The 71,838-nt window shown below is 49.0% G+C and overlaps 3 protein-coding genes across 3 annotated transcripts; all 3 read right to left on the reverse strand.

Moving 5' to 3' along the window:
• Window positions 1–27,589: 27,589 nt before the first annotated feature.
• LOC139233537 (GATA zinc finger domain-containing protein 24-like) lies at window positions 27,590–27,994 on the reverse strand. The gene has a single exon (XM_070863938.1). The coding sequence runs from the start codon at window positions 27,992–27,994 to the stop codon at window positions 27,590–27,592; it is 405 nt and encodes a 134-aa protein (XP_070720039.1).
• Window positions 27,995–31,370: 3,376 nt separating this feature from the next.
• Window positions 31,371–31,868, reverse strand: LOC139233538 (DNA ligase 1-like). The gene has a single exon (XM_070863939.1). It carries the CDS (start codon window positions 31,866–31,868, stop codon window positions 31,371–31,373), a length of 498 nt encoding a protein of 165 aa, XP_070720040.1.
• Window positions 31,869–34,980: 3,112 nt separating this feature from the next.
• On the reverse strand, window positions 34,981–35,397 carry LOC139233539 (phospholipid scramblase-like). The gene has a single exon (XM_070863940.1). It carries the CDS (start codon window positions 35,395–35,397, stop codon window positions 34,981–34,983), a length of 417 nt encoding a protein of 138 aa, XP_070720041.1.
• Window positions 35,398–71,838: the final 36,441 nt, after the last annotated feature.

Raw genomic sequence — 71,838 nt, forward strand, 5'->3', positions numbered from 1 at the left:
TGATATATACCACAAAAAGCAAGGGACCCAGTACTGAGCCCTGCGGAACCCCACTGGAAACATCCTTCCAGTCACAAAAACATCCATCAATCATTACCCTTTGCTTCCTACCCAAGCCAATTTTGGATCCAACTTGCCACTTTGCCCTGTATCCCATGGGCTTTAACCTTCGTGACCAGTCTACCATGTGGGACCTTATCAAAAGCTTTGCTAAATTCCATATACACTACATCGTACACACTACCCTCATTGACCCTCTTGGTTACCTCCTCAAAAAATTCAATCAGGTTAGTCAAACATGATCCTTCCTTAACAAATCTGTGCTGACTGTCCCTAATTAATCCTTGCCTTTCCAAACATAGATTTATCCTGTCTTTCAGCATTTTACCAATAATTTTCCCACCACTGAGGTTAGTCTGACAGGCCTGTAATTACTCAGTCTATCCCTTTCTCCCTTCTTAAACAAGTGTACCACATTAATAGTCCTTCAGTCCTCTGGCACCATGCCCAAATCCAAAGAGGATTGGAAAATGATGGTCAAGGCCTCTGCTATTTCCTCTTTTACTTCGCTCAACAGTCTGGGATGCATTTCATCCAGGCCTGGGGATTTATCTACTTTCAAAGCTGCTAAACTCCTTAATACTTCCTCTCTCACTATATTTATTTCATCCAGAATACCACACTCCTCCTCTATAGCAGTATCTGCATTGCCCCTTTCCTTTGTAAAACAGATGCAAAGTATTCATTAAGAACCTTACCAACATCTTCCGCCTCCACACAGAGAATGCCCTCAAGGTCCCTAATAGGCCCTACTTTTTCTTTAGTTACCCTCTTACTCTTAATATATTTATAGAATATCTTAGGGTTATCTTAAATTTTATTAGCCAAGAATTTTACGTGCTCTCTCTTAGCATTCCTAATATCCTTTTTAATTTTGCCTCCTAACTTTCTACATTCCTCTAAAGATTCTATAGTATTTAGCCATTGGTATATGACATAAGCGTCCCTTTTTTTATTTATCTCCCCCGTAAGTCCCTAGACATCCAGGGGGCTCTAGAATTATTTTTCCCAGCCTTTTTCTGCAAGGGCACATGATTGGCCTGAGCCTTCCAGATCGCCTCCTTGAATGCCTTCCACTGTTCCGACACTGATTTACCCACAAGTAGCTGTTTCCAGTCCAATATGGCCAAATCACTTCTCAACTTAGCAAAATTAGCTTTTCCCCAATTCGGGACTTTTATTCCAGGCCTATCCTTGTCCTTATCCATAATCAACTTAAATCAGATTGAGTTATGGTCACTGGCACCCAAGTGCTCTACCACTAATACCCCTTCAACCTGCCCAGCTTCATTCCCCAAAACTAAATCCAATAACGGCCCTCTCTCATGTTGGGCTTGCTACATACTGACTAAAAAAGTTCTCTTGAATGCATTTTAAGAATTCCACATCCTCTACACCCTTCACACTAAATTTGTCCCAATCAATATTTGGATAGTTAAAACCCCCTACTATTACTACCCTATGGTTTTTAGACTTCACAGCAATTTGCCGACATATTTGCTCCTCTATCTCCCTCCCACTGTTTGGGGGTCTATAATACACGCCCAGCAGTGTGATCGCCCCTTTTTTATTTTTCAATTCGACCCATATGGCCTCATTTGATGATCCCTCTAACATATTTACTTTATCTGTGAGTTCAGTGTGGTGCATGAATAATCTCTGAATTCATTCAGCAGTAAGAGTTTTCTGAAACCTTCTGAGGCAGAGGGTGCTCACACCTAATATCGAAAATTGTTCCTAGGTTTATCAGTAACCGTCAGGGCTGCTGACCGAGGGCTGTGCGGCTCTTTGTTGGCCGGCGCGGACACGATGGGCCCAAATGGCCGCGTTCTGCGCTGTAAATTTCTAAATGAAATTTCTATTGTGAGAACACTTGCAGGATTTGAGGTTCAGTGTGTGTAAAGTGAAAATCGCAAATGTCAAAAAAGTGTAATTGCTGCTTTAATAACCGGCTTCAAAAGGATCTTCCAGATTTAGGACCAACCAGAAAAGAAAGATCTGTATTATCTTCGATATGCCCATCAGGATTTTCCATTTCAAGTGGAGGTAGGACTTTTATAAAAGAGCACGAAGGTACTGTTAAACAAAGAGCTGCTCACACAGCACGTGGAAGTTCAAGTTCCACAACTGATTCCTTTCGCAAAGTTGAGTCAATACAGAGTGAGCATGGCCTTCTGCATATCATACCATTGTACAGAATCACAGCTTCAGGTCAATTGACTGTACTTCCAACTTAAATAAAATATTCATCAACCCAAAAATACCCATGTACATGGGCAAACTGTGAAGCGATCGTTGAAAATGCTTTTGCTCCATGAGTAAATGATGAAGTAATTGAAGACCTGCAAAATGTTCAGTAGGTGTTCAGTCGGTCTGTTGGTGCATCAAATAACAGGCATGGAAAGTTGCTTCCTGCATTTGTTCTCGAGTTTAAGGCTTATGAAGGCAGTTCATTTGTGCACACTAAACTTGTGGGTTTTGTGCAACTTACAGGAGAGATGTCAGACCTTACTGCAGCTGAGATAATAAATGTTATGAATGAGGATGGAATGGGAAATAAGGTTGTGACCTTGAAGCAGCTAAGACAAACACAAACTTTGGCAGCCGACACAAACATGGAATGGAAAATGTGCAGAGCAAAGTAAAGGCCGGTGTAAAATGGGAAGCGAGAGGCCTTGGGAACTGCCCTGTTCACATCGCGCACAACTCTGTCCCAACTGCAAGGGATGCAACATTCAGCACTTTCTAATTAAGATATTCAGTGTTTGTGGGGAAAGACTGAAAGGTTTCTGTGAGTCTGTGGGGCACGAATGTCAGAATATACTGGGATACAGTAATGTCAGATGGCTGTCGATGTTACCTGCTTTACAGAGGATCCTTCAACTTTATGAGTCGTTGACATCATTTTTCTTGTCAGAGGAAAGTGCCCAGTCTACACACAATAGTTAAAGAACCATGTACTGAACTCCGCTTGCTTTGCAAACGTGGCACCTTTTCATGACACAATCAAATCGCTTGAGGGAGATGATGGTTATGTGGTGGAGTCAGCTGACATCTTAAACAATCTCGATATGAAGCTGGTTACAAGGTATGAAGACTCTGTGCCTGTTTTACTGAGAAGATGACTGAGAGACCTAGAAGGAGCGGGGGTCGTGACACGTTAGTGCTAACTTAATGTGTCAAGATCTTTCATTGATACAGCCATAAAATACATGTGTGTATGGGGAAAGCATTTCGATGGTTTGAGAGATTTGAAGTATCTCCCTTTAAAGAAAATTCCTTCAAGATCCGAGATTGAAACGGCAGTCGACTTACTGCAGAAGAAATATGACAATTAACGAGGAGGCTTTGGGGCCGAACCTCAGCCTCCCCAAGCGGCCCCTTCCTGTCGGATGCAGCGGCCGAGCGGGGAGTCGAGTGGCCGCCGACAGCGGAATTCACCTGAGGGTTTTCTGGCGGTCCTCACTTCCGCCCCGCTGCTGCCGACCCTCCTGAGTGCGCCATCAAAGCGCGCTCCACCGGTCTCCCGCACCGCCATCTAAATTCACCCGTAACAATCTTCGTCCCGCCCCACTCCCCTCATCACCCCCCCCGCTATCCCCTTACCCCCCCACTCCCACCTCATCCCCCGCTCCCCCTCAACTCCCTCACTTTGCCCTCAGCCCCCGCTCTCCCCTCACCCCCCTAGTCCCCCCCTCACCTCCCCTCCTCCCCTCACGTGTCACTGCCCCACTCCCCCCTCACTGCCTCCTCACCCCTTCACCCCCTCACTCCCCCCTCAACCCCCATTCCCCCCCTCACCCCCTCACTCCACCCCTCAACCCCCCTCTGCCCTCGCCCCACTCCCCCCTCACCCCACTACCCCTCCCCCATCACCCCACTCCCCCCTCACCCCCCGCACCCCCCCCACACCCCCGCTCCCCCCAACCCACCCCTCCCCCTCACCCCCTCATCCCACTACCCCTTCACTGTCCTCACTCCCCCTCCCCCCTCACCGTCCCACTACCCCCCTCACCCCACTCCCCCCTCACCCTGCCTCCCCTCACCCCCCCACTCCCCCCATTAAGAGCGACTGCTCCAAAAAAATTGCCAAAGAGCTGAATTTCACGCAGGAGACTACCTCACCCACAGTGGCGGAAAAAACATTTCAACAGCGGTAGATGTACCCGTTTCGGGCAGACCTGAATCCCTACCCCCTTGTTTGATGAAGTAACTGTGTGAAATGCGACAGGGAAACTGTGTAAAGGTAATGGCAACAACCACAGGGTGTGGTCCAGGAGATGAAGCCATCAAGCATTTCAGGGAATCCTCAGTATCACATGTAAATATTTAAAACATGGCAGAACCTGCCGTCTAACGATAATGCTTCAGTCGAGAGGATTTTTTGCCCTGGACATCGTGTGGACTGCAGAAAAATCCAGATGCAAGGTGGAAACTGTGAAACCTCTTCTCACTGTCAAAACCAACTTCTGGTGTTTGACAACAGACTGAACAAGAACATTAAAATTCAAAAACATCATCAAAGAAATACAGATCTGGACCCAACGAGCTTCTGTTGTGCTGCCAGCATCGGAAATAATGCCCGCACAATTCCTTGTATGTTTTAGGGGTGGGAGGTTTTTGTTTATAGACAATTTCCGCCTCCTCGATATTTTTGGGGATCTGTGAGAATTGAGGGTGACTATTTTTGTACCACTATACATACAAACTGTATCCAATCATTTGCTTGTAGTTTTACAATGCACCACCAGGTGGCGAACGTCATTTCTGTTGATTCTCATTAAAATTGTAATACTTGTTATATCCGCATTATCGGTGACTGTGTGATGGTTGATGGAGTATAATCTCTATGCGTATTCCATAACATCGGCATGCGTCCTGGCTACTTTGTTGTGTCCCTACCCTATGTGTCCCCAGATTCGGTTTAGAAAATATATTCACCCTACCTTAGACCCTCAAACAAGCCGTCACTCCCACACCTTGCCTTCTCACACCCCAGCTCACCTGCACCCTCCCTCCCCCGGCCCTGACCCATACTGTCTCCACACGAGCCACAGGGCGTGCTTTAGAGCCCTTTGACATCATCGGACGCTGTGTCTGCCCTTTTATCCTCTCCGACCATCGGGCACAAGGTCCAACACAAGAGATTGGTGTGCAGAATTAAACACATGGTATTGGGGGTAATGTATTGACGTGGATAGAGAACTGGTTGGCAGACAGGAAGCAAAGAGTAGAAATAAACGGGTCCTTTTCAGAATGGCAGGCAGTGACTAGTGGGGTACCGCAAAGTTCAGTGCTGGGACCCCAGCTCTTTACAATATAAATCAATGATTTAGATGAAGGAATTGAATGTAATATCTCCCAAGTTTGCAGATGACACTAAGCTGGGTGGCAGTGTGAGCTGTGAGGAGGATGCTAAGAGGCTGCAGGGTGACTTGGACAGGTTAGGTGAGTGGGTAAGTGCATGGCAGATGCAGTATAATGTAGATAAATGTGAGGTTATCCACTTTGGTGGCAAAAACAGGAAGTCAGACTATTATCTGAATGGTGACAGATTAGGAAAAGGGGAGGTGCAACGAGACCTGGGTGTCATGGTACATCAGTCATTGAAAGTTGGCTTGCAGGTACAGCAAGCGGTGAAGAAGGCAAATGGCATGTTGGCCTTCATAGCGAGAGGATTTGAGTATAGGAGCAGGGAGGTCTTACTGCAGTTGTACAGGGCCTTGGTGAGGCCACACCTTGAATACTGTGTACAGTTTTGGTCTCCTAATCTGAGGAAGGACATTCTTGCTATTGAGGGAGTGCAGCGAAGGTTCACCAGACTGATTCCCAGGATGGCAGGACTGACATATGAAGAAAAACTGGATCGACTAGGCTTTTATTCACTGGAATTTAGAAGAATGAGAGGGGATCTCATAGAAACATATAAAATTCTGACGGGACTGGACAGGTTAGATGCAGGAAGAATGTTCCCGATGTTGGGGAAGTCCAGAACCAGGGGTCACAGTTTAAATGTAAGGGGTAAGCCATTTAGGACCGAGATGAGGAGAAACTTCTTCACTCAGAGAATTGTGAACCTGTGGAATTCTCTACCACAGAAAGTTGTTGAGGCCAGTTCATTAGATATATTCAAAAGGGAGTCAGATATGGCCCTTATGGCTAAAGGGATCGCTGGGTATGGAGAGAAAGCAGGAAAGGGGTACTGAGGTAAATGATCAGCCATGATATTATTGAATGGTGGTGCAGGCTCGAAGGGCCGAATGGCCTACCCCTGCACCTATTTTCTATGTTTCTATGTTTCTATGCCCTTTTATCCTCTCCGACCATTGCATCCAGCACCTTTAACAGTGATCACTAATCATTATTCTGTTGCTGATCTGCATTTCCCGATTTATGTCCTCAATTTCTTTTCTATAACTTCTTTGTTCAATGACGTCTGACTGGGAATATACTACATCAGTGTCCGAGCATGCCACAATATTCCGCTCCCATTCATCTCACGCCGCTTTCGGGGTGATTTCCAAAACCGCTCTTTGTTTGTGCTTGTGACTTCTCTATTTCTAGTTTCTCATTCCTCTCCCTCAATAGACTCCAACTTACTGCAACAGGCAGCACCACACTACTTTACGCTGCTTATCTCTGTACCCTCTGCGACCTCTCTACTACACGTGAGCAATGGCAGCACACCGTACAGGCTTCTGCATATTTCTCCTGCCCCTTTGGCAACTTCTTATCGACAGATTTCTGGATTATCTCTTCTATCTTACTCCAACCATGCTGGACACAATGTCCTGACTGCTACATCCCTTTCTGTGTAAAGTTGTTCAGGTGTGTAATCCCTTTACTGTGTCAAGAACAGTGTAACTTTGCTCCTTGCTTCGTCAGCAATCGAATTGCAGGTTTGCGGCCACAGGTTGGAGCAGCAATTCAGTCGGATTATTATTAATTTGTCCCCATGTTTAGAGAAGTAACCCTATTACAAGGTCTAACCTTCAGCTCAGAAACTGTTATGAAGATTACTAAGCACTTTATTTGATTGCCAAACAGCTATGAGCAACACTCTGTTGTCGACGCCGGGTTCGGATGTGGATTGAGCAGATCCTTGTTCTGGGGAGGGACAGGATTGCCGACTGAAGCTCTTCTCCCGGACTCTCCCCCATCGAACAGTCATTCTCCTTTTATATAAGGGTTGGTCTTCAGGATTCCAACACCTGTCAAAGGCTCCTTTGTCATCATTACTCTTTGTTCCAATGTCCAAAGTCACATGCTGTTGGCTGCATGTTTTCTGTTTATTTTACTTGCAGTTGTCAAAATAATGCGGTTTGTGGTTAACTTAAAGACTTGCATTTCTGTAGCGCCTTTCATGAGCACCAGACGTCTCAAAGTGCTTTACAGCTGCGGGAAACTGACCGGGGCCAGAGTCCGGACACTGAGCTGACCGGGGCCAGACCCGGACACTGAGCTGACCAGGGCCAGACCCAGACACTGATCTGACCGGGGCCAGACCTGGACACTGAGCTGACCGGGGCCAGACCCGGACACTGAGCTGACTAGGGCCAGAGTCCGGACACTGAGCTGACCGGGGCCAGACCCGGACACTGAGCTGACCAGGGCCAGACCTGGACACTGAACTGACCAGGGCCAGACCCGAACACAGCTGACCGGGGCCAGACCCGGACACTGAGCTGACCGGGGCCAGAGTCCGGACACTGAGCTGACCGGGGCCAGAGTCCGGACACTGAGCTGACCAGGGACAGAGTCCGGACACTGAGCTGACCGGGGCCAGAGTCCGGACACTGAGCTGACCGGGGCCAGAGTCCAGACACTGAGCTGACCAGGGACAGACCTGGACACTGAGCTGACCGGGGCCAGAGTTCAGACACTGAGCTGACCGGGGCCAGACCCGGACACTGAGCTGACTGGGGACAGACCCGGACACAGCTGATCGGGGCCAGAGTCCGGACACTGAGCTGACCGGGGCCAGAATCTGGACACTGAGCTGACCGGGGCCAGACCCGGACACTGAGCTGACCAGGGCCAGAGTCCGGACACTGAGCTGACCGGGGCCAGACCCGAACACTGAGCTGACCGGGGCCAGACCCGGACACTGAGCTGACCAGGGCCAGAGTCCGGACACTGAGCTGACCGGGGCCAGACCCAAACACTGAGCTGACCGGGGCCAGACCCGAACACTGAGCTGACCGGGGCCAGACCCCGGACACTGAGCTGACCGGGGCCAGACCCGGACATTGAGCTGACCAGGGCCAGACCCGAACACAGATCTGACCGGGGCCAGACCCGGACACTGAGCTGACCGGGGCCAGACCCGGACACTGAGCTGACCGGGGCCAGACCCGGACACAGCTGATCGGGGCCAGAGTCCGGACACTGAGCTGACCAGGGCCAGACCCGAACACAGATCTGACCGGGGCCAGACCTGGACACAGCTGATCGGGGCCAGAGTCCGGACACTGAGCTGACCGGGGCCAGACCCAAACACTGAGCTGACTAGGGCCAGAGTCCGGACACTGAGCTGACCGGGGCCAGACCCAAACACTGAGCTGACCGGGGCCAGACCCGAACACTGAACTGACCGGGGCCAGACCCCGGACACTGAGCTGACCGGGGCCAGACCCGGACACTGAGCTGACCAGGGCCAGACCCGAACACAGATCTGACCGGGGACAGACCCGGACACTGAGCTGACCGGGGCCAGACACGGACACTGAGCTGACCAGGGCCAGACCCGGACACTGAGCTGACCGGGGCCAGACGCGGACACAGCTGATCGGGGCCAGAGTCCGGACACTGAGCTGACCGGGGCCAGACGCGGACACAGCTGATCGGGGCCAGAGTCCGGACACTGAGCTGACCGGGGCCAGACCCGAACACTGAACTGACCGGGGCCAGACCCCGGACACTGAGCTGACCGGGGCCAGACCCGGACACCGAGCTGACCAGGGCCAGACCCGAACACAGATCTGACCGGGGACAGACCCGGACACTCAGCTGACCGGGGCCAGACACGGACACTGAGCTGACCAGGGCCAGACCCGGACACTGAGCTGACCGGGGCCAGACGCGGACACAGCTGATCGGGGCCAGAGTCCGGACACTGAGCTGACCAGGGCCAGACCCGAACACAGATCTGACCGGGGCCAGACCTGGACACAGCTGATCGGGGCCAGAGTCCGGACACTGAGCTGACCGGGGCCAGACCCGGACACTGAGCTGACCAGGGCCAGAGTCCGGACACTGAGCTGACCGGGGCCAGACCCAAACACTGAGCTGACCGGGGCCAGACCCGAACACTGAGCTGACCGGGGCCAGACCCGAACACTGAGCTGACCGGGGCCAGACCCGGACACTGAGCTGACCGGGGCCAGACCCGAACACAGATCTGACTGGGGCCAGACCCGGACACTGAGCTGACTGGGGCCAGACCCGGACACTGAGCTGACCAGGGCCAGACCCGAACACAGATCTGACCAGGGCCAGACCCGGACACAGCTGATCGGGGCCAGAGTCCGGACACTGAGCTGACCAGGGCCAGACCCGAACACAGATCTGACCGGGGACAGACCTGGACACAGCTGATCGTGGCCAGAGTCCGGATGTGTTTGTTTACTCTGGGAAGAACACAAAAGCAGTTTAAAGTCATAAAGGCCTGTTGCCACGGTAACAGCTTTCTCAGAGTGTGCTGCTGATTACTGAGGCCACATCTCCACCGAAGGACATTGTAATGATGCAAAGGTCCCTTCCACCCTCAATGCAGTGTCAGCTGTGGCTCAGAGGGCAGCGCACTCACCTTCGAATCAGAAGGGCGTGGGTTCAAGTCCCACTCCAGGAATGCAGCATCAAATAATTTTGGTGACTCTCCTCTCCACTGCAGCACTGAGGGAGTGCTGCATTGTCTTTCAGATGACAAGTTAATCGAGGTCCTGTCTGCTCTCTTCGGTGGATGTAAAAGATCCCATGGCACTATTTCGAAGAAGAGCAGGGGAGTTATCCCCGGTGTCCTGGCCAAAATTTATCGCTCAATCAACATAACAAAATAAGATTATCTGGGTCATTATCACATTGTTGTGTGTGGGAGCTTGCTGTGCGCAAATGGCTGCCGCGTTTCCCACATTACAACAGTGGCTGCACTTCGAAAAGTACTTCATTGGCTGTAAAGTGCTTTGAGAAGTCCAGTGGTCATGAAAGGCGCTATATAAATGCAAGTCTTTCTTTTCTTTTAACAATCCTCACTCCCGCATCTGCACCTCTCGCCCCCCACCTCCCGACCCCCGACCCCTCCCCCTCAGTCCCACTCCTCCGCCCACTCTCCCTGACCCCGCTCGCCCCACTCCCCCGAACCCTCCCCACCACTCCCCTGACCCCTCCCCCTCACTCCACCGACCCCATGTCCCACCTCCCCGTTTCACCCCGACCCTGCCCCCCCGCTTCATCCCGATCCTGCCCCCTCACTCCCCAGACTCCCCATCCCCCCACTCCCCCCTGCCCCCTCACTCCCCCTGCCCCCCACTCCCCCCCGACCCCACCTTCATTCCCCCCGGCCCTGCCCCTCACTCCCCCCGACCCCCCGCCCCCACCCCCCAACCCTGCCCCCCCCATTTCTCCCCGATTCTGCCCCTCCCCACTCTCCCCCCTCCCCCTACTTCTTGCTTTAATTAAGGTTGGAATTATTGTGAACTGACAGTTTTCCACATTGACTAGTATTCATCCACCCGAACTCTAGCTAGTCCCGAGTTACCTCTGTGTAAGAAGTGGATACAGTCTTAAGAACATAAGAAATAAGAGCAGGAGTGCGCCATTCGGCCCCTCGAGCCTGCTCCACCATTTGATAAGATCATGGCTGATCATCGACCTTGATTCCATTTCCCTGCATTGTCCCCATATCCTTGATTCCCTTAATATCCAAAAATCTATCGATCTCTGTCTTAAATATACTCAACGACTGAGTCTCCACAGCCCTCTGGGGCAGAGAATTCCAAAGATTCCCCACCCTCTGAGTGAAGAAATTTCTCCTTATCCCTGTCCTAAATGGCCGACTCCTTAACCCTGAGACTATGACCCTTGGTTCTAGACTTTCCATCCAGGGGAAACATCCTCCCTGCATCTACCCAGTCAAGCGTTCTTAGAATTGTATACATTTTAATGAGATCACCTCTCATTCTTCTAAACTCCAGAGAGTATGGGTCCATTCTATTCAATCTCTCCTCATAGGACAGTCCTCTCATCCCAGAAATCAGTCTGCTGAACCTTTGTTGCACTCCCTCGAAGGCAAGTATATCCTTCCTTAGGTAAGGAGACCAAAACTGTTCACGGTACACCAGGTGTGGTCTCACGAAAGCCCTGTACAATTGTAGCAAGGCTCCCTTATACTTATACTCCAACCCCCTTGTAATAAAAGCTAACATACCATTTACTTTCCTAATTGCTTGCTGTACCTACATGTTAACTTTCTGTGATTCGTGTACAAGAACACCCAGGTCCCACTGAATACAAACATTATCTAGTCTCTCACCTTCTGAAAAATATTCTTCTTTTCCATTCTTTCTTCAAAAGTGGATAATTCCACATTTCCCTACATTATTACACTCAGTCCCCTCATCTAGTTCATGGATATAGATTGTGAATAACTGGGGCCCAAGCACTGCTCCCTGCAGCGCCCCACTTGTTACGCCCTGCCAACCCGATATTTTACCATTTATTCCTACTCTCTGTTTTCTGTCCATTAACCAATCCTCAATTCATGCTGATATATTACCCCAATCCGATGAGCCCTAATCTTATACATTCATTCATAGGCAGTCCCTCAAAATCGAGGAAGACTTGCTTCCACTCTAAAAGTGAGTTCTCAGGTGACTGAACAGTCCAATATGGGAATTACAGTCTCCGTCACAGGTGGGACAGACAGTTGTTGAGGGACGGGTGGGTGGGGAGTCTGGTTTGCCGCACGCTCCTTCCACTGCCTTTGCTGGTTTTCTGCACACTCTCGGCAACGAGACTTGAGGTGCTCTGCGCCCTCCCGGATGCACTTCCTCCACTTAGGGTGGTCTTTGGCCAGGGTCTCCCAGGTGTGGGTGGGGATTTTCCATTTTATAAAGGATGCTTTGAAGGTGTCCTTGAAACGTTTCCTGTTCCCATCTGGGGCTTGCTTGCCATTTAGGAATTCCGAGTCTGCTCCGCCATTCAATAAGATCATGGCTGATCTTTAACCTCAACTCCACTTTCGCGCCCGATCCTCATATCCCTTGATTCCTTAGAGTATCAATAACACTTTAATGAGGAAAGAATCTTTCATTTTTTTTATAGGATGTGGATGTCACTGGCAAGGCCGTCATTTATTGCCCATCCCTAATTACCGTTGAGAAGGTGGTGGTGAGCCGCCTCTTGAACCGCTGCAGTCCGTGTGGTGAAGGTGCTCCCACAATGCTGTTAGGGAGGGAGTTCCAGGATTGTGACCCAGCGACGATGAAAGGTGATATATTTCCAAGTCAGGATTCTTGTAAATGATTTATCAAGTTAATTCACATCTATGACAGGTAGTTTCATAGAGAGTTTAACAGGAGAGCAAACTTAAAGCTTTATAAACTGCAACCTTCCTGCACCATCCCAGTGGACGGCTTATCATTGTATTTACAGCAGTGTATCTGCACGTTTTTACACTGATATATAAACATTTTTTTTTAAGTCAGGCTAGATTTTATTACAAACTGTTAGTGAATGTTGGAGGGGGGGCGGAGGGGAAAGGATCACATTTAATACTAAAACTAAAATACAGCAGTTGCAGCACTGCCTCGGTACAGAGTGTCGAGGGGTCCAATAAAGCCTTGTGCTTGCGATTAGTTACATCCCAAATGAGCAAGCTTTTACATTTAATAAAATGTAAAGATGGATCTTTGTGTGTAGAAGCTGTGTAGCCTGGGAATATCAGCCCTGTGTATCCTGGGCCGAGCCTGGGAATATCAGTGCAGTGCATCCTGGGCCGAGCCTGGGAATATCAGCCATGTGTATCCTGGGCAGAGCCTGGGAATATCAGTGCAATGTATCCTGGGCCGAGCCTGGGAATATCAGCCCTGTGTATCCTGGGCCGAGCCTGGGAATATCAGCGCTGGGTATCCTGGGCCGAGCCTGGGAATATCAGTGCAATGTATCCTGGGCCGAGCCTGGGAATATCAGCCCTGTGTATCCTGGGCCGAGCCTGGGAATATCAGTGCAATGTATCCTGGGCCGAGCCAGGGAATATCAGTGCAATGTATCCTGGGCCGAGCCAGGGAATATCAGCCCTGTGTATCCTGGGCCGAGCCTGGGAATATCAGCGCTGGGTATCCTGGGCCGAGCCTGGGAATATCAGTGCAGTGTATCCTGGGCCGAGCCTGGGAATATCAGTGCAATGTATCCTGGGCCGAGCCTGGGAATATCTGTGCAATGTATCCTGGGCCGAGCCTGGGAATATCAGTGCAGTGTATCCTGGGCCAGCCTGGGAATATCAGTGCAGTGTATCCTGGGCCAGCCTGGGAATATCAGCCCTGTGTATCCTGGGACAAGCCTGGGAATATCAGCGCTGGATATCCTGGGCCGAGCCTGGTAATATCAGTGCTGGGTATCCTGGGCCGAGCCTGGGAATATCAGTGCAGTGTATCCTGGGCCGAGCCTGGGAATATCAGCCCTGTGTATCCTGGGCCAAGCCTGGGAATATCAGTGCAGTGTATCCTGGGCCGAGCCTGGGAATATCAGCCCTGTGTATCCTGGGCCGAGCCTGGGAATATCAGTGCAGTGTATCCTGGGCCGAGCCTGGGAATATCAGCCCTGTGTATCCTGGGCCAAGCCTGGGAATATCAGTGCAATGTATCCTGGGCCGAGCCTGGGAATATCAGCGTTGGGTATCCTGGGCAAAGCCTGGGAATATCAGTGCAGTGTATCCTGGGCCGAGCCTGGGAATATCAGCCCTGTGTATCCTGGGCCGAGCCTGGGAATATCAGTGCAATGTATCCTGGGCCGAGCCTGGGAATATCAGCGCTGGGTATCCTGGGCCAAGCCTGGGAATATCAGTGCAGTGTATCCTGGGCCAAGCCTGGGAATATCAGTGCAGTGTATCCTGGGCCGAGCCTGGGAATATCAGCCCTGTGTATACAAAGCTCCCAGAATTACTCCTTTCCAATTTTCTGCAACAGCAATTTTCCCACGAGCGCATCCAAGGTCGCCTTTTTGCAGGCTCATTATCACCAACAAGAATAGGTCGCCGCAGATGGGCGTCTCCCAGCCAGGGATGAACCCTGGGGCGGATGGGGCTGCAGCAAAGAACATAGGCTCCCAGTGGGAGGGTGTTCGGTTATTAGATAAGGCCAGCAGTTGCTGTTCAGCAGGCGAATGCTGGTTCAGCATCAAACTCAGGATCAGAGGCTTTGTGGGATGGATTTATTCATCCTGCAGTGCTGTTTATCAAACTTCTGGTGGTGAAATGTGTTGTATTTGTACAGTCCGGTTTATCCAATTGCTAAGTCACAGATGAAATAAAGCATGCATGGCCCATGGCTTGGCTCATGGTGTGCGTGAGGTGAACTGCTGCTCACATCGGCTTCATGTACCTGGTATCCTTCAAATGGCAGAAGGGATCATTGTTGTCTTAACTTAAAAAATATAGTAACAAATTCCCCCAAATTCTCATCCTGGTTTTCAAATATCAGTCACACACTGACCATCCACACTCACACATTGTGTTCCACACTCACAATACCCCACAGTTCGGCACAATCCTTTGTCAATTCCAGTACCCAACATTCTCTCACTATCCTTTCACACTCCTGGATCCCCACAAGAGCCGTTGATGATCACACTGCATACTACTGCATCAGAATACTACAGCTGTCGAACAACGGTGTCTGAAAAACTGCTCACTATTTTAGGATCATCCTGGAATGCAAAGATAATACGCCCAGCTTCTTTTCTCCACTGCAAACCGTCATCTTAAAGCCCTCTCCCCTGTCTCCTCCATCCTCACCCCAACAAGTGCGAGGAGAACGTGGACTTCTTTGTCTCTAAGATTGAGAGCATCCGATCAGCACACCGGGCCAAACTTCCTCGAACTGCACCACCCTGAACTCGCATCTTTCTTCAATTTCTCTCCTATCTCTCCTCATGCCCTCTCTGAACTCATCTTGTCCATGAGAACCACTTCCTGCTCCCTCAACCCTATTCCCACTAAACTGCTGACCATCCAACTTCCATTCATTCCTGGCTCCCAGGTTAACTGATACTGTTAACGCTTCTCTCTCCTCCTTTGACACGGTTGACCACTCTATCCTCCTCCAACGCCTCTCCACTGTCATCCAGCTGGGTGGGACTGCACTCGCCTGGTTCCATTCTTACCTATCTAACCATAGCCAGAGAATCATCTGCAACGGCTTCTCTTCCCGCTCCACATCATTACCTGTGGTGTCCCCCAAGGATCTATCCTTGACCCCCTCCTATTCCTCATCTACATGTTGCCCCTTGGAGACATCATCAAAAAACACAGCATCAGTTTCCACATGTACGCTGATACCCAGCTCTACCTCACCACCCCTCCGCGGTCCCTAAATTGTCAGACTGCTTGTCCGACATCCAATGCTGGATGAGTAGAAATTTCCTCAAACTATATATTGGGAAGACCGAAGCCATTGTCTTCGGTCGCCACCACAAACTCCATTCCCTAGCCACCGATTCCATCCCTCTCCCTAGCAACCAGACCATTCATAATCTTGGTGTTATATTTAACCCAGAGATGAGCTTCCAGCCACATATCCACGGCATAACTAAAACCGCCTATTTCCACCTCCGGAACATTGTCCGACTCCGCTCTTGCATCAGCTCATCCGCTGCTGAAACCCTCATCCATGCCTTTGTTACCCCTAGACGTGACTATTCCAACGCACTCCTGACCGACCTCCCACATTCTACCCTCCGTAAACTTGAGGTCATCCAAAACTTTGTTGCCCGTATACTAATACACAACAAATCCCACTCAGCCGTCACGCCCTGTGCTCGCTGACCTACATTGGCTTCCGGTTAAGCAATGCTGCGATTTTAAAATTCTCATTTTAATGCGGACTCCATCCACTACGGGGCACAACGGACTGTGGGCTAGATTTTCCATTTTTTTTGCATGCTTAACGCCCACTTAACTCCAGTTTACCACTAAAATGAGGTATACCGCCCATATATCGCCCATTTAACCACAAAATGGAAACTGACGGGCATTTTTCGGAAACTTATCGCTGAGTGTTATTAATGGCCGAAATCAACGTCCATAATATCGCCCAGCGTTAGTTTCTGCACTGATTTAACGCCGAGATTCAATAATACCGCCCGCCCACTTTTATTTGTCGTAAAGATCACAATTGCTAAAACTAGCGGCCATGAGATCGTCCAGCGTCACTTTCACCACCTCACACACATATTGCCCACAATATCGCTCGCCCAAAAAACCGCCCAGAGATAGTGGATCGAACCGGAACTAATCACAGCGTTATGGATGCCATGTTCTACATCACATGTCGCATCCTTTAAAAGGCTGCTGTGCTTCAACCTCGGCGGAGTTCGGATGTATTCTGGAGGTCTTTGGAGATGATGTGAACATCTCTACAAACATCTTAACCATACAGTGACCGATTGGAATTTAATGGATGTCTTCATCGGGACATTCCTTGTTTGTGACCAATCAGTTAAAAACAGAGAGCTACTGCAATGGGGCCTGTCCTTTCTCACCCTCTCTTGATGACCAATTACATGCAGCACACTCGAGATCGCCGAAGGTATGCTCGACAGCATTATGTGCCCAATGTAAGATGTGCCAGACTGATGAGGAGGACCAGACCAGGAGGCCCCTGCAACTACAGGGAGAAGCATTCTTACCTCGACTTGCCCGACACCACCTGTCTTCAGAGACTGTGCTTCCACAAAGAGGTTATCACTGAGGTATGCCAGCTCATAAGGGGAGATCTGCAGCCTGCCAGCACCATCAGAACTTCATTGTCCATCGAGGTCAAAGTCACCACGGCACTGTCGTTCTATGCCTCGGGTTCTTTTCAGGCCTCAGCTGGCGACATTTGTGGACTTTCTCAGCATGCCGCATATCGCTGCATTAGACAGGTCACTGAAGCCATGTACGCACGCAGGAGGGACTTGATCAGCTTCCCTATGACCAGGGAGGCACAGACTGAGAGGGCTCTAGGATTCTCCAGAATTGCAAACTTCCGCAAGGAGCAGGGAGCAATAGACTGTACGCACATCGCAATGTGGACACCTTTTCAGGATACAGAGGTTTTCAGGAACCGCAAGGGATTCCACTCCCTGAATGTCCAACTCGTTGTCGACCGCGAGCAAATTATACTGGCAGTGAATGCTCAATTTCCGGGCAGCATCCATGATGCTCACATCCTGCGTGAGAGCACTGTATCTGACTTGTTTAACAATCAGCCACAAGGTCAATGCTGGATGCTTGGTGAGAAACGATATGGACTCGCCACCTGGCTGATGACCCCCTGCGTGACACCCACACCGAAGCTGAGAGGCGATACAACGAGAGCCACAGAGCAACTTGCAATGTTGTGGAGAAAACCATTGGAGTGCTTAAGAAGTGTTTTAGATGCCTGGTGCACTCAGGAGGTGAGCTCCAATACCAACCTGAGCAGGTAGCTCAATTCGTGGTGGTGTGCTCCATGCTGCACAACTTGGCTATCAGGAGGGGACAAGAATTACCTGAAGAGTCAGACAGTCCACTTCACCAGAGCGAAGAAGAGGAGGATGAGTAGGCGGACTCTGACATCGGCCCAGACAATCAGGTTGACACTGAAGCCATGCCCCCGCCCCGTTGTAGACCACATGAAAGGGCCCGTGGTGGCATGATAGCTGCAAGAGCCTTACATCAGGAGTTCATCAATGATCACTTTGCCTGAAAGTACTTTGGTGTTATTTACAAGGCTGACACACTGCTGAGTGAGCAGGTGATATATCAATGGTGAGCATCACCTTGGTGACAGTTAAAGTTTAAGTTGATTGAAGTTAAGTGTAATTATACCTTTTGATGCAAAGGAATCACCAGCGTGTAACGGTGCAGCTATCTGAGCCAATGCGCTACAAGGTTTTGTTAAATAAAAAACATTTAAACTGAACATTAGTCTGAAATCATCAGTATTTCTGTACAAACCAACCCTTCCCTCCCCCCCCACCCCGCTTCTCCTCCCCACCTCTAACCCTTCCTCTTCCCCTCCTGACTCCAAGCCGCCTGGCCGAGGAGCTCCTCAGGCGAATCTTCATTGGGGGGGTGGGGGAGAGGGGGGGGTGATGGCCGAAACGCTGCTTAGATGAATACGGGAGAGGACGGTCCCAAGGTGGGAACGTGCTCCGAGCCAGAAGCAAGATGTTGCTCCTGGCTCTCATGTGTGGTGGCAATGGGGGTGTGGCACCTTGGGGACCACTGGGGGCCCTCTGCCACCAGTGTTCCTGGCTACCAGCTCCAGGGCCTCCTCTACCCCTTCCATTTTATATCTTATTTGTTGGACAAAAACTCAGTGCCAACTTGGTGCTGAGTAGGCTTTTTGCTACTGGTGAATCTCCCTCGTGCCTCCCACAACAGCCAGACAAGCACACACCACAGCCACACACGCTTTCAGTGCCTCTGAGCTCCCTCTCTCTCTATCTCCTCTTCTGCACATGTCATGATGACCCTTGACCTCCTGAATCACGGGAATCGAGCGTTGCCATGCCATTGCTAAGGACGGCGACACTTTACGGCAGAAGTTCAGAGAGATTTAATGCTACCGCCCATTTCATATCACTCGCGGTAACACCCAATTTCAAAAATGGAGACTAGGTGCTTTGAGAATGGGCGAGAAGCCAGCGATATGAAAACCCATTTTTACCGCCCACGCTGGAAATAACGGCCATTTTTGGGTGATCTGCACAAAAGTGTAAAATCTAGCCCATGATCTTTACTGCGCGACACCTGAAAGAGAAATGCAGGGAACAGCACCAACCCTTATACATGGCCTTCTTTAACCTTACAAATGCCTTTGACACTGTTAACCGCGAGGGTCAATGGAGCGTCCTTCTCCGTTTCGGCTCCCCTCAAAAGTTTGCCGTCATCCTCCGCCTGCTCTACGACGACATGCAGGCCGTGATCCTGACCAACAGATCCACTACAGACCCAATCCACATCCGAACTGGGGTCAAGCAGGGCTGCGTTCATCGCGCCAACCCTCTTCGCGATATTCCTCACTGCAATGTTCCACCTCACACTCAACAAGCTCCCCCGCTGGAGTGGATCTAAACTACAGAACCATAGGGAACCTGTTCAACCTTTGTTATCTCCAGGCCGGATCCAAGACCGTCATATCCTCTGTCTTCAAGCTACAGTATACGGACGACGCTTGCGTCTGCGCACATTCAGAGGCTGAACTCCAAGTCATAGTCAACATCTTCGCTGAGCCGTACGAAAGCATGGATATTACAATAAACTTCCATAAGACAAAGGTCCTCCACCAATCTGACCCCGCCACACAGCACTGGGCCCCAGTCATCAAGATCCACGGTGCGGCCCTGGACAATGTGGACCACTTTCCATACCTCGGGAGCCTACTATCAGCAAGGGCAGACAGCGACGACGAGGTTCAACACCGCCTCCAGTGCACCAGTCTTCGGCTGCCTGAGGAAGAGAGTGTTTGAAGATCAGGCCCTCAAGTCTGGCACCAAGCTCATGGTCTACAGAGCTATAGTGATATCTACCCTCCTTTAAGGCTCAGAAATGTGGATCATGTACAGTAGACACCTCAAATCGCTGGGGAAATTCCACCAACGATGTCTCCGCAAGATCCTGCAAATCCCCTGGGAGGACAGACGCACCAATGTTAGTGTTCTCGATTAGGCCAACATCCCCAGCTTCAAAGCATTGACCACACTCGACCAGCTCAGTTGGGCGGGCCACATTGTCCGCATGCCTGACATGAGACTCCTAAAGCAAACGCTCTACTCGGAACTCCTACATGGCAAGCGAGCCCCAGGTGGGCAGAGGAAACGTTTCAAGGACACCCTCAAAGCCTCCTTGATGCAATAACCCCATTGACACCTGGGAGTCCCTGGCCAAAGACTGCCCTAAGTGGAGGAATAGCATCCGGGAGGGCGCTGAGCACCTCGATTCTCACCGTTGAGAGCATGCAGAAAGCAAGCACAGGCAGCGGAAGGAGCGTGCGGCAAACCATACTTCCCAACCACCCTTTCCTTCAATGACCGTCTGTCCCACCTGTGACTCCCATATTCAGTTACCTAAGAACTCACTTTTAGAATGGAAGCAAGTCTTCCTCGATTTCGAGGTGCTGCCTATGATGATACACCAAGTCCCGTTCACCCATCACCCCGTGTCCTCGCCGACCTACATTAGCTTCCGGTTAAGCAACGGCGCTATTTTAAAATTCTCATCCTTGTTTTTAAATCCCTCCATGGCCTCGCCCCTCCCTATCTCTGTAATCTCCTCCAGCCCCACAACGCCCCGAGATGTCTGCACTCCTCTGAAAACCTAGGTCTCCTTAAAACCTACCTCATCTGCCCTAATATCTCTTTATGTGGCTCAGAGTCACATTTTGTTTATAATGCTCCTGTGAAGCATCTTGGGATATTTTACGACATGAAAAGCACTACGTAAATGTAAGTGCTCCATTGTTGCAGGGCGAGAGCCAATTCAAGTTCTCAGTTGCTTGGTGATGGATGTGAAGATATGAATTGACTAATATCCATGGGCAATGGATGGGCAATGGGTGTTTGGGCAATGGGTGGATGGGCAATGGGTGGATGGGCAGTGGGTGGATGGGCAGTGGATGGATGGGCAGTGGTGGATGGTTTGTTTTGTGTCAGTGGTGATGGGGGGCAGTGGCAGAGGGGCAGGGGATGTGTCCATTTCTCTATTCTCCATTTCTCTATTCTCCATTTCTCTATTGTCCATCTCATTATTGTCCATCTCACTATTGCCCATCTCTCTATTGTCCATCTCTCGATTGTCCATCTCACTATTGTCCATCTCCCTATTGTCCATCTCCCTATTGTCCATCTCTCTATTGTCCGTCTCTCTGTTGTCCATCTCTCTATTGACAATGTCTCTATTGTCCATCTCACTATTGTCCATCTCTCTATTGACAATGTCTCTATTGTCCATCTATCTATTGTCCAACTCTCTATTGTCCATCTCACTATTGTCCATCTCTCTATTTTCCATCTCTCATTGTTCATCTCACTGTTGTCCGTCTCTCTATTGTCCATCTATCTATTGTCCAACTCTCTATTGTCCATCTCACTATTGTCAATCTCTCTATTGTCCATCTCTCTATTGTCCGTCTCTTTATTGCCCATCTCTCTACTGTCCATCTTTCAATTGTCCATCTCTCTGTTGTCCATTTCTTTGTTGTTTGTCTCTCTTTTGTCCATCTCTCTATTCTCCATCTCTCTGTTGTCCATCTTTCTATTGTCCATCTCTCTATTGTCTGTCTTGCTATTGTCCATCTGTCTATTCTCCATCTCTCTATTGTCCATCTCTCTTCGGTCCATCTCACTGGTGTCCATCTCGCTATTCTCTATCTCTCTATTGTTCATCTCTCTATTGTCCAACTCTCCATTGTCCAACTCTCTATATTCCATCTCACTGTTGCCCATCTCTCTATTGTCCATCTCTCTATTGTCCATCTCTCCATTGTCCATCTCTCTATCGTCCATCTCACTGTTGTCCATCTCTCTATCGTCCATCTCACTGTTGTCCTCTCTCTGTTGTCCGTCTCTCTATTGTCCATCTCTCTATTGTCCGTCTCACTGTTGATCATCTTTCTATTGTTCATCTCCCTATTGTCCATCTCTCTATTGCCCAACACTCTATTGTCCATCTGTCTGTATCGTCCATCTCTCTATTTTACCTCTCTCTATCGTCCATCTCTCTGTTGTCCGTCTCTCTATTGTCCATCTCTCTATTGTCCATCTCTCCATTGTCCATCTCTCTATCGTCCATCTCACTGTTGTCCATCTCTCTATCGTCCATCTCACTGCTTCCTCTCTCTGTTGTCCGTCTCTCTATTGTCCATCTCTCTATTTTCCATCTCACTGTTGATCATCTTTCTATTGTCCATCTCCCTATTGTCCATCTCTCTATTGCCCAACTCTCTATTGTCCATCTGTCTGTATCGTCCATCTCTCTATTTTACATCTCTCTATCGTCCATCTCTCTGTTGTCCGTCTCTCTGTTGTCCGTCTCTCTATTGTCCATCTCTCTATTGTCCGTCTCACTGTTGATCATCTTTCTATTGTCCATCTCCCTATTGTCCATCTCTCTATTGCCCAACTCTCTATTCTCTGTCTCTCTATTGTCCATCTCACTGTTAGCCAGCTCTCTATTGTCCATCTATCTATTGTCCAACTCTCTATGGTCCATCTCACTGTTGTCAATCTCTCTATTGTCCACCTCTCTATTGTCCATCTCTCTATTGTCCATCTCTCTATTGTCCAACTCTCTATATTCCATCTCACTGTTGCCCATCTCTCTATTGTCCATCTCTCTATTGTCCATCTCTCCATTGTCCATCTCTCTATCGTCCATCTCACTGTTGTCCATCTCTCTATCGTCCATCTCACTGTTGTCCTCTCTCTGTTGTCCGTCTCTCTATTGTCCATCTCTCTATTGTCCGTCTCACTGTTGATCATCTTTCTATTTTTCATCTCCCTATTGTCCATCTCTCTATTGCCCAACTCTCTATTGTCCATCTGTCTGTATCGTCCATCTCGCTATTTTACATCTCTCTATCGTCCATCTCTCTGTTGTCCGTCTCTCTATTGTCCATCTCTCTATTGTCCATCTCTCCATTGTCCATCTCTCTATCGTCCATCTCACTGTTGTCCATCTCTCTATCGTCCATCTCACTGCTTCCTCTCTCTGTTGTCCGTCTCTCTTTTGTCCATCTCTCTATTTTCCATCTCACTGTTGATCATCTTTCTATTGTCCATCTCCCTATTGTCCATCTCTCTATTGCCCAACTCTCTATTGTCCATCTGTCTGTATCGTCCATCTCTCTATTTTACATTTCTCTATCGTCCATCTCTCTGTTGTCCGTCTCTCTGTTGTCCGTCTCTCTATTGTCCATCTCTCTATTGTCCGTCTCACTGTTGATCATCTTTCTATTGTCCATCTCTCTATTGCCCAACTCTCTATTCTCTGTCTCTCTATTGTCCATCTCACTGTTATCCAGCTCTCTATTGTCCATCTCTCTATTGTCCATCTCTCTATTGTCCATCTCACTGTTGACCATGTCTCTATTGTCCATCTCTCTATTGTCCGTCTCTCTGTTGCCCATCTCTCTATTGACAATGTCTCTATTGTCCATCTCACTATTGTCCATCTCACCATTGTCCATCTATCTATTGTCCAACTCTCTATTGTTCATCTCACTGTTGTCCATCTCTCTATTCTCCATCTCTCTGTTGTCCATCTTTCTATTGTCCATCTCTCTATTGTCTGTCTTGCTATTGTCCATCTCTATCTTTTCTGTCTCACTATTGTCCATCTCACTATTGTCCATCTGTCTATTCTCCATCTCTCTATTGTCCATCTCTCTTCGGTCCATCTCACTGGTGTCCAACTCGCTATTCTCTATCTCTCTATTGTTCATCTCTCTATTGTCCAACTCTCCATTGTCCAACTCTCTATATTCCATCTCACTGTTGCCCATCTCTCTATTGTCCATCTCTCTATTGTCCATCTCTCCATTGTCCATCTCTCTATCGTCCATCTCACTGTTGTCCATCTCTCTATCGTCCATCTCACTGTTGTCCTCTCTCTGTTGTCCGTCTCTCTATTGTCCATCTCTCTATTGTCCGTCTCACTGTTGATCATCTTTCTATTGTTCATCTCCCTATTGTCCATCTCTCTATTGCCCAACTCTCTATTGTCCATCTGTCTGTATCGTCCATCTCTCTATTTTACCTCTCTCTATCGTCCATCTCTCTGTTGTCCGTCTCTCTATTATCCATCTCTCTATTGTCCATCTCTCCATTGTCCATCTCTCTATCGTCCATCTCACTGTTGTCCATCTCTCTATCGTCCATCTCACTGCTTCCTCTCTCTGTTGTCCGTCTCTCTATTGTCCATCTCTCTATTTTCCATCTCACTGTTGATCATCTTTCTATTGTCCATCTCCCTATTGTCCATCTCTCTATTGCCCAACTCTCTATTGTCCATCTGTCTGTATCGTCCATCTCTCTATTTTACATCTCTCTATCGTCCATCTCTCTGTTGTCCGTCTCTCTGTTGTCCGTCTCTCTATTGTCCATCTCTCTATTGTCCGTCTCACTGTTGATCATCTTTCTATTGTCCATCTCCCTATTGTCCATCTCTCTATTGCCCAACTCTCTATTCTCTGTCTCTCTATTGTCCATCTCACTGTTAGCCAGCTCTCTATTGTCCATCTATCTATTGTCCAACTCTCTATGGTCCATCTCACTGTTGTCAATCTCTCTATTGTCCACCTCTCTATTGTCCATCTCACTCTTGTCCATCTCTCTATTGTCCAACTCTCTATATTCCATCTCACTGTTGCCCATCTCTCTATTGTCCATCTCTCTATTGTCCATCTCTCCATTGTCCATCTCTCTATCGTCCATCTCATTGTTGTCCATCTCTCTATCGTCCATCTCACTGTTGTCCTCTCTCTGTTGTCCGTCTCTCTATTGTCCATCTCTCTATTGTCCGTCTCACTGTTGATCATCTTTCTATTTTTCATCTCCCTATTGTCCATCTCTCTATTGCCCAACTCTCTATTGTCCATCTGTCTGTATCGTCCATCTCTCTATTTTACATCTCTCTATCGTCCATCTCTCTGTTGTCCGTCTCTCTATTGTCCATCTCTCTATTGTCCATCTCTCCATTGTCCATCTCTCTATCGTCCATCTCACTGTTGTCCATCTCTCTATCGTCCATCTCACTGCTTCCTCTCTCTGTTGTCCGTCTCTCTTTTGTCCATCTCTCTATTTTCCATCTCACTGTTGATCATCTTTCTATTGTCCATCTCCCTATTGTCCATCTCTCTATTGCCCAACTCTCTATTGTCCATCTGTCTGTATCGTCCATCTCTCTATTTTACATTTCTCTATCGTCCATCTCTCTGTTGTCCGTCTCTCTGTTGTCCGTCTCTCTATTGTCCATCTCTCTATTGTCCGTCTCACTGTTGATCATCTTTCTATTGTCCATCTCTCTATTGCCCAACTCTCTATTCTCTGTCTCTCAATTGTCCATCTCACTGTTATCCAGCTCTCTATTGTCCATCTCTCTATTGTCCATCTCTCTATTGTCCATCTCACTGTTGACCATGTCTCTATTGTCCATCTCTCTATTGTCCGTCTCTATGTTGCCCATCTCTCTATTGACAATGTCTCTATTGTCCATCTCACTATTGTCCATCTCACCATTGTCCATCTATCTATTGTCCAACTCTCTATTGTCCATCTCACTGTTGTCAATCTCTCTATTGTCCACCTCTCTATTGTCCATCTCTCTATTGTCCATCTCTCTATTGTCCAACTCTCTATATTCCATCTCACTGTTGCCCATCTCTCTATTGTCCATCTCTCTATTGTCCATCTCTCCATTGTCCATCTCTCTATCGTCCATCTCACTGTTGTCCATCTCTCTCTAGTCCATCTCACTGTTGTCCTCTCTCTGTTGTCCGTCTCTCTATTGTCCATCTCTCTATTGTCCGTCTCACTGTTGATCATCTTTCTATTTTTCATCTCACTATTGTCCATCTCTCTATTGCCCAACTCTCTATTGTCCATCTGTCTGTATCGTCCATCTCTCTATTTTACATCTCTCTATCGTCCATCTCTCTGTTGTCCGTCTCTCTATTGTCCATCTCTCTATTGTCCATCTCTCCATTGTCCATCTCTCTATCGTCCATCTCACTGTTGTCCATCTCTCTATCGTCCATCTCACTGCTTCCTCTCTCTGTTGTCCGTCTCTCTTTTGTCCATCTCTCTATTTTCCATCTCACTGTTGATCATCTTTCTATTGTCCATCTCCCGATTGTCCATCTCTCTATTGCCCAACTCTCTATTGTCCATCTGTCTGTATCGTCCATCTCTCTATTTTACATTTCTCTATCGTCCATCTCTCTGTTGTCCGTCTCTCTGTTGTCCGTCTCTCTATTGTCCATCTCTCTATTGTCCGTCTCACTGTTGATCATCTTTCTATTGTCCATCTCTCTATTGCCCAACTCTCTATTCTCTGTCTCTCTATTGTCCATCTCACTGTTATCCAGCTCTCTATTGTCCATCTCTCTATTGTCCATCTCTCTATTGTCCATCTCACTGTTGACCATGTCTCTATTGTCCATCTCTCTATTGTCCGTCTATCTGTTGCCCATCTCTCTATTGACAATGTCTCTATTGTCCATCTCACTATTGTCCATCTCACCAGTGTCCATCTATCTATTGTCCAACTCTCTATTGTCCATCTCACTGTTGTCAATCTCTCTATTGTCCACCTCTCTATTGTCCATCTCTCTATTGTCCGTCTCTCTATTGTCCATCTCACTGTTGTCCATCTCACTCTTGTCCATCTCTCTATTGTCCATCTTTCTATTGTCCATCTCTCAATTGTCCATCTCTCTGTTGTCCATTTCATTGTTGTCCATCTCTCTTTTGTCCATCTCCCTGTTGTCCATCGCTCTATTGCCCATCTCTCTGTTGTCCATCTCTCTATAGTCCATGTCTCTATTGTCCATCTCTCTATTGTCCATCTCTCTGTTGTCCATCTCTCTATAGTCCATGTCTCTGTTGTCCATCTCTCTATTGTCCATCTCTCTTTTGTCCATCTCTCTGTTTTCCATCTCTCTACTGTCCATCTCTCAATTGTCCATTTCTCTATTGCCCATCTCTCGTTTTTCCATGTCTCTATTGTCTGTCTCGCTATTGTCCATCTCTATACTTTCTGTCTTACAATTGTCCATCTCTCTGTTGTTAAAACTCTCTATTGTCCATCTGTCTGTATCGTCCATCTCTCTATTGTCCATCTCTCTATCGTCCATCTCACTGTTGTCCATCTCTCTATTGTCCATCTCTCTATTGTTCATCTCTCTATTTTCCTCTCTCTATTGTCTATCTCCCTATTGTCCATCTCTCTATTATCCATCTCTCTGTTTTCCTCTCTCTATTGTCCATCTCTCAATTGTCCGTCTCTCAATTGTCCATCTATCTATTCTCGAACTCTCTATTGTCCATCTGTCTGTATTGTCCATCTCTCTATTGTCCATCTCTCTATTGTTCATCTCTCTATTTTCCTCTCTCTATTGTCTATCTCCCTATTGTCCATCTCTCTATTATCCATCTCTCTGTTTTCCTCTCTCTATTGTCCATCTCTCAATTGTCCGTCTCTCAATTGTCCATCTATCTATTCTCGAACTCTCTATTGTCCATCTGTCTGTATTGTCCATCTCTCTATTGTCCATCTCTATATCTTCCATCAGTCTTTGTCCATCTCTCTGTTGTCCGTCTCTCTGTTGTCCATCTCTCTATTGTCCATCTTTCTGTTGTCCGTCTCTCTGTTGTCCATCTCTCTATTGTCCATCTCTCGATTGTCCATCTCTCTATTGTCCGTCTCTCTATTGTCCATCACTCTATTGTCCATCTCTCTATCGTCCATCTCTCTATCGGCCATCTCACTGTTGTCCGTCTCTCTGTTGTCCATCTCTCTATTGTACATCTCTCTATTGTCCAGCTCTCTATTGTCCATCTCTCTTTTGTTCATCTCTCTATTGTCCAACTCTCTGTTGTTCATCTCTCTATTGTCCATCTCTCTGTTGTTCATCTCTCTATTGTCCGTCTCTCTGTTGTCCATCTCTCTATTGTCCGTCTCTCTATTGTCCATCTCTCAATTGTCTTTCTCTCTATTGTCCATCTCTCTATTGTCCATCTCTCTATTGTCCATCTCCGTATTGTCCGTCTCTCTATTGTCCATCTCTCTATTATCCATCTCTCTGTTTTCCTCTCTGTATTGTCCATCTCTCTATTGTCTTTCTCTCTATGGTGCATTTCTCTATTGTCCATCTCTCTATTGACCTCCTCTCTATTGTCCATCTCACTATTGTCCGTCTCTCTATTGTCCATCTCTCTATCATCCATCTCTCTGTTTTCCTCTCTCTATTGACCATTTCTCTATTGACCATCTCTCTATTGTCCATCTCTCTATTGTCCGTCTCACTGTTGATCATCTTTCTATTGTTCATCTCCCTATTGTCCATCTCTCTATTGCCCAACTCTCTATTGTCCATCTGTCTGTATCGTCCCTCTCTCTATTTTACCTCTCTCTATCGTCCATCTCTCTGTTGTCCGTCTCTCAATTGTCCATCTCTCTATTGTCCATCTCTCCATTGTCCATCTCTCTATCGTCCATCTCACTGTTGTCCATTTCTCCATCGTCAATCTCACTGCTTCCTCTCTCTGTTGTCCGTCTCTCTATTGTCCATCTCTCTATTTTCCATCTCACTGTTGATCATCTTTCTATTGTCCATCTCCCTATTGTCCATCTCTCTATTGCCCAACACTCTATTGTCCATCTGTCTGTATCGTCCATCTCTCTATTTTACATCTCTCTATCGTCCATCTCTCTGTTGTCCGTCTCTCTGTTGTCCGTCTCTCTATTGTCCATCTCTCTATTGTCCGTCTCACTGTTGATCATCTTTCTATTGTCCATCTCCCTATTGTCCATCTCTCTATTGCCTAACTCTCTATTCTCTGTCTCTCTATTGTCCATCTCACTATTATCCAGCTCTCTATTGTCCATCTATCTATTGTCCAACTCTCTATGGTCCATCTCACTGTTGTCAATCTCTCCATTGTCCATCTCTCTATCGTCCATATCACTGTTGTCCATCTCTCTATCGTCCATCTCACTGTTGTCCTCTCTCTGTTGTCCGTCTCTCTATTGTCCATCTCTCTATTGTCCGTCTCACTGTTGATCATCTTTCTATTTTTCATCTCCCTATTGTCCATCTCTCTATTGCCCAACTCTCTATTGTCCATCTGTCTGTATCGTCCATCTCTCTATTTTACATCTCTCTATCGTCCATCTCTCTGTTGTCCGTCTCTCTATTGTCCATCTCTCTATTGTCCATCTCTCCATTGTCCATCTCTCTATCGTCCATCTCACTGTTGTCCATCTCTCTATCGTCCATCTCACTGCTTCCTCTCTCTGTTGTCCGTCTCTCTATTGTCCATCTCTCTATTTTCCATCTCACTGTTGATCATCTTTCTATTGTCCATCTCCCTATTGTCCATCTCTCTATTGCCCAATACTCTATTGTCCATCTGTCTGTATCGTCCATCTCTCTATTTTACATCTCTCTATCGTCCATCTCTCTGTTGTCCGTCTCTCTGTTGTCCGTCTCTCTATTGTCCATCTCTCTATTGTCCGTCTCACTGTTGATCATCTTTCTATTGTCCATCTCCCTATTGTCCATCTCTCTGTTGCCCAACTCTCTATTCTCTGTCTCTCTATTGTCCATCTCACTGTTAGCCAGCTCTCTATTGTCCATCTATCTATTGTCCAACTCTCTATGGTCCATCTCACTGTTGTCAATCTCTCTATTGTCCACCTCTCTATTGTCCATCTCTCTATTGTCCATCTCTCTATTGTCCAACTCTCTATATTCCATCTCACTGTTGCTCATCTCTCTATTGTCCATCTCTCTATTGTCCATCTCTCCATTGTCCATCTCTCTATCGTCCATCTCACTGTTGTCCATCTCTCTATCGTCCATCTCACTGCTTCCTCTCTCTGTTGTCCGTCTCTCTTTTGTCCATCTCTCTATTTTCCATCTCACTGTTGATCATCTTTCTATTGTCCATCTCCCTATTGTCCATCTCTCTATTGCCCAACTCTCTATTGTCCATCTGTCTGTATCGTCCATCTCTCTATTTTACATTTCTCTATCGTCCATCTCTCTGTTGTCCGTCTCTCTGTTGTCCGTCTCTCTATTGTCCATCTCTCTATTGTCCGTCTCACTGTTGATCATCTTTCTATTGTCCATCTCTCTATTGCCCAACTCTCTATTCTCTGTCTCTCTATTGTCCATCTCACTGTTATCCAGCTCTCTATTGTCCATCTCTCTATTGTCCATCTCTCTATTGTCCATCTCACTGTTGTCCATGTCTCTATTGTCCATCTCTCTATTGTCCGTCTCTCTGTTGCCCATCTCTCTATTGACAATGTCTCTATTGTCCATCTCACTATTGTCCATCTCACCATTGTCCATCTATCTATTGTCCAACTCTCTATTGTCCATCTCACTGTTGTCAATCTCTCTATTGTCCACCTCTCTATTGTCCATCTCTCTATTGTCCGTCTCTCTATTGTCCATCTCACTGTTGTCCATCTCACTCTTGTCCATCTCTCTATTGTCCATCTTTCTATTGTCCATCTCTCAATTGTCCATCTCTCTGTTGTCCATTTCATTGTTGTCCATCTCTCTTTTGTCCATCTCCCTGTTGTCCATCGCTCTATTGCCCATCTCTTGTTGTCCATCTCTCTATAGTCCATGTCTCTATTGTCCATCTCTCTATTGTCCATCTCTCTGTTGTCCATCTCTCTATAGTCCATGTCTCTATTGTCCATCTCTCTATTGTCCATCTCTCTTTTGTCCATCTCTCTGTTTTCCATCTCTCTACTGTCCATCTCTCAATTGTCCATTTCTCTATTGCCCATCTCTCGATTTTCCATGTCTCTATTGTCTGTCTCGCTATTGTCCATCTCTATACTTTCTGTCTTACAATTGTCCATCTCTCTGTTGTTAAAACTCTCTATTGTCCATCTGTCTGTATCGTCCATCTCTCTATTGTCCATCTCTCTATCGTCCATCTCACTGTTGTCCATCTCTCTATTGTCCATCTCTCTATTGTTCATCTCTCTATTTTCCTCTCTCTATTGTCTATCTCCCTATTGTCCATCTCTCTATTATCCATCTCTCTGTTTTCCTCTCTCTATTGTCCATCTCTCAATTGTCCGTCTCTCAATTGTCCATCTATCTATTCTCGAACTCTCTATTGTCCATCTGTCTGTATTGTCCATCTCTCTATTGTCCATCTCTATATCGTCCATCAGTCTTTGTCCATCTCTCTGTTGTCCATCTCTCTGTTGTTAAAACTCTCTATTGTCCATCTGTCTGTATCGTCCATCTCTCTATTGTCCATCTCTCTATCGTCCATCTCACTGTTGTCCATCTCTCTATTGTCCATCTCTCTATTGTTCATCTCTCTATTTTCCTCTCTCTATTGTCTATCTCCCTATTGTCCATCTCTCTGTTGTCCGTCTCTCTGTTGTCCATCTCTCTATTGTCCATCTTTCTGTTGTCCGTCTCTCTGTTGTCCATCTCTCTATTGTCCATCTCTCGATTGTCCATCTCTCTATTGTCCGTCTCTCTATTGTCCATCACTCTATTGTCCATCTCTCTATCGTCCATCTCTCTATCGGCCATCTCACTGTTGTCCGTCTCTCTGTTGTCCATCTCTCTATTGTACATCTCTCTTTTGTTCATCTCTCTATTGTCCAACTCTCTGTTGTTCATCTCTCTATTGTCCATCTCTCTGTTGTTCATCTCTCTATTGTCCGTCTCTCTGTTGTCCATCTCTCTATTGTCCGTCTCTCTATTGTCCATCTCTCGATTGTCTTTCTCTCTATTGTCCATCTCTCTATTGTCCATCTCTCTATTGTCCATCTCCGTATTGTCCGTCTCTCTATTGTCCATCTCTCTATTATCCATCTCTCTGTTTTCCTCTCTGTATTGTCCATCTCTCTATTGTCTTTCTCTCTATGGTGCATTTCTCTATTGTCCATCTCTCTATTGACCTCCTCTCTATTGTCCATCTCACTATTGTCCGTCTCTCTATTGTCCATCTCTCTATCATCCATCTCTCTGTTTTCCTCTCTCTATTGACCATTTCTCTATTGACCATCTCTCTATTGTCCATCTCTCTATTGTCCGTCTCACTATTGATCATCTTTCTATTGTTCATCTCCCTATTGTCCATCTCTCTGTTGCCCAACTCTCTATTGTCCATCTGTCTGTATCGTCCATCTCTCTATCGTCCATCTCTCTGTTGTCCGTCTCTCAATTGTCCATCTCTCTATTGTCCATCTCTCCATTGTCCATCTCTCTATCGTCCATCTCACTGTTGTCCATTTCTCCATCGTCAATCTCACTGCTTCCTCTCTCTGTTGTCCGTCTCTCTATTGTCCATCTCTCTATTTTCCATCTCACTGTTGATCATCTTTCTATTGTCCATCTCCCTATTGTCCATCTCTCTATTGCCCAACACTCTATTGTCCATCTGTCTGTATCGTCCATCTCTCTATTTTACATCTCTCTATCGTCCATCTCTCTGTTGTCCGTCTCTCTGTTGTCCGTCTCTCTATTGTCCATCTCTCTATTGTCCGTCTCACTGTTGATCATCTTTCTATTGTCCATCTCCCTATTGTCCATCTCTCTAATGCCTAACTCTCTATTCTCTGTCTCTCTATTGTCCATCTCACTATTATCCAGCTCTCTATTGTCCATCTATCTATTGTCCAACTCTCTATGGTCCATCTCACTGTTGTCAATCTCTCCATTGTCCATCTCTCTATCGTCCATATCACTGTTGTCCATCTCTCTATCGTCCATCTCACTGTTGTCCTCTCTCTGTTGTCCGTCTCTCTATTGTCCATCTCTCTATTGTCCGTCTCACTGTTGATCATCTTTCTATTTTTCATCTCCCTATTGTCCATCTCTCTATTGCCCAACTCTCTATTGTCCATCTGTCTGTATCGTCCATCTCTCTATTTTACATCTCTCTATCATCCATCTCTCTGTTGTCCGTCTCTCTATTGTCCATCTCTCTATTGTCCATCTCTCCATTGTCCATCTCTCTATCGTCCATCTCACTGTTGTCCATCTCTCTATCGTCCATCTCACTGCTTCCTCTCTCTGTTGTCCGTCTCTCTATTGTCCATCTCTCTATTTTCCATCTCACTGTTGATCATCTTTCTATTGTCCATCTCCCTATTGTCCATCTCTCTATTGCCCAACACTCTATTGTCCATCTGTCTGTATCGTCCATCTCTCTATTTTACATCTCTCTATCGTCCATCTCTCTGTTGTCCGTCTCTCTGTTGTCCGTCTCTCTATTGTCCATCTCTCTATTGTCCGTCTCACTGTTGATCATCTTTCTATTGTCCATCTCCCTATTGTCCATCTCTCTATTGCCCAACTCTCTATTGTCCATCTGTCTGTATCGTCCATCTCTCTATTTTACATCTCTCTATCGTCCATCTCTCTGTTGTCCGTCTCTCTATTGTCCATCTCTCTATTGTCCATCTCTCCATTGTCCATCTCTCTATCGTCCATCTCACTGTTGTCCATCTCTCTATCGTCCATCTCACTGCTTCCTCTCTCTGTTGTCCGTCTCTCTATTGTCCATCTCTCTATTTTCCATCTCACTGTTGATCATCTTTCTATTGTCCATCTCCCTATTGTCCATCTCTCTATTGCCCAACACTCTATTGTCCATCTGTCTGTATCGTCCATCTCTCTATTTTACATCTCTCTATCGTCCATCTCTCTGTTGTCCGTCTCTCTGTTGTCCGTCTCTCTATTGTCCATCTCTCTATTGTCCGTCTCACTGTTGATCATCTTTCTATTGTCCATCTCCCTATTTGTCCATCTCTCTATTGCCCAACGCTCTATTCTCTGTCTCTCTATTGTCCATCTCACTGTTATCCAGCTCTCTATTGTCCATCTATCTATTGTCCAACTCTCTATGGTCCATCTCACTGTTGTCAATCTCTCCATTGTCCATCTCTCTGTCGTCCATCTCACTGTTGTCCATCTCTCCATCGTCCATCTCACTGTTGTCCTCTCTCTGTTGTCCGTCTCTCTATTGTCCATCTCTCTATTGTCCATCTCACTGTTGTCCATGTCTCTATTGTCCATCTCTCTATTGTCCGTCTCTCTGATGCCCATCTCTCTATTGACAATGTCTCTATTGTCCATCTCACTATTGTCCATCTCACCATTGTCCATCTATCTATTGTCCAACTCTCTATTGTCCATCTCACTGTTGTCAATCTCTCTATTGTCCACCTCTCTATTGTCCATCTCTCTATTGTCTGTCTCTCTATTGTCCATCTCACTGTTGTCCATCTCACTCTTGTCCATCTCTCTATTGTCCATCTTTCTATTGTCCATCTCTCAATTGTCCATCTCTCTTTTGTCCATTTCATTGTTGTCCATCTCTCTTTTGTCCATCTCCCTGTTGTCCATCGCTCTATTGCCCATCTCTCTGTTGTCCATCTCTCTATAGTCCATGTCTCTATTGTCCATCTCTCTGTTGTCCATCTCTCTATAGTCCATGTCTCTATTGTCCATCTCTCTACTGTCCATCTCTCAATTGTCCATCTCTCTATTGCCCATCTCTCGATTTTCCATGTCTCTATTGTCTGTCTGCTATTGTCCATCTCTATACTTTCTGTCTTACAATTGTCCATCTCTCTATTGTTAAAACTCTCTGTTGTCCATCTGTCTGTATCGTCCATCTCTCTATTGTCCATCTCTCTATCGTCCATCTCACTGTTGTCCATCTCTCTATTGTCCATCTCTCTATTGTTCATCTCTCTATTTTCCTCTCTCTATTGTCTATCTCCCTATTGTCCATCTCTCTATTATCCATCTCTCTGTTTTCCTCTCTCTATTGACCATCTCTCTATTGTTTAACTCTCTATTGTCCATCTCTCTATTGTCTGTCTCTCAATTGTCCATCTATCTATTCTCGAACTCTCTATTGTCCATCTGTCTGTATTGTCCATCTCCCTATTGTCCATCTCTATATCGTCCATCTGTCTTTGTCCATCTCTCTGTTGTCCGTCTCTCTGTTGTCCATCTCTCTGTTGTCCATCTCTCTATTGTCCATCTCTCTATTGTCCATCTCTCTATTGTCCATCTCTCTATTGTCCATCTCTCTATTGTCCATCTCTCGGTTGTCCATCTCTCTGTTGTCCATCTCTCTATTGTCGATCTCACTGTTGTCCATCTCTCTATTGTCCATCTCTGTGTTGTCCATCTCTCTAGTGTCCATCTCTCTATTGTCCATCTCTCTATTATCCATCTCTATGTTGTCCATCTCTCTATTGTCGATCTCTCTGTTGTCCATCTCTCTATTGTCCATCTTTCTATAGTCCATCTCTCTCTTGTCCATCTCTCTATTGTCCATCTCTCTGTTGTCCATCTCTCTGTTGTCCATCTATCTTTAGTCCATCTCTCTATTGTCCATCTCTCTATTTTCCATCTCTCTGTTGTCCATCTCTCTGTTGTCCATCACTCTATTGTCCATCTTAGTATTGTCCATCTCGATATTGTCAATCTCTTTGTTGTCCGTCTCTCTGTTGTCCATCTCTCTGTTGTCCATCTCACAGTTTTCCATCTCTCTATTGTCCATCTCTCTATTCTCATCTTTCTGTTGCCAACTCTCTATTGTCCATCTCTCTATTGTCCATCTCTTTGCTGTCCATCTTTCTGTTGTACATCTCTCTATTCTCCATCTCTCTATTTTCCATCTCTCTATTGTCCTTTCTTTGTTGTCCATCTCTCTATTGTCCATCTCTCTATTGTCCATCTCTCTGTTGTCTATCTCACTGTTGGGTACCTCTCTCCTGTCCAAATCTCAGTCGTCCTCCTCGCTGTTGTCCATTTGTAGCTCTCTTCATACCAGGCCCTTGCTGCTAATGCTGCTGATTATCTGCCTCATCGGCCATGATGCCACGGGAAAGCCATGCAGGAGGAGCTAATTTTAATTCACTGCCTCAATCTCAACAAACGTGTATCATTTGAATATTAACAGGTCAGATCCGCCTTTCCAGAGCAGATACACGGATATACAAAACCCATCACGCTTAAAACAGAAATGGGCGTGCATGCGGCGGGTTGGCTCAGATTTTGTAATTGGTATGATTTAGCCCACCCCTCGGCCCCTCTCCTGCCCGTCATGGGGTGGGAAGTGGACACCAGGGGCAATGGACAAACCATGCAGCGCAGTATTTTGAATGGGTTACGCATCCATTTAAAGGGCCGTGCAGTCCTCCAATAAATTACAGAGAACATTGGGGGTGAGGGGCTTAATAGCGACCCCTTTGTTTCTGTTCTTGGATTTCAGGAATCAAAGAGGATCAGTTCCACTGGGATATTACTCGGTTCCATTTACCACAAGAATATTGTCATGTGGGTGCGCGAGAGAGAGGCCGGTTAATGAAGCCTTTCATTCGCCCTCGAGCCAGAGCCTCGATTTCCCTCTCCCTCATTAGATACAGCGGCCCTCTCTGTCCACTGAGCCAGAACACAGTCAATCAGACATGTCTCTCACTGCTGCCAGCTAGTCTCGCTCCAGCACTAAAATGAAATGTGCTAAAAGGGAAATTGTCAAAAGCACTCTCACTAATCAGCACTGGGCATTCTCAGGAAAGGGGCAATTGACACGAAGTACTGGAGAAGAACCAGCAGATCGGAAACAAGCTAATGTGGTGCCTAAATGTATCGATGGGGCCCAGCGTCGGCGGCAGTCGGGAGCAGCGTCGAGGAGGTGCATGGAGAGGCCTATAAAAGGCACAGCAGGGAGTCTGGGGCCCAGCGTCAGCAGCAGTCGGGAGCAGCGTCGAGGAGGTGCGTGGAGAGGCGAGGCTTGTGCAGCTACAGGGAGAAGGCAAAAAAGAAGTAGAAAGAAACAGAAAGGTGACGTCACAGCCAAGGGGGTAAGTGATTGGCTGCTGATTGGTGAGTAGTTTTTCTTTTTTCTCTTCTATAACAGTGAGTAAACTTTAGCATTGTTGTTGCCTATCTAAGGGTTAAGTCATGGCAGGAGAGCTCGATCACGTGTTATGCTCCTCCTGTACCATGTGGGAACTCAGGGACGATTCCAGTGTTCCTGATGACTACGTGTGCGGAAAGTGTATCCGCCTCCAGCTCCTGAAGGAACGCGTTGCGGAGTTGGAGCTGAGGGTGGATTCACTCTGGATGCTGAGAATGACGTGAGTAGCACGTGTAGCGAGTTGGTCGTACCGCAGGTAAAGGGTCCACAGCCAGCTAGGGAATGGAAGACCAGCAGGAAGAGCAGTGCAAGGAAGATAGTGCAGGAGTCCCCTGTGGTCATCCCCCTGCAAAACAGATACACTGCTTTGAGTACTGTTGAGGGGGATGACTCATCAGGGGAGGGCAGCAGTGGCCAAGTTCATGGCACCGTGGCTGGCTCTGTTGCACAGGAGGGCAGGAAAAAGAGTGGGAGAGCGATAGTGATAGGGGATTCAATTGTAAGGGGAATAGGTAGGCTTTTCTGCGGCCGCAACCGAGACTCCAGGATGGTATGTTGCCTCCCTGGTGCAAGGGTCAAAGATGTCTCGGAGCGGGTGCAGGACATTCTAAAAAGGGAGGGAGAACAGCCAGTTGTTGTGGTGCACATTGGTACCAACGACATAGGTAAAAAAAGGGATGAGGTCCTACGAAACGAATTTAAGGAGCTAGAAGCTAAATTTAAAAATAGGACCTCAAAAGTAGTAATCTCGGGATTGCTACCAGTGCCACGTGCTAGTCAGAGTAGGAATCGCAGGATAGCGCAGATGAATACGTGGCTTGAGCAGTGGTGCAGCAGGGAGGAATTCAAATTCCTGGGGCATTGGAACCGGTTCTGGGGGAGGTGGGACCAGTACAAACCGGACGGTCTTCACCTTGGCAGGACCGGAACCAATGTTCTAGGGGGAGTGTTTGCTAGTGCTGTTGGGGAGGAGTTAAACTAATATGGCAGGGGGATGGGAACCAATGCAGGGAGACAGAGGGAAACAAAAAGGAGACAAAAGCAAAAGACAGAAAGGAGATGAGGAAAAGTGGAGGGCAGAGAAACCCAAGGCAAAGAACAAAAAGGGCCACTGTACAGCAAAATTCTAAAAGGACAAAGGGTGTTAAAAAAACAAGCCTGAAGGCTTTGTATCTTAATGCAAGGAGTATCCGTAATAAAGTGAATTAACTATGCAAATAGATGTTAACAAATATGATGTGATTGGGATTACAGAGACGTGGCTCCAGGATGATCAGGGCTGGGCACTCAACATCCAGGGCTATTCAGCATTCAGGAAGGATAGAATAAAAGGAAAAGGAGGTGGGGTAGCATTGCTGGTTAAAGAGGAGATTAATGCAATAGTTAGGAAGGACATTAGCTTGGATGATGTGGAATCTATATGGGTAGAGCTGCAGAACACCAAAGGGCAAAAAAAGTTAGTGGGAGTTGTGTACAGACCTCCAAACAGTAGTAGTGATGTTGGGGAGGGCATCAAACAGGAAATTAGGGGTGCATGCAATAAGGGTGCAGCAGTTATAATGGGTGACTTTAATATGCACATAGATTGGGCTAACCAAACTGGAAGCAATACGGATTTCCTGGAGTGCATAAGGGATGGTTTTCTAGACCAATATGTCGAGGAATCAACTAGGGGGGAGGCCATCTTAGACTGGGTGTTGCGTAATGAGAGAGGATTAATTAGCAATCTCGTTCTGCGAGGCCCCTTGGGGAAGAGTGACCATAATATGGTGGAATTCTGCATTAGGATGGAGAATGAAACAGTTAATTCAGAGACCATGGTCCACAACTTAAAGAACGGTAACTTTGAAGGTATGAGGCGTGAATTGGCTAGGATAGTTTGGCGAATGATACTTAAGGGGTTGACTGTGGATGGACAATGGCAGACATTTAGAAACCGCATGGATGAACTACAACAATTGTACATTCCTGTCTGGCGTAAAAATAAAAAAAGGAAGGTGGCTCAACCATGGCTATCAAGGGAAATCAGGGATAGTGTTAAAGCCAAGGAAGTGGCATACAAATTGGCCAGAAATAGCAGCGAACCACGGGGACTGGGAGAAATTTAGAACTCAGCAGAGGAGGACAAAGGGTTTGATTAGGGCAGGGAAAATGGAGTACGAGAAGAAGCTTGCAGGGAACATTAAAACGGATTGCAAAAGTTTCTATAGATATGTAAAGAGAAAAGGTTAGTAAAGACAAATGTAGGTCCCCTGCAGTCAGAATCAGGGGAAGTCATAGCGGGGAACAAAGAAATGGCAGACCAATTGAACAAGTACTTTGGTTCGGTATTCATTGAGGAGGACACAAACAACCTTCCGGATATAAAAGGGGTCAGAGGGTCAAGTAAGGAGGAGGAACTGAGGGAAATCCTTATTAGTCGGGAAATTGTGTTGGGAAATTGATGGGATTGAAGGCCGATAAATCCCCAGGGCCTGATGGACTGCATTCCAGAGTACTTAAGGAGGTGGCCTTGGAAATAGCGGATGCATTGACAGTCATTTACCAACATTCCATTGACTCTGGATCAGTTCCTATGGAGTGGAGGGTAGCCAATGTAACCCCACTTTTTAAAAAAGGAGGGAGAGAGAAAACAGGGAATTATAGACCGGTCAGCCTGACATCGGTAGTGGGTAAAATGATGGAATCAATTATTAAGGATGTCATAGCAGCGCTTTTGGAAAGAGGTGACATGATAGGTCCAAGTCAGCATGGATTTGTGAAAGGGAAATCATGCTTGACAAATCTTCTGGAATTTTTTGAGGATGTTTCCAGTAGAGTGGACAAGGGAGAACCAGTTGATGTGGTATATTTGGACTTTCAGAAGGCTTTCGACAAGGTCCCACACAAGAGATTAATGTGCAAAGTTAAAGCACATGGGATTGGGGGTAGTGTGCTGACATGGATTGAGAACTGGTTGTCAGACAGGAAGCAAAGAGTAGGAGTAAATGGGTACTTTTCAGAATGGCAGGCAGTGACTAGTGGAGTACCGCAAGGTTCTGTGCTGGGGCCCCAGCTGTTTACACTGCACATTAATGATTTAGATGAGGGGATTAAATGTAGTGTCTCCAAATTTGCCGATGACACTAAGTTGGATGGCAGTGTGAGCTGCGAGGAGGATGCTATGAGGCTGCAGAGCGACTTGGATAGGTTAGGTGAGTGGGCAAATGCATGGCAGATGAAGTATAATGTGGATAAATGTGAGGTTATCCACTTTGGTGGTAAAAACAGAGAGACAGACTATTATCTGAATGGTGACAGATTCGGAAAAGGGGAGGTGCAACGAGACCTGGGTGTCATGGTACATCAGTCATTGAAGGTTGGCATGCAGGTACAGCAGGCGGTTAAGAAAGCAAATGGCATGTTGGCCTTCATAGCGAGGGGATTTGAGTACAGGGGCAGGGAGGTGTTGCTACAGTTGTACAGGGCCTTGGTGGGGCCACACCTGGAGTATTGTGTACAGTTTTGGTCTCCTAACCTGAGGAAGGACATTCTTGCTGTTGAGGGAGTGCAGCAAAGGTTCACCAGACTGATTCTCGGGATGGCGGGACTGACCTATCAAGAAAGACTGGATCAACTGCGCTTGTATTCACTGGAGTTCAGAAGAATGAGAGGGGACCTCATAGAAACCTTTAAAATTCTGATGGGTTTAGACAGGTTAGATGCAGGAAGAATGTTCCCAATGTTGGGGAAGTCCAGAACCAGGGGACACAGTCTAAGGATAAGGGGTAAGCCATTTAGGACCGAGATGAGGAGAAACTTCTTCACCCAGAGAGTGGTGAACCTGTGGAATTCTCTCCCACAGAAAGTTGTTGAGGTCAATTCACTAAATATATTCAAAAAGGAGTTAGATGAAGTCCTTACTACTCGGGGGATCAAGGGGTATGGCGAGAAAGCAGGAATGGGGTACTGAAGTTGCATGTTCAGCCATGAACTCATTGAATGGCTAGAAGGGCCGAATGGCCTACTCCTGCACCTATTTTCTATGTTTCTATGTTTCTAAAAACAGGGGATAAAAAGGCCTGGCTGTATAGGACCCAAGTCCCACATCAACACCAGTGACTGTTAATTGTCTCTTAATTGCCCTCTGATATGGATAGTTAAACTGCTCTTTTTTGAACAGGGGTATAACATTTGTTATCCTCCAGTCCTCTGGAAGCACCCCTATATGTAGGAGGAGTAGAAGATTGTGGCGAAACCTCCTCTATCTCTACCCTTACTTCCCTCAGCGACCTAGAATGCATCACATCCGGGCCGAGTGAATTTTCTACTTTGAGCATTGCCAACCTTTTAAGCACATCCTCTTCATTTCTCCATTTCCCCTACTACTTCCTCCTTTATTGTGATATTCACAGCATCCTCTTCATTAGTGAAGTGCAAAGTACTCAGCAATCCCCTGTGTCTCCACAATATCTACCTTTTGGTCCCACCCTTCCTTTGACGACCCTTATAAGTTTATAAAGGACTTTTGGGTTCCCTTTTATGTTATGCACCAATCTGTCCTCATAAGTTCTCTTGTTACCCTTCTGGTTTCCTTTTTGAGTTCTCCTTTGTACTTTCATAGAGTAGTGGAGTGCAGAAAGCGACCATTCACCTCACGGTCTGTGCACAAACACACCCAGGTCTCTCTGTTCCTCCAGCCCCTTTAAAATTGCACCATTTAGGATGTATGATCTCTCCCCATTCTTCCTACCAAAATAAATCAACTCACACTTCTCTGTGTTTAATGTTATCTGCCAAGTGCCTGCCCATTCCACCATCCTGCCTGGGTCTTGAAGTCTATTGCTATCCTTCTCACCATTTACTGCACTTCCCAAGGTTTGAAATTGTGCCCTGTACCCCCAAGTCCAAGTCATTATACCAGGAAAAGAAGTGGTCATGATAAAATAATCCCATGCAGCTCACCAAGCTTATGCAGTTATGTACATGCATGCCAAACACATCCTGGTACGCTCGTAGGAGTCAATAGCACAGAATGTACCTTGGGTGGGAGAGTTCAATACTAGGCATCTGCGAGGCGCTGTGGGCCATCAGCAGCAGAATTATATTCCACCACAATCTATAACTTCATGGCCCGGCATATCCCTCACTCTTCCATTAACATCAAGCCCGGGACCAACCCTGGTTCAATGAGGAGTGTAGAACAGCATGCCAGGAGCAGCACCAGGTGTTTCAACGTGGGAAAGCTGCAACACAGGACTACGTGCATGCTAAACAGCGGAAGCAGCATGCTGTAGACAGAGACAGAGCTAAGTGATCTCACAATCAATGGATCAGATCAAAGCTCTGCAGTCCTGCCACATCCAGTCGGGAATGGTGGTGGACAATTAAACAACTAATGGGAGGAGGAGGCTCCATGAATATCCCCATCCTCAATGATGCGGAAGCCCAGCATGCGAGTGCAAAAGACAAGGCTGAAGTGTTTGAAACCATGGTCAGCTAGAAGTGCCGAGTGGATGATCCATATCGGCCTCCTCCTGAGGTCCTCACCATCACAGAAGTCAGTCTTCAGCCAATTCGATTCACTCCATGTGATATCAAGAAGTGGCTGAGCGCACTGGATACAGCAAAGGCTATGGGCCCCAACAACATAATGGCTGTCGTGCTGAAGGCTTGTGCTCCAGAACTAGTCGTGCCTCTAGCCAAGCTGTTCCAGTACAACTACAACACTGGCATCTACCCAACAATGTGGAAAATTGCCCAGGTATGTCCTGTCCACAAAAAGCAGGACAAATCCAATCCGGCCAATTACTGCCCCATCGGTCTACTCTCAATCATCAGCAAAATGATGGAAGGTGTCTTCGACAGTGCTATCAAGCGTCACATACTCACCAATAACCTGCTCACCGATGCTCAATTTGGGTTCCGCCAAGAGCACTCGGCTCCAGACCTCATTACAAACATAGACCAAAGAGCTGAATTCCAGAGGTGAGGTGAGAGTGACTGCCCTTGACATCAAGGCATCATTTGACCGAGTGTGGCATCAAGGAGCCCCAGTAAAACTGAAGTCAATGGGAATCAAAGGGAAAACTCTCCACTGGCCGGAGTCATACCCAGCACAAAGGAAGATGGTTCTGGTTGTTGGAGGTCAATCATCTCAGCCCCAGGACATCGCTGCAGGAGTTCCTCAGGGCATTGTCCTAGGCCCAACCATCTTCAGCTGCTTCATCAAATGACCTTCCCTCCATCATAAGGTCAGAAGTGGGGATGTTCGCTGATGATTGCAGTGTTCAGTTCCATTCGCAACTCCTCAGAAATGAAGCAGTCCATGCAGCAAGACCTGGACAACATTCAGGCTCATACCAGGACCAAGGGTTACATTACAAGGAGAGATTACACAAATTAGGATTGCATTCCGTAGAATTTAGAAGGTTAAGCGGTAATCTGATTGAAGTTTTTAAGATATTAAAGGGAACAGATAGGGTAGATAGAAAGAAACTATTTCTGCTGATTGGAGAGTCTAGGGCTAGGGGGCATAGTCTGAAAATTAGAGCCAGGCTTTTCAGGAGTGAAATTAGAAAACACCTCGACACACAAAGGATGATAGACATTTGGAACTCACTTCCACAAACAGCAATTGGTGCCAGATCAATTATTAATTTTAAATCAGAGATTTGATAGCTTTCTGTTATCCAAAGGTATTAAGGGATATGGGCCAAAGGTGGGAATATGGTGTTAGGTCGCATATCAGCCATGATCTCATTGAATGGCAGAACAGGCTCGAGGGGCTGAATGGCCTTCTCATGTTCCTATGTTCCCTGCACTGATCCCTGTGGAACACCTTGTCCCACCTTTTGTCAGTCTGAGTGACTAGCCTTGACCCCTACTCTCTGTTTTCTGTTCTGTAACCAGCTTGCGATCCACAGCAGCAGCGCACCAGCTATGGGGAGCCCGATATCCAGGACCGCACGGAGGTGGAGGAGTGAGTGCCCGCCCTCATGGACACACAAGTTGGTGCGGTGAAGCAGAGCCCCCTGTGGGCAGTGACGGTATGTTAATGCCCTTGGGGATTTCTGTGAGACCCTTTACCATTGATACCACATGCCTTACTCCCTTTACATATAAGTGTCCAATGCCACCTTCCTCTTATCTCGCTGCTCACCATTCCTCTGTTGCTTTGTGCTTACAGTCGATCAGCCAGAAGCGCAGCAGCCTGCCCGTGATCCATCAACATCGGCGACGGGGGAGACGAGAAGGAAGGGGACGAAAGTGTTGCAACAGAGTGGGACCCTCCATCAGCTGCACTGAGTGACGACACCACCTCGGTGAAAGACACAACATTCCTGGGATCTGAAGAGCCTGAGGCTCCTGGCCCCAGTGGCCTGCAGCAATGCCAACCGCGAGGGGAAGCTCGGGGGTCACCTCCCCGGAGGGTGAGTTGGCCAATGAGTCCTGCTCAGAGACACTCAGATGTGGACCTGGACTTGAAGGCTATGTCGAGAGAGTCCATGGAAATGCACGGCTAGCTGATTGGTGCATTGGAGAGGGTCCCACAGAGCATGGATGCATTTGCTCTGAGGTTGGGGGAGGCCGCCTCAAGCATTGCCCATGGCTCTCAGCAACCCATCGAGCCCATCTTTGCCCAGCTACAGAGAGAGATGGACTCAACGAGCGACAGTGGAGTCCCAGAGGTGATGGCGCGTGCCACAGTTGATGTTGCAGCAGCCATGACATCACAGACCCAAGCCACGCAAGGCCTTCGTGATTTGATGCAGTCACTGCTTGTTGGCATCAATCCTCAGACTCAGTGTGCTGTGAGTCAGTCTCAGAGTGATGCCATGCGCCCATTGACTGCTGCCATCCTCTCTGTGTTCCCCATGGTACAACGGGGAAGTGACAGTGCCGAAGCAGGCCAGCAATGTGTGCTCCCACAGATTGCTCCGGATGCTGAGGCTCAAGATTACAACATTCCGGCTCCAACCACTGCCACTCCGCCTTTGCACCTGCAGCGGACTACACCCGAGCCATCCGAGATGGCTGGCACCGATGGTGAGGTGGCGGAGTCCGCATCCGGGCCTTCCAGGCCCAGAGCGGGTCCAGAGCATCCTGCTAGGCTGTCTGTAGTGTCTGCCTTATAGACATAGCAGTCCTCAAGCAGCCTTGCTGCAGGTACTGCGGCCACAATAAGGAGGAGAAGTAGGTGTGGGAGGGGGAGTAAGAGAAGGGGTGGGAAATGCCAGGGGATGACAGAGTGAAGACTTTGCCCACTGTGGACAGATGTTCTCATCCTGTAAATAACGGCTCTAAATATGTCGTTGCATCATTTGACGTATCCTATTGATGTGCGTGTGAGCTGAATGTGCCACATTGATGCTGCTGTGGGATGACGAATGGAAGGTCCCTTTGTCCAGACATTGTTTACGTTGGTTGCGTTTGATGGGATTTCAATGGAACCTTGTGTTTTGTTTTGCACTGGCTGGGGAGGGGTTGGTTTTGTTGTTTGACGCGACTATGTTGATCTCGTTAATAAAATATTAATTTGGCCATTTGGCCTGGGCGTCTTGTGGACTTTGGCCGGGATATGCCATTATCATCAGTATTAGCTGCATCCCTCAGCTTTCTCCATGCAAGGCACCCGATGCAATATGCTGACATGTGGCTCTTGGTCTGACACCATTGCCACACGGCCTCCTCTTGGAGTGGCTGGCCATTCGGGGTCTCACCAGGCTCCTGTTCCTCGTCCTCCTCCTCCTGAGGTGGGGCTGCAATCCCCACTGGCAATGCCTAGGCCCTCATTATGACAGGTTGTCCCACAATGAGTAGTGAGACCCAGTGAGGGGAGTATTGAAGGCTGCTTCCAGAGAGGGCCAGGCATCGGAAGCGCTGCTTGAACACCCCCATTGTCTGTTCGATGATGTTGCGGCTGGCTGCATGGCTGTCATTGTAGCGATACTCCGCTTGTGCGGTGGGGTTGTGAGGGGGGTGATGAGCCAGGTGGTTCGGATGTAACCTTTGTCCCAGAGTAACCAGCCACGCCCTTCCCATGGTGGCTCAGACATTCGCGGCACATTGCTCTCACGCAGGATGAAAGCATCATGTGTGCTCCCTGGATAGCGGGCATTGACTGCGAGGACGTGCTACGTGTGGTCACACACCAGTTGCACATTTAGGGAGTGGTATCCCTTTCAGTTTCTGAATACCTCTGCGTTGTGTAATGGTGCTCACAAGACCACGTGTGTGCAGTCAATGGCTCCCTGAACCCTCGGGAATCCCGCAATCCTGCCAAACTCACATGCTGGCTCATTCTAGCTCTCCCTGCTCATTGGGAACATTGTGAAGTTCATTCTGTGGGCGTAGAGAGCCTTTGTGATGTGTAGCGTATTGCGAGTTGCTGCATATGTCCCTTGATGCAGCTTGGATGGAGACGGAAGCGTAGGCAGTGACCTTCACTGCAGTCCTAGTGCTGGTGTGAGGCGGCAGGTCTGCCTGCAGGAGGTGGATCATCTCTGTCAACACTTCCTTTCAGAAGCGCAGCCTTCTCACACACTGCTCCTCAGAGCGTTGATGCCTGTAGCTCTGAGGGGGTAAGGCCTCCTGTCCAAACGTCTATGGCCTCTCCTCATCTGTGGCCCGACATGGCAAACAGCCCTTCTATCCTCACGCCGCCTAACAAGAGCAACGCTGACATACTAGTAATGCACCATTAAAGTCTTTAACTCAAGTTGTAAGCATGCTGTAATGGCAGATAAATCTTCAGATTTAAAGTCAGAGTTTCACTCAGCGCCCTGTGCGGAAACGTTGTGCTCAATGTGATTCCGATTAATGCTGTTCCTCCCACCCTTTAAATAGGCTGCAGATAGCAGCTGCTTTCTCGGGCGCTCAATGAGTCGATGCGCCTAATTGTCTGAGTGGGTCGTTGCATGACGACTGAGGTCAGCATCTGACTGAAAGTGCCGAGCATGGCGGTGCCCAACCCAGCACCAAATCTCCCGCCGCGGCGCTGCCGGCTGAGTGGCCGGGCGGTCAGCAATTCCAAACAGATTCCCGCTGCTTGGGGGCACTAACAGAGGTGCTACACAACCCAATTCCCAGCCCAGGTATATTACATTCACCGCATCGCCCTGCTCTAATCTTTCAGTCAGGCACCACCTTTTCTTGTCAAATCCGCACTGACTGCTCTTTATTATATTTTCAGTTTCTAGATGTTTTCTTTATTACATCTTTCAGTCAATACCCATTATCTTTTCTGCCACTGGCATTAAGCTAACTGGTCCATATTTCCCTGGACTTGTTCTATCTCCCTTTTTAAACCGAGGAATCACATTCGCTGTCCCAGTTCTCTGGCACTCTTCTCTTTTCTAATAAATTAAAAAGAAATACATAATAATGCCTCTGCTATTGTTTAATATGTGCTAATGCAATCCATCCAGATCGGGGGTTTTATGCTCTCTAAGTTTGATTAGTTTATGAATTATCTCCCATTTCGATCAAGGGGAGAATTGTGTAGCTGCACGTGTGGGGGCGGTAAGAGCCACGAGATGGGCTTTCCTGCGCCAGTCGCGGGGGTCCTGCCCCGTGACCTATATTGGGCTATGAGCAGAGAAGAGCGGTCACTGAGGGGGACTGCGCCGTGAGGAAGTGTAGCACTGCCATGTACACAGAGCCCACCCGTCAGCTGCCGACTGTGCGGGGGAGAAACCGGTCCCTACCTGGGCCCCCAGGGAGCAGGGTGCAGTGACTCAAGTGGGTGGGTGATGGTAGAGGGGTGGGGTGATGGGAGACGGGTGGGTGATAGGAGATGGGTGGGATGGTGGGAGACGGGTGGGTGATGGTAGAGGGGTGGGGTGGTGGGAGACGGGTGGGTGATGGGAGACGGGTGGGGTGATGGGAGACGGGTGGGTGATGGGAGACGGGTGGGTGATGGGAGATGGGTGGGGTGATGGGAGACGGGTGGGTGATGGGAGACGGGTGGGTGATGGGTGGGTGATGGGAGACGGGTGGGTGATGGGAGACGGGTGGGTGGTGGGAGCCGGGTGGGGTGATGGGAGACGGGTGTGGTGATGGGTGACGGGTGGGATGATGGGTGACGGGTGGGGTGATGGGAGACGGGTGGGTGATGGGAGATGGGTGGGTGGTGGGAGCCGGGTGGGGTGATGGGAGACGGGTGTGGTGATGGGTGACGGGTGGGGTGATGGGTGATGGGTGGGGTGATGGGAGACGGGTGGGTGATGGGAGACGGGTGGGTGATGGGAGACGGGTGGGTGGTGGGAGCCGGGTGGGGTGATGGGAGACGGGTGTGGTGATGGGTGACGGGTGGGGTGATGGGAGACGGGTGGGTGATGGCAGACGGGTGGGGTGGTGGGAGATGGGTGGGATGGTGGGAGACGGGTGGGTGATGGGAGACGGGTGCGTGGTGGGAGACAGGTGTGATTGGGGACAGATATCTTCTACCTCACAGAACCTCGTTCCTGGAGGCATGTGATTTTTGTCCCTCTGACGTTCTCAATCCTTCCTTCAGTTGTGTCTTGCATCCACAGTGGCAGTGTTGTCGCTCAAGGGCCGTTCCTCATTCTCTCACCAGCACACCTGTGACATTGGCCGGAGTTTTCCAATGCTCCACCAGCATGTTGTACTTGATATCTTTAAAGAGTGTCACCGTTTTCATCCATGCAGGAGATTGGAAAGACAACCACCTTATAAACCTTCAGGAGTGCCAGCCCTGACTCTGTGTTAATTCCAAACACACTTGGACAGTTTACCAGAGGTCAGGTTTACGCGATGAATATAAGCCATCACTTCCTTATCGATCTTTGAATCATGAGATAGAACACATCATAGAATATAGATGAACTGCTTGAATATATTCCGTTGAGTTTTGCTAATAGTGGTCGATGATATGACATGTGGTGTCCCAAGAGCCTGTTGATTCATTGCTTCACACTAATAGCAATCCCGCTGTTAAAGGCAGAAGCTGAAAATCAATCCAGCATCATCTGACAGTCTTCAGAATGTGCCACAAGAGTGCGGTCATCAGCATTCACAAGTTCTTGTATAATTTGTTCACAGACTTATCGATGCTTTCAGTTTTGACAGATGGAACTGATTCTAAGATATTAAGGATGCGGTAACAGGGCACTTGGAAAATCTTATTGACTGGCGGAGCAGGCTGGAGGTGCCATACTCCTCCTCCTATTTCTCATGTTCTTATTCCCCGTTGTGTGGATTTGTGCCCCATCTCCGATCTGCATCACCCAGCGGAGCCACATAAAGAACGAGCATTGAGGAAGCCCGGAACACCGCTGTGGTCCACACCATTCCAAACAACGACTGGTTTGGACAGAGTTCTGGCAATACGCTCCACTACTCGTCCCACCATGTTGCTGGTTCAGTCCAACTCCAAAGTCTGGGCAGAATAATGGTGTCGAAAGCTTTGGTTAAGTTGCTAAATGGCATAAACAAGTCCTGATTTGCTCTCTACACTTCTTCTGAATTTGGAAAGAAACGAAGTTCAAAGGATTTTATACGTTTCAATGAGATCACCTCTCATTCTAAACTCCAGAGAATATAAGCTCAGTCTACTCAATCTCTCCTCATAGGGCAGCCCTCAAGCCGCATTGTGATTCACCATGAGTCTTGTCCACTATATTCAGGAACAGGACATCAAGAATTGCACTCAGAATCTTGCCAGCTTTAGGCAGAAGTGAGATGCCGTGCTAGTTTTCACAGCCTGACTTATCCTTGCTTGCACAGGTGCACAGGGCATCAGCTGTGGCTCAGTGGGTAGCACTCTCGCCTCCAAGTCAGAAGATTTTGGGTTCACGTCCCACTCCAGGGACTTGAGCATATAATTTAAGATGACACTCCAGTGTTGTGCTGAGCAAAATGCTGCATTGTCGGAGGTGCGGAGATGAGGCATTAAACTGAGGCCCTGTCTGCTCTCTCAGGTGGATGTAAAAGATCCCACGGCACTGTTTCGAAGAAAGGCCTGGAGTCAATATTTATCCCTCAACCAACATTACTAAAATAGATTATCAGGTCATTATCACGTCGCTGTTTGTGGGAGCTTGCTGTGTGCACATTGGCTGTCGTGTTTCCTGGTTTATAACAGTGACTACACTTCAAAGGGTACTTCATTGGCTGTAAAGCACTTTTGGACGTCTGGTGGTTGTGAAAGGCGCTGATTTAATTCAAGTTCTTTCTTTGTACATCTGATTTTGTGAATCTCTCCAGGAATGCCATCAGGTCCTGATGCTTTATCGTTCTTCATAGATCTTGCGGTAGCTTCTATTACCCAGCGGTCAGTGGAGTATCCGAGATGTCAACATTGGTCGCGTCCTCAGCAATAGTTGACACAGTGTTGACCAATCAATCAACGTGCTGCACTGATTCTTAATCCAATAACAGTGCTCCAATGATTTTGCACCATCACATTGTGACGTAAGCCAAAAACAGCCTTCAGTTCTATGTAGAATACATGGTCCCTGCAACTCTGCTGCAAGACTACTGTGCCATTTCAATATGCACACCCATATTTGGGCAGATGTATTCAACACCCTGCAAATGTCCAGAAATGGCAGCTCCCTGTGTCATTTCCTCTCTGGCCACACCAGATCTGTCGGAGATTGGGAGAACAGTGAATGGAAGGTGACCCCACACCAATTAGCGAATCACTGAGAGCAAAGGAGTAGATCAAATGGAACTGGTTAAAGACCAGTGTGGAAATATACTCAGCAACCTACCAAAGGCCAAGAGAAGAACATAAGAAATAAGAACAGGAGTAGGCCATACGGCCCCTCGAGCCTGCTCCGCCATTCAATAAGATCATGGCTGATCATCGACCTCAACTCTACTTTCCTGCCCAATCCTCATATCCCTTGATTCCCCCAGAGTACAAAAATCTAGCGACCTCAGCCTTGGATATACTCAACGACTGAGCATCTACAGCTCTCTGGGGTAGAGAATTCCAAAGATTCACAACCCTCTGTGAAGAAATTCCTCCTCATCTCAGTTTTAAATGGCCGACCCCTTACCCTGTGACTCTGACCCCTTAGTTCCAGATAGTAAAGCCCGGGGAAACATCCTCTCAGCATCTACCCTGTCAATCCCCCTCACAATCTTATATGTTTCAAAGAGATCACCTTTCATTCTTCTAAACTTCAGAGTGTATAGGCCCATTGTGACATTATATAGCATTATGCCAGAGTACTGCGATATTTACCAAGATAGTAGACATGAGATTCATAATCCAGGTCAGTGAGTGGCCGGGGAAAGTGAACCCAGGGAGCTACAACTGTAGCACTTCTGTAAAACCTGGGTGTTTATGTAAACAGGTGGGTGTAAATGTAAAATGGTGGGTCTAAATGTAAAATCACGGGTGTATATTTGCAGCGTTCCTGTATAAAGCTGTTGGGGAAATATCTTGAAAATCTTTTAAAAATTGCAATCCTTTTAATATAATCTTTTAATGCATTTTTTGAAAATTCATGGTTTCTAAATTTTAATGCACAGTACAATGTATAACCTGTGGCAGTGAATGTGAGATAATTTGAAGGAGCAAAGCTGGAGTTGAGTGCGAGTGGTGATGCAGGAGCTGCGGATGTGCAATGGGACCACACTTGCTTGTTGTGGTTTCCCGCGATGAGGCTGTCAGCTGGGGAGTGTGCAGTGGGATCGGGTGGTGTGGAGGGATCGGGTGTGGAGGGATCGGGTGGTGTGGAGGGATCGGGTGGTGTGGAGGGATCGTGTGCGGAGGGATCGGGTGATGTGGAGGGATCGGGTGGTGCGGAGGGATCGGGTGATGTGGAGGGATCGGGTGGTGCGGAGGGATCGGGTGGTGTGGAGGGATCGGGTGTGGAGGGATCGTGTGCGGAGGGATCGGGTGGTGTGGAGGAATCAGGTGGCGTGGAGGGATCGGGTGTGGAGGGATCGGTGGTGTGGAGGAATCGGGTGGTGTGGAGGGATCGGGTGGTGTGATGAATCAGGCAATCAGGGACATGTTCATGGCAAATGTGTCTCCTGATTATATCTACCAGCCTCTGGTACCCAACACTTCTGTAAGCCAAGAGTTTAGCGTTCATTGTAAATTCAAGCACATGCAGTTTCTGGTTCCATCTTGTTCCATGCAGGCTGTTTGGACCTGACGACTGCATTTAGTCATAAATGCAACATAACAGGTGCAAAGAATGAATCCCCTCTTTTGGGAGCAGACTGTCAGTTAAATTAGTCACAAATTGAAAGTGACAATTGAAGCTGCTACAATGGCCCCCTGGGAGGTGTTTGCCTGATCACCATCGGTGAATGCAAAGAGCGCCTGCAGCCACTGAGCTATCAATCACAAACACACTGTCTGGCCAAGCTCCTTCACACAACATGCTCACAATCCTTCGCTTCAACCTGATTGCCAGGGCCTGTTTGTGTTTCCATTTTCAGTAGGAGCTTTTACCTGCAGGGTTTGTGGATATTACACCTCAATGCATTGTTCCTGCAAGGTTTGCCGGACCGGTACAAGTAGATGCTACACACTACTTGTTAAACTTGGATTATAGTTCAATCTTTCTGTTACGTATGCAATAAAGGTACAAACTGAGTACTGTCTAACTGAACAAGGTACAACTTGTTTCTGCCTTATTACGGCCCAAAGTGCCTGACTCTCAAAATGGCTGGCCTTTTATACCAGAGCAGCACCATGCTGCTCAGTGGCCTCCAACAATGAAGTCCATGGGTGAGTCAGCTGATCTTGGCTGGGGGCAGCAACTGTACTGTTCTAAATGGTGTCGGGGTTGTGGTGAGGAGCAGGGGAGTGGGGGGAAACAATATCTTCCTGATCACTATCGAGTGATCCCTGCAGGAAAAATGCAGGTTAGGTGATTGTTGGGCAAGGATCGATCAGGCTTGGATGTGTTGGGCTCGATATCAGAGGGGAATTGTGTGAACACCATCATCATCATAGGCAGTCCCTCAAAACGAGGATGACTTGCTTCCACGGCAAAAAAAAGGTTGAGTTCACAGGTGTTTCGAATGAAGAACCCGAACTACATCCTCAAGGGTGGAAGATGCCTGTGGGTGGATTTTTTTAACGTGTGGTGGCCGTTGCACACCAGCCACCACACGGGCTTGACAGAGCTAGGCCTTGGTCCAGTGGCAAGGGCTAACCAGGACGACTGGAGACCAGCTGTGCTGCACGGACCTGGTGTGCCCACATATCGCAGTGTGGGCTGGGCCCGTGCTACCCCATGGCCCCTGGCCCTGAACTCACGCCTCCCCTGGGCCCCGATCACATCCCTCTACAGTCTCTCGCCGCTCCTGCTGTACCTGCCCACGCTCCAATCACAGACCTGGACCTTGCTGACATCACTCTTGTGGACATCATTGCCAACAGCAACAACCTGTATTTATATAGCGCCTTTAACATAGCGAAACATCCTAAGGTGCTTCACAGGAGTATTATGAGATTAAAAATTTGACACCGAGCCGCATAAGTAGAAATAAGTGCAGGTGACCAGAAAGTTTGGATAAAGAGGTCGCTTTTAAGGAGCATTCTGAAGGATGAAAGAGAGGGATTTGAAAACAAGGATCACCAGAAGCCAGCACAGTGGGAAGAGGAAGGGGAGGCAAACAAGAAGAAAGCCCGCTCTCTCTTTCACAAAGCTAACTTTGTTCGGATTGCGGCACGAAAGGGCAGTTTCACTCAGCAAACAGCTTTAAATGTGCTCTGAGAGATTCCTTCCCTGGATGTGTCCTTTTCTTGTTTACAGTCAATACGAGCCGGCGCATTACATGATGTTACTTGCCTCGCTTTAGTTGCCAAGATGTAGCTTTTGAAACTAGTTAGGCAAATTGAATCATGTTGGGAGACAGCGGGGGGGGGGGGGGGGGGAGGGGCGGGATGGACAAAAACCCAGCTTGAATGAAAGGCTGTTGAGGATAAACGACAGCTCAGGAAATCTCCGCAGACTGCTGCCGTTCCCCGAGTTGGAAAACTAGCCTCTTTTTTCTGCTTTAAGCTCTTTCATCGACAGTCCTTTCTCTCCCACATTGTGTGCAGCACTGTCACTTCGGCTGATTCGCTGAGCAAGTCTAGTGGCAAAATATTTTGATTGCACAGACAGTTTTTATTTGACTACATACCTGTGTGTATCTGACACGAAAATACATTAAAGTGCAACACAGGGATCTAGTGGTGTGGAGGGATCGGGCGCTGTGGAGGGATCGGGCGCTGTGGAGGGATCGGGCGCTGTGGAGGGATCGGGTGGTGTGGAGGGATCGGGTGGTGTGGAGGGATCATGTGCTGTGGAGGGATCGGGCGCTGTGGAGGGATCGGGCGCTGTGGAGGGATCGGGCGGTGTGGAGGGATCTGGCGCTGTGGAGGGATCGGGCGCTGTGGAGGGATCGGGCGGTGTGGAGGGATCTGGCGGTGTGGAGGGATCGGGCGCTGTGGAGGGATCGGGCGCTGTGGAGGGATCGGGCGCTGTGGAGGGATCGGGCGGTGTGGAGGGATCTGGCGGTGTGGAGGGATCAGGTGGTGTGAAGGTTACACTATAACAGGAGAGGGAGATTATGGACAGGATAGTAATAGACAGAGAAGATGTACAAAAAAGATTAGGATTACTGAAAGTGGGTAAGTCACTGGGTCTGGACGGAATGCATCTGAGCTTGCTGAAAGATGCAAAGGTAGAATAGCAGAGGCACTGATCACAATCTTTCACCCCTCACTAGATACAGGAGTCGTGGCGGGGGACTGCAGGGTTGATAATGTCAGACCACTATTCAGGAAAGGGGAGAGGGATCAACTCGGAAACTGCAATCCAGTCAGGTGGTGGGGGTGTTATTGGAAGCCATTATCAGTGACAAAATAAACTTTCATTTGTAAAGGCAAGAGTTAATCAACGAGAGTCACAATGTATTTTTTAAAAAGAAAATTGTGACTGACTAACTTTGTTGCATTCTTTAATGAGCTAACAGAAGGTTGCTGGAGGTATGCAGTAGATGTTGTGTATATGGGGGTGAAATTGGACCCCTGTGCACCTGCCGTTAGCGCCTCCGGGGGCACTAACAGGGGCAAATAGGTTTTCGCCGGGGGGGAGGGGGGCACTACTGGCTCCCGCTAAAACCAAGAGATCGTGCTGGAACTTTATAAATCACTGGTTAGGCCTCAGCTGGAGAATTACGGACAATTCTGGGCCCCGAGCTTCAGGAAAGATGCAAAGGCCTTAGAAAGGGCAAGGAGGGGGTTTACCCGGGTGTTATACGGGATGAGGGACTTCAGTTATGGGGAGAGATTGGAAAAGTTAGGACTGTTCTCCTTGGAACAGAAAAGGTTACGAGGTGACCCAATCGATGAGAGGTTTTGATTGAACAGATAGAGAAAGGTCATTCCCTCTGGCAGTGGGCCAATAACCAGAGGTCATCGATTCACAATCATTGGCAAAAGATCCAGAAGAGAAATGTTTTCACTCCGAGTTATGGGTATGATGTATGTAGGCACCTTTTGTAATGACTCCACGAGGCAGGGTATGATACTTAAACTGTGTAGACTGTAGTCCTTTATTTGCAGCTCCTCGAGTGAGGACACCAAGCAGTGCGCAGATGAACCTTAGGTCTCCAGCAGCAGCACCCTCTGGTGTACAGGTAAGGTGTGTACAGTGTAAGGGTACATTTAGCGTTACAGACACCATACAACAATACAAGCATGCATATACAACAACACTCCCCCTAAGCATTTTTTCTATCCTTATTGTCATGACCTGGGGAGGTGACCAGTAGTGGGCTATGGGAGGTTGTGGTACGGGTTGTGTGGGTGCCAGGTGTGATCCCTGTGCTTCATCCCTGGTCTCATATATTTCCCCCCCCCCCTCACACACAGACCATGTGGGAGTCACTGTTGTGGGATCCCTCAGGGGGGTAGCCACAGCAGCAGTAGGTAGGGTGCATACTCTGTGATGTGGGTAATTGTGGGGTGGTGGGCAGGGCCACAGGACTGGGTGAGCTCCTTGTCCTCCAATTGGGATGAGGGTCTGGTCAACCCAGGGTTTGCCAGGGAAACTGGAGGGTATTGGCCTCTCGCTCCTGGTGTTGGCCCTGGTGGCCAGGGGGTGTAGGGCTGGTCTGGGGCAGGTTGCCTTTGTTGGTGGCTGGGCTGCCCATGTCCCTGTAGTGGGTCTGCTCCCACTGGGTGTGTGCGTGTCCTTCCTGAGGCATCACACCTGTTCCAAAGGGCCAGGCTACATGGTCTGGTTGCCAGCTGGACCTGGGGGTCTCCCACAGGGGGATTCCTCCAGCATTTGCATGGTTCTTGTGGAACTCAGTGTCCTTTAGCAGTGTCCTACCTGTATACATGACACCTTGGCTCTGATCATACGTAGTCGAGCCTACATTATAAATTACAGCATTTGCATCACTTTTTGAGGTCATGGTCTCACCAGACATGGTTACATTAGGCATTTCAAACTCTCTGTCATAATCATCAAATATAACAAGCTTGTTCTTAATCTTACTTATACAAGCATTCATCTCATTTGTCACGTTAGTTACACAATTCATGGTTACATTATCATACTTGCACCCTTTTGTTGCATCTTTAGCTTTAAAGTCCTTGTCCTCATTCAGTTGAAACTGTCCCTTTAAATTTTTTTGGTTACCGGTCTCTTTTAAGGGAGCCTTCCAATCTGATTGGCTGCCCAGTGCCACTTGTCGCTCCTCCAAAGCTGCCCCTCGTGGTCTGGCCGCGGCCATTTTGTTTGCAGGTTCTTCTCCTCGTGGTGCGGTAAACCATCTTCTGGCTCTCCTCCAGGTAGGCTGTGGTGGTCTTTCCTTCCTCAGGTTCGGCCATGGGTGTTGGGAATCCACTTCTTTCGACGATGTTCACCTCTTGGAGTCCTGCCCCGGCCCGGAAGGTGGAGTTTTCGGGCCTGGAGATTTCGCCACGATGTTGCCGCGCAGTCGAGCTGGACGGTGGGATCTCTGGATGCAGCGGTGGATCCATGTTTGCTGTCGATTGCTGGAGTCTGGAGGCCGTCGCCACTTTGACCGACTTGGACCAGATTCATCCAATTCCTTCCCAGCAGCATGGGACCATCGCCGGTTACGATCCACAGGTGGAGTGTTACAGACTTCACACAACAATACAAGCATGCATATATAACAGTGGGGATCTGGAACACTCTGCTGGTGGAAGCTGTTCTATAAATAATGTTAAAAGTGAGTTGGACAGATACATGAGGATGAGAAACTTACAGGGTTACAGACAAAGAGCAGAGGCGTGGGACTAAGAACGACTGCTCTTTCAGAGAACCAGCAGAGGCATGACAGGACGAGTGGCCTCCTTCTGTGCTGTAAGTTTCTATCATTCTATGATTTTGCTGGAGTGGAGCAGTGCGCCGTGTTTGAGACCATCCTTTCAGCTGCCCCCACCACTTGCCTTCCTTCCCCTAGCTCACCGGGCAAACTTCCTCTAGCTGCCCGAGTCCTGAACTTGTATCTTTCTCCAGTTTCTCTCCAATCTCGCCTTATGCCCTCTCTGAGACCATCCTGTCCATGGCACCCACCTCCTTCTCCCTCCACCCTATTCCCATTGAGCTGTTGATCGCCCTTCCTGGCTCCCACGTTAGCTGACATTGTTAACGGTTCTCTCTCTTCAGGTACTGTCCCCTCTCCCTCAAATCTGCTGTTATCGCCCCTCTCCTCAATAAACCACCCTTGACCACTCCGTCCTTGCAAACTACCGCCCCATCTCCAACCTCCCTTTCCTCTCCAAAGTCCTTGAATGTGTTATCGCCTCCCAAATCCGTGTCCTTCCTTCCCGAGACTCAATGCTTGAATCCCTCCAGTCTGGTTTCCGCCCCTGCCACAGGACTGGAACGGCTCCCATCAAAGTCACAAATGACATCCTTTGTGATTGTGACAAAAACAAACTATCCCTCCTCGTCCTTCTGGACCTGTCTGCAGCCTTTGACACGGTTGACCACTCCATCCTCCTCCAACACCTCTCCACCATCGTCCAGCTGGATGGGACTGCACTCGCCTGGTTCCATTCTTAGCTCTCTAATTGTTGCCCACTCCCGCATCGTTACCACTGGTGTCCCCCAAGGATCTAGCCTTGGCTCCCTCTTATTTCTCATCTACATGCTGCCCATTAGCGACATCATCTGAAAACACAGCGTCAGTTTCCACATGTAGCTGACGACCCCAGCTGTACCTCACCATCACTTCTCTCGACCCCTCACTGGCTCTAAATTGTCAGACTGCTTGTACAACATTCAGTACAAGATGAGCAGAAATTTCATCCAACTAAATATTGGGCAGACGGAAGCCATTGTCTTGGGTCATCACCACAACTTTATCCTGCTAGCCCTGGCAACTGTCTGAGGCTGAACCACACTCTTCGCAACCTCGGTGTCATATTGATCCCAAAATGAGCTTCTGACCACATATCCCGGCATCACTAAAAGCACCTCCCTCCACCTCCATAACATCGCCCGCCTCTGCTCCTGGCTCAGCTCACCTGCTGCTGAAACTATCAACGATTTTGTTACTTCCAGACTTGATTATTCCAATGGACTCCTGGTCAGCATCCCATCTCCCATCCTCTATAAACTTAAGGTCATCCAAAACTCTGCTGCCCGTGTCCTAACTCGGACCAAGTCCTGTTCACCCATCAGCCCTGAGCTTGCTGACCTACATTGGCTCCGGGTTAAGCAATGCTTTGATTTTAAAATTCTCATTCTTATCTCCCTGATTGGACTCCACCCTCCCTATCTCTGTAACTCCTCCAGACTTAAACCCTCTGAGATATCTGCGCTCCTCCAATCCTGGCCTCTTGCGCATCCCCAGTTTTAATCGCTCCACCATTGGTGGCCGTGCCTTCAGCCGTCGAGGCCCGAAGCTCTGCAATTCCCTCCCTAAATCTCTAAACCTCTCTTTCCATCTTTAAGACACTCCTGAAAACCTGCTCCTTCGAACAACCTTTTGGTCATCTGCCCTAATATCACCTTATGTGGCTCGGTGTCAAATGTTGTTCTTAATGCTTCTGTGAAGCTCCTTGGGATGTTTTACTCCATTAAAGGTGCTATATAAATGCAGGTTGTTGTTAGACGTCTTTGTACACATTTAGGTTTTGCCCTGAAAGTTACTGGAGGTGTGGGCTGAAGTTTGATGGGGCTTCTGGGACCTTTGTGAACACCACAAACAGTCTATCTACTCAACCAATGGGATTAAAGGATTGAGTAATAAACAGAGGAAGAACTGAGAAGGAAGGTAAACTCGAGTGGGTGAATGCAATGTCAAATCAGGTACAGAAAGAGAAAGAGAGAGGGAAAGAAAGATTCGATTAAGAGAGACAGACAGAAAGGAAATGGAAGAAAATAATTAAATTAGATATTTATAAAATCTAAAACAATTCACTACCTGAAGGAATGAGAGTCCAGACTTTAAGTTGTTCACATTCTGGGTAAGAGAGGTTGATAGGCAGTCATCAGTAATTACCACGTGGCTAAAAGCGTGTTAACGCTGTTATTAGAATCAGAGGGCCCGCCCGCCCAAGGGCCCAGCGATGGCCGCCGAGATCCCTGACGGTACTTTGGGCGGGGTTTTCATTGCTGAGGTCCCTCGAAGGTCAGCGGGCGGCAAATCTGCGATGTAAGCCACCAATCTGGCAGCGGGCGGGAAGTCTCATTGTCGGCGGCAGAGGTGCTTGGGACCCCACTGAGGTAAGTCACTGTGAAAAAAATTATAAGAAGTTCACTAACCTTTTTTTCAGGATCTTCCTATATACTGTCGGGGACAGACCAGCCTCCAGCTAGCGGTCCTCCCCCATTCTGCCGTCGACTCCCACCCGCAGGCCATTTGCACCAGTCGGCCGCCCGCTGACATCAGTGGACAGTTCCCGCCCGCTCCAGGCCCCCCCGAAAGTGGCACTGGGCGGATCTGCAAGAGCAATGTCGGTGGCAGCGGGGGGCGAGGTGATCAAATTCGAGCCCACAGAACCATAGACATTTACAGCACAGGAGGCCATTTCAGCCCATCGTGTGTGTGCCGGCCGACAAAGAGCTATCCAGCCTAATCCCATTTTCCAGCTCTCGGTCCGTAGCCCTACAGGTTACAGCACTTCAGGTGCACAGCCAAGTATGTTTAAAATGTGGTGAGGGTTTCTGCCTCTACCACCCTTTCAGGCAGTGAGTTCCAGACCCACACCACCCTCTGGGTGAAGAAATTTTCCCTCAAATCTCCTCTGAACCTCCTACCAATTACTTTAAATCCATGCACCCTGGTTGTTGACCCCTCTGTTAAGGGAAATAGGTCCGTCCTATCCACTCTATCCAGGCCCCTCATAATTTTATACAACTCAATCAGATCTCCCCTCAGCCTCCTCTGTTCCAAAGAAAATAACCACAGCCTATCCAATCTTTGCTCCCAGCTAAAATTCTCCAGTCCAGGCAACATCCCCTTACATCTCCACTGCACCCTCTGAATGCAATCACATCCTTCCTTTAATGCGGTGACCAGAACTGCACGCAGTACTCTAGCTGTGGCCAAACAAGTGTTTTATACAGTTCAACCATAACCTCCCTGCTCTTGTATTCCATGCCTTGGCTAATAACGGCAAGCATTCCGTATGCCTTTTTAACCACCTTATCCACCTGGTCTGTTATCTTCAGGGATCTGTGGACCTGCACTCCCAGGTCCCTTTGTTCCTCTACACTTCTCAGGTGTCTACCATTTAATGTGTATTCCCTTTCCTTGTTAGACCTCCCCAAATGCATTACCTCACACTTCTCCAGATTGAATTCCATTTGCCGCTGTTCTGCCCACCTGACCAGTTCATTGATATCTTCCTGCAGTCCGCAGCTTTCTTCTTCATTATCAACCACACAGCCGATCATAAAAACACCCGTTAACCATTACCCTTTGCTTCCTGCCTTTAAGCCAATTTTGGATCCAACTTGCCACTTTGCCCTGGATCCCATGGGCTTTTACTTTCATGACCAGTCTGCCACGTGGGACCTTATCAAAAGCCTTGCTAAAATCCATATACATTACATCGTATTCACTGCCCTCATCGACCCTCCTTGTTACTTACTCAAAAAATTCAATCAAGTTAATGAGACACGACCTTCCCTTAACAAATCCGTGCCGACTGTCCTTGATTAATCCTCGTCTTTCTAAATGAAGATTTATCCTTTCCCTCAGAATCTTTTCCAATAATTTTCCCACCACCGAGATTAGGCCGACTGGCCTGTAATTACTTGGTCGATCCCCTTCACCTTTTTTAAACAAAGATACCACATTAACAGTCCCCCAGCACCACACCTGTAACCAGAGAGAACTGGAAAATGATGGTCAGAGCCTCTACTATTTCCTCTTTTGCTTCTCACAGATTACCCTCATGGTCTCTAATAGGCCCAACTCTTTCTTTAGTAATCCTCTTGCTTTTAATGTATTTATAAAACATCTTTGTGTTTTCCTTGATTTCACTTGCAAACATGTTTTCATGCTCTCTCTTTGCTTTCCTAATTTCCTTTTTAATTTCACCCCTGCACGGTCTATACCCCTCTAGGGTTTCTGCAGTATTGAGCCCTTGGTATCTGACATAAGCCTCGCTTTTTTCCCTTATCCCACCCTGTAATCTCCTTGATATACTCAGGGAGTTCTAGATTTGTTAGTCCCACCTTTTTTCTTTAAAGGAACATACTTGCTCAGAACCCTCAGGATCTCCTCCTTGAATGCCTCCCACTGCTCTGACACTGATTTACCTCCCAGTAGCTGTTTCCAGTCCACTTTGGTTAAATCACCTCTCGTCTTAGCAAATTGGCTTTTCCCCAATTGCAAACTTTTATTCCTGGTCTATTTTTATCCTTTTCCATAACTACCCTAAATCTAACTGAATTATGATCAGTAGCATCAAAATGCTCTCCCACTGATACCCCTTCCACCTGCCCAGCTGCATTCCCTAAAACTAAGTCCAGAAACTCCCCCTCCCTTGTTGGTCTTGCTACATACTGGCTAAAAAAGTTCTCCTGAATGTATCTGAGGAATTCCGCACCCTCTATATCTGTCACACTAATGTTGTCCCAGTTAATATTAGTATAGTTGAAATCCTCCACTATTACTGCCCGATAGTTTTGCACTTCTTAGAAATTTGCCTACATATTTACTGTTCTATTTCCCTTACTGGGTGTCTATAGTACATTGTGATCACCCCTTTTTGTTCTTCAATTTGAATCATATGGCTTTATTTAATGATCCTTTTAACATATCATCCCTCCTCACCGCTGTAATTGTTTCTTTAATCAATATATGTTGAGTGTGAGGTGGAGCATAGCAGTGAGGAAGATCGAGAAGAGGGTTGGTGCAATGACACAGCCCTGCTTGACCCAGTCCGGACGTGGATTGGGTCTGTAATGGATCCGTTGGTCAGGATCACGGCATCGAAGCACTGACCACACTCGATCAGTTCCATTGGGCATGCCACATTGTCCGCATGCCTGACACGAAACTCCCAAAGCAGGTGCTCTACTCAGAACCACATGGCAAGTGAGCTCAAGGTGGGCAAAGGAAACGTTTCAAGGCAGCCTCAAAGCCTCCCTGATAAAATGCAACACACCCACCGACACCTAGGAGTCCCTGGCCACAGACCGCCCAAAGTGGAGAAAGTGCAACCGGGAGGGCGCTGAGTGTTTCGCCGGCTGCGTTTCGGGGCTGCATTTTGCGGGAAGTGTTTCACATACTGCGTTTCAAGGGCTGATTTTCACGGGGCGGGTTTTGCGAGGTGCATTTCGCAGGTCGCGTTTCGGGGATGGGTTGAGTGCGACTCAAAACTCACAGCGGTGTGGAAATGTGAGCCGTTGCACACCCGGCCGGTGCAGCTCTCCCCCGCAGTGGACTCTCAACCCGGGTGGACTCTCAACCCGTGTGTACGCTCCCCCGTGGTATTCGCTCCCCATGGTGTACGCTCCCCCAGGTTGACTCTCCCTGGGTGTTCTCTCCCCCGTGGTGCAGCTCTCCCCCATGATGTACTCTCCCCGCGGTGTCCGCTCCTCTGTGGTGCTCCACGCACTGCCGCAAAAACCGAGCCGAGGATCACCACCCGGCGAAAAGCAGCTGATCGTCCCATTGTTCACTGCAGAGGGTCAAATCCCGGGGGAAACGACCCGAAAATCCAGCCCTTAATATCATTCTCCCGCACGTCTATCTGTGCTCCCAGCTCACCCACCTCATTCCCTATACTCCTTGCATTGAAGTACATACCATTTAGCAGGCCAAACTCCATTGGTGCCTATTTTCCAGCCTTTGTTTCCTCTGTCCAAATTCACTTTCTACTTTTTTGCTTTCCAATTCCAGCTTTGCTTCTCTCCCTACTGAATCTATTCTCAGGATCCCAGACCCCTGCCAAGCTAGTTTAGCCCTCCCCAACAATTATTAACAAGAGTTAACTTTCTGAGGTGAGTTTAACGGACAATTAATGTGCAAATGCAGCAGCTTCATGGAGCTCACAGGGCGGCTGAGGATGAGTTACAGTTTTGGTGAAGCTAATGGTGGAGCGGCCAGCAACGTCCAGTGTGGCATTTCACAATTCATGGGGTGTCTCGTCCTCACCACTAGTTGTTGCCCCATTTGTGCATTAATAACGGCCTGCGTCATTCACAATGGACAAGATTTCTTTCAGTAAAATCTGGCCCATTGATTCCATACGAAAGTAAGTAGAACCTGAGATTATAAAATTGTTTTTCTAAAGCAGAGAAAGAGTATTTTGAGTTAATGACAGGGTTTCAGCGAGCTGCTTACCTTGCTCCCTGTGTGTCGAGCTAGATCAGTACGCTTCAATCTTTGAAGGCTCATCTAGCCGTCTGGGAAAGTAAACGGAGAGTTATCGTAGGCAAGTCCTGATTGGTCAGATTCCTGGTGGTCAATGCTGAAGAAATCCTGTTGTCCAGCCAGAACTCAACACCAGAAACTGCAGTTAACATTTGGAATAGTTATTAAAATAAAATAATAGTGGAAAAATGAACATCGCCATTTCTAAAAGTGGAAAGCATTGCGGTAAATGAATGAGGTGTAGATTTTATCTCCCACACCCAGCCCTCGCAGTCAGTCATGGTGGGGTCAGCGGGCGACTCAGGAAATGTCAGCCAGCTCTGTCACGCACATATCACAGCACGAAGAGCAAGCAGTCCTTCCACAAATGCCTGATCATTTACCCATTGAAGCCATTAGCTGTCTCCTGAAGAAAACTTAACCCCTTTTTACAACAGTAAATGCACCTTTACAATTTTGAAAAGCTTTCTTAAATGGTATCACTTTCCTGACACTATATTATCAATATGTTAAATGGATCTTTTTTTGACCTGCGAGGTTTCAGCCGACAATTTATTCTCGAACAGAAAGGCTCTTGATTGCAGAAAAACAACTCACTGAATAGGCCAGCTGACACATATCGTGTGGTGTGAAGGTTGTGATAATTATGAAATATGACTTATCCAGCATTATTGTAACATATTACTGGGAAAGTAGCATTTTAGTCAATCCTGCAAGTTGCATATCAGATGAGGATGCCACTGTAATTAGTGAACGAGCAAAACCTGTGAGCGCCTTTTCTCCCCATGTTCAAGCACAGCATGCAGTGCATTCTGGGTAAGGATATTACAGTGGGGTTGACATTGGGTTTTGTATGTGGCCTGTTACCGTGCGTGGGCAGCAAAGGCCTTCCGTCGTCCGTAAGTGGCCCGGCCTGAATTAAGTCGGCTCTTTGGCAGAGGCACCAAGTGGCAAGGCATGCTGGGTGATGGGTACATTGTGTCAGACACGTAGTGTGTGGGACATGCATTGTGTGTGGGGCAGGCAGTGGGTGGCACAGGCAGTGTGTGTGGGACAGGCAGTGTGTGTGGGACAGGCAGTTTGTGTGGGACAGGCAGTGTGTAGGACAGGCAGCGTGTGTGGGACAGGCAGTGTGTGGGACAGGCAGTTTGTGTGGTACAGGCAGTGTGTGTGGGACAGGCAGTTTGTGTCAGACACGTAGTGTGTGGGACATGCATTGTGTGTGGGACAGGCAGTGGGTGGCACAGGCAGTGTGTGTGGGACAGGCAATTTGTGTCAGACACGTAGTGTGTGGGACATGCATTGTGTGTGGGGCAGGCAGTGGGTGGCACAGGCAGTGTGTGTGGGACAGGCAGTGTGTGTGGGACAGGCAGTGTGTGTGGGACAGGAAGTGTGTGGGACAGGCAGTGTGTGTGGGACAGGCAGTGTGTGGGACAGGCCATGTGTGTAGAACAGGCCGTGTGTGGGACAGGCAGTTTGTGTGGTACCGGCAGTGTGTGTGGGACAGGCAGTGTGTGTGGGACAGGCAGTGTGTGTGGGATAGGCAGTGTGCGTGGGACAGGCAGTGTGTGGGACAGGCCATGTGTGTAGAACAGGCAGTGTGTGGGATAGGCAGTGTGTGGGACAGGCAGTGTGTGTGACAGGTAGTGTGTGTGTGTGACAGGCAGTGTGTGTGGGACAGGTCGTGTGTGTGGAACAGGTAGTGTGTGTGGGACAGGCAATGCGTGTGGAACAGGTAGTGAGTCTGGGACAGGCAGTGAGTTTGGAACAGGCAGTGAGTGTGACAGGTAGTGTATGTGGGGCAGGCAGTGTGTGTGGAACAGGCAGTGTGTGTGGGACAGGCAGTGAGTATGGCAGGCACAGTGTGTGGGACAGGCACAGTGTGTGGAACAGGCAGTGAGTGTGAGAGGCAGTGTGTGTGGGGCAGGCAGTGCATGTGGAACCGCCAGTGTGTGTGGGACAGGCAGTGCGTGTGGAACAGGCTGTGCGTGGAACAGGCAAAGTCTGAGACAGGCAGTGTGTGTGGGACAGGCAGTGTGTGTGGGACAGGCAGTGTGTGTGGGACAGGCAGGGTGTGTGGAACAGGTAGTGTGTGTGGGACAGGCAGTGTCTGGGACAGGCAGTGTGTGTGACAGGTAGTGTATGTGTGTGACAGGTAGTGTGTGTGGGACAGGCCGTGTGTGTGGGACAGGCCGTGTGTGTGGGACAGGCCGTGTGTGTGGGACAGGCAATGCGTGTGGAAAAGGCAGTGTGTGTGGGACAGGCAGTGAGTGTGGAACAGGCAGTGAGTGTGATAGGTAGTGTGTGTGGGGCAGGTAGTGTGTGTGGGACAGGTAGTGTGTGTGGGACAGGTAGTGTGTGTGGAACAGGCAGTGAGTGTGACAGGTAATGTGTGTGGGACAGGCAGTGCGTGTGGAACATGCAGTGAGTATGACAGGCAGTGTGTGTGGGACAGGCAGTGAGTGTGAGAGGCAGTGTGTGTGGGGCAGGCAGTGCATGTGGAATCGCCAGTGTGTGTGGGACAGGCAGTGTGTGGGACAGGCAGTGCGTGTGGAACAGGCAGTGCGTGGAACAGGCAAAGTCTGCGACAGCCAGTGTGTGTGGGACAAGCAGTGTGTGTGGGACAGGCAGTGTATGTGGGAAAGGCAGTATGTGTGGAACAGGCAGTGTGTGTGACAGGTAGTGTGTGTAGGACAGGCAGTGTGTGGGACAGTCAGTGTGTGTAGGACAAGCAGCATGTGTGGAACAGGCAGTGTGTGGGCCAGGTAGTGCGTGTGGGACAGGCAGTGTGTGTGGGACAGGCAGTGAGTATGATAGGTAGTATGTGTGGGACAGGCAGTATGTGTGGAACAGGCAGTGAGTATGATAGGTAGTATGTGTGGGAGAGGCAGTATGTGTGGAACAGGCAGTGAGTGTGAGAGGCAGTGTGTGTGGGGCAGGCAGTGCATGTGGAACCGGCAGTGCGTGGAACAAGCAAAGTCTGCGAAAGTCAGTGTGTATGGTACAGGCAGGGTGTGTGTAAAAGGCAGTGCGTGGAACAGGCAAAGTCTGCGACAGCCAGTGTGTGTGGTACAGGCAGTGTGTGTAGGACAGGCAGTGTCTGTGGGACAGGCAGTGTGTGGGACAGGCAGTGTGTGTGAGACAGGCAGTGTGTGTGGGACATGCAGTGTGTGGGACAGGCAGTGTGTGTGGGACAGGCAGTGTGTGTGGGACAGGCAGTGTGTGTGGGACAGGCGGCATGTGTAGGACAGGCAGCGTGTGTGGAACAGGCAGCGTGTGTGGAACAGGCAGCGTGTGTGGGACAGGCAGCGTGTGTGGGACAGGCAGCGTGTGTAGGACAGGCAGCGTGTGTGGGACAGGCAGCGTGTGTGGGAGAGGCAGCGTGTGTGGGACAGGCAGTATGTGTGGAACAGGCAGTGAGTATGATAGGTAGTATGTGTGGGAGAGGCAGTATGTGTGGAACAGGCAGTGAGTGTGAGAGGCAGTGTGTGTGGGGCAGGCAGTGCATGTGGAACAGGCAGTGCGTGGAACAAGCAAAGTCTGCGACAGCCAGTGTGTATGGTACAGGCAGGGTGTGTGGAAAAGGCAGTGCGTGTAACAGGCAAAGTCTGCGACAGCCAGTGTGTGTGGTACAGGCAGTGTCTGTGGGACAGGCAGCGTGTGGGACAGGCAGTATGTGTGGGACAGGCAGTGTGTGTGAGACAGGCAGTATGTGTGGGCAAGCAGTGTGTGTGTGAGACAGGCAGCGTGTGTGGGACAGGCAGTGTGTGTGGGACAGGCAGTGTGTGTGGGACATGCAGTGTGTGTGGGACAGGCAGTGTGTGAGACAGGCGGTGTGTGTGGGACAGGCGGTGTGTGTAGGACAGGCAGCGTGTGTGGAACAGGCAGCGTGTGTGGAACAGGCAGCGTGTGTCGGGCAGTCAGCGTGTGTGGGACAGGCAGCGTGTGGGGCAGGCAGCGTGTGTAGGACAGGCAGTGTTTGGGACAGGCAGAGCTTGTGGAACAGGCAGTGTGAGTGGGACAGGCAGTGTGTGTGGGACAGGCAGTGTGTGTGGGACAGGCAATGCGTGTGGAACAGGCAGTGAGTGTGACAGGCAGTGTGTGTGGAACAGGCAGTGTTTGTGGGGCAGGTAGTGCGTGTGAGACAGACAGTGCGAGTGGGACAGGCAGCGTGTGTGGGACAGGCAGCGTGTGTGGGGCAGGCAGTGTGTGTGGGACAGGCAGCGTGTGTGGGACAGGCAGTGTGTGTGGGACAGGCAGTATGTGGGACAGGCAGTGCATGTGGAACAGGCAGTGCGTGTGCGACAGGCAGTGTGGGTGGGACAGGCAATGTGTGTGGAACAGGCAGTGCGTGTGACATGTGTTTGTGTGACAGGCAGTATGTGTAGAATAAGCAGTGAGTGTGACAGGCAGTGTTTGTGGGGCAGGCAGTGCGTGTGAGACAGACAGTGTGTGTGGGACAGGCAGTGTGAGTGGGACAGGCAGTGTATGTGACAGGTAGTGTGTATGGGGCAGACAATGTGTGTGGGACAGGCAGTGTGTGTGGGACAGGCAGTGTGTGTGGGACAGGCCAGTGTGTGTGGGACAGGCAGTGTATGTGGGAAAGGCAGTATGTGTGGAACAGGCAGTGTGTGTGACAGGTAGTGTGTGTAGGACAGGCAGTGTGTGGGACAGTCAGTGTGTGTAGGACAAGCAGCATGTGTGGAACAGGCAGTGTGTGGGCCAGGTAGTGCATGTGGGACAGGCAGTGTGTGTGGGACAGGCAGTGAGAATGATAGGTAGTATGTGTGGGACAGGCAGTATGTGTGGAACAGGCAGTGAGTATGATAGGTAGTATGTGTGGGAGAGGCAGTATGTGTGGAACAGGCAGTGAGTGTGAGAGGCAGTGTGTGTGGGGCAGGCAGTGCATGTGGAACCGGCAGTGCGTGGAACAAGCAAAGTCTGCGACAGCCAGTGTGTATGGTACAGGCAGGGTGTGTGTAAAAGGCAGTGCGTGGAACAGGCAAAGTCTGCGACAGCCAGTGTGTGTGGTACAGGCAGTGTGTGTAGGACAGGCAGTGTCTGTGGGACAGGCAGTGTGTGTGGGACAGGCAGTGTGTGGGACAGGCAGTGTGTGTGAGACAGGCAGTGTGTGTGGGACATGCAGTGTGTGGGACAGGCAGTGTGTGTGGGACAGGCAGTGTGTGTGGGACAGGCGCCGTGTGTGGGACAGGCGGCGTGTGTGGAACAGGCAGCGTGTGTGGGACAGGCAGCGTGTGTAGGACAGGCAGTGTGTGGGACAGGCAGCGTGTGTGGGACAGGCAGCGTGTGTGGGACAGGCAGTATGTGTGGAACAGGCAGTGAGTATGATAGGTAGTATGTGTGGGAGAGGCAGTATGTGTGGAACAGGCAGTGAGTGTGAGAGGCAGTGTGTGTGGGGCAGGCAGTGCATGTGGAACAGGCAGTGCGTGAAACAAGCAAAGTCTGCGACAGCCAGTGTGTATGGTACAGGCAGGGTGTGTGGATAAGGCAGTGCGTGTAACAGGCAAAGTCTGCGACAGCCAGTGTGTGTGGTACAGGCAGTGTGTGTAGGACAGGCAGTGTCTGTGGGACAGGCAGTGTGTGTGGGACAGGCAGTGTGTGTGGGACATGCAGTGTGTGGGACAGGAGTGTGTGTGGGACAGGCAGTGTGTGTGGGACAGGCGGTGTGTGTGGGACAGGCAGCGTGTGTCGGGCAGGCAGCGTGTGTCGGGCAGGCGGCGTGTGTGGGGCAGTCAGCGTGTGTGGGACAGGCAGCGTGTGGGACAGGCAGCGTGTGTAGGACAGGCAGTGTTTGGGACAGGCAGAGCTTGTGGAACAGGCAGTGTAAGTGGGACAGGCAGTGTGTGTGGGACAGGCAGTGTGTGTGGGGCAGGCAATGCGTGTGGAACAGGCAGTGAGTGTGACAGGCAGTGTGTGTGAGACAGGCAGTGTGTGTGGAACAGGCAGTGTTTGTGGGGCAGGCAGTGCGTGTGAGACAGACAGTGCGAGTGGGACAGGCAGCGTGTGTGGGACAGGCAGCGTGTGTGGGGCAGGCAGCGTGTGTGGGACAGGCAGCGTGTGTGGGACAGGCAGTATGTGGGACAGGCGGTGCATGTGGAACAGGCAGTGCGTGTGCGACAGGCAGTGTGGGTGGGACAGGCAATGTGTGTGGAACAGGCAGTGAGTGTGACATGTGTTTGTGTGACAGGCAGTATGTGTAAAATAAGCAGTGAGTGTGACAGGCAGTGTGTATGGGGCAGACAATGTGTGTGGGACAGGCAGTGTGTGTGGGACAGGCAGTGTGTGTGGGACAGGCCAGTGTGTGGGACAGGCAGTGTGTGTGGGACATGCAGTATGTGGGACTGGCAGTGCGTGTGGGACAGGCAGTGCGTGTGGGACAGGCGGTGTGTGGGACAGGCGGTGTGTGCAGGACAGGCAGCGTGTGTGGAACAGGCAGCGTGTGTGGGACAGGCAGCGTGTGTGGGGCAGGCAGCATGTGGGACAGGCAGCGTATGGGGCAGGCAGCATGTGTAGGACAGGCAATGTCTGGGACAGGCAGCGTGTGTGGGACAGGCAGTGCATGTGGAACAGGCAGTGCGTGTGCGACAGGCAGTGTGGGTGGGACAGGCAATGTGTGTGGAACAGGCAGTAGTGTGACATGTGTTTGGGACAGGCAGTTTGTGTAGAATAGGCAGTGAGTGTGACAGGCAGTGTTTGTGGGGCAGGCAATGCGTGTGAGACAGACAGTATGTGTGGGACAGGCAGTGTGAGTTTGACAGGCAGTGTATGTGACAGGTAGTGTGTATGGGGCAGACAATTTGTGTGGGACAGGCAGTGTGTGTGGGACAGGCCAGTGTGTGGGACAGGCAGTGTGTGGGACATGCAGTGTGTGGGACATGCAGTACGTGGGACTGGCAGTGCGTGTGGGACAGTCAGTGCGAGTGGGACAGGCAGAGCGTGTGGGACAGGCGGTGTGTGGGACAGGCAGAGTTTGTGGAACAGGCAGTGTGTGTGGAACAGGCAGTGTGTGTGGAACAGGCAGAGTGTGGAACAGGCAGAGTGTGTGAGACAGGCAGAGTGTGTGAGACAGGCAGAGTGTGTGGGACAGGCAGGGTGTGTAGAACATGCAGTGTGTGGTACAGGCAGTGTGTGCAGGACAGGCAGCGTGTGTGGAACAGGCAGTGAGTGTGACATGTGTTTGTGTGACAGGCAGTATGTGTAGAATAGGCAGTGAGTGTGACAGGCAGTATTTCTGGGGCAGGCAGTGCGTGTGAGACAGACAGTGTGTGTGGGACAGGCAGTGTGAGTGGGACAGGCAGTGTATGTGACAGGTAGTGTGTATGGGGCAGACAATGTGTGTGGGACAGGCAGTGTGTGTGGGACAGGCAGTGTGTGTGGGACAGGCCAGTGTGTGGGACAGGCAGTGTGTGTGGGACATGCAGAGTGTGGGACATGCAGTATGTGGGACTAGCAGTGCGTGTGGGACAGTCAGTGCGAGTGGGACAGGCAGTGCGTGTGGGACAGGCGGTGTGTGGGACAGGCGGTGTATGTAGGACAGGCAGAGTTTGTGGAACAGGCAGTGTGTGTGGAACAGGCAGGGTGTGTGGAACAGGCAGAGTGTGTGAGACAGGCAGAGTGTGTGAGACAGGCAGAGTGTGTGAGACAGGCAGAGTGTGTGGGACAGACAGCGTGTGAGGGGCAGACAGCGTGTGTGGGGCAGGCAGCGTGTGTGGGACAGGCAGCGTGTGTGGAACAGGCAGGGTGTGTAGAACATGCAGTGTGTGGTACAGGCAGTGTGTGTGGGACAGGCAGTGTGTGTGGGACAGGCAGTGTGTGTGCGACAGGCAGTGCGTGTGCGACAGGCAATTGCGTGTGGAACGGGCAGTGAGTGTGACAGGCAGTTTGTGTGGGGCAGGCAGTGTGTGAGGGGCAGACAGCGTGTGTGGGGCAGGCAGCGTGTGTGGGACAGGCAGCGTGTGTGGGACAGGCCAGTGTGTGGAACAGGCAGCGTGTGTGGAACAGGCAGCGTGTGTGGGACAGGCAGCGTGTGTGGGGCAGGCAGCGTGTGTGGGACAGGCAGCGTGTGTGGGACAGGCA

The sequence above is a fragment of the Pristiophorus japonicus genome, chromosome 21, assembly GCF_044704955.1.
Source record: "Pristiophorus japonicus isolate sPriJap1 chromosome 21, sPriJap1.hap1, whole genome shotgun sequence".
Lineage (NCBI taxonomy): Eukaryota > Metazoa > Chordata > Chondrichthyes > Pristiophoridae > Pristiophorus > Pristiophorus japonicus.

What these genes read in the sequence shown, in the direction of transcription:
- LOC139233539 (XM_070863940.1), bottom strand. Translation starts at nt 35,397, where the DNA reads ATGGACAACAGAGAGATGGACAACAGAGAGATGGACAATAGAGAGATG.
- LOC139233537 (XM_070863938.1), bottom strand. Translation starts at nt 27,994, where the DNA reads ATGGACAATAGAGAGACGGACAATAGAGAGATGGACAACAGAGAGACG.
- LOC139233538 (XM_070863939.1), bottom strand. Translation starts at nt 31,868, where the DNA reads ATGGACAATAGAGAGACGGACAATACGGAGATGGACAATAGAGAGATG.